Source organism: Helianthus annuus, chromosome 3 (assembly GCF_002127325.2).
Source record: "Helianthus annuus cultivar XRQ/B chromosome 3, HanXRQr2.0-SUNRISE, whole genome shotgun sequence".
Lineage (NCBI taxonomy): Eukaryota > Viridiplantae > Streptophyta > Magnoliopsida > Asterales > Asteraceae > Helianthus > Helianthus annuus.
This window is the reverse complement of record NC_035435.2, coordinates 122,316,762-122,388,850: the sequence shown is the minus strand read 5'-3', so window position 1 is coordinate 122,388,850 and position 72,089 is coordinate 122,316,762. Positions and strand designations below refer to the sequence as shown.

At 34.4% G+C, this 72,089-nt stretch overlaps 3 protein-coding genes across 3 annotated transcripts; 2 read left to right on the top strand and 1 right to left on the bottom strand.

Moving 5' to 3' along the window:
• Window positions 1-34,795: 34,795 nt before the first annotated feature.
• LOC110874638 lies at window positions 34,796-36,715 on the bottom strand. The gene is made up of 2 exons (XM_022123162.2): window positions 36,445-36,715; window positions 34,796-36,361 (listed from the first exon to the last, which is right to left on the bottom strand). Exon 2 carries the CDS (start codon window positions 36,006-36,008, stop codon window positions 35,166-35,168), a length of 843 nt encoding a protein of 280 aa, XP_021978854.2. The 5' UTR covers window positions 36,009-36,361; window positions 36,445-36,715; the 3' UTR covers window positions 34,796-35,165.
• Window positions 36,716-38,713: 1,998 nt separating this feature from the next.
• On the top strand, window positions 38,714-42,124 carry LOC110878537. The gene is made up of 4 exons (XM_022126860.2): window positions 38,714-38,902; window positions 38,993-39,092; window positions 40,101-40,466; window positions 41,813-42,124. The coding sequence occupies exons 1-4, from the start codon at window positions 38,793-38,795 to the stop codon at window positions 41,942-41,944; spliced, it is 708 nt and encodes a 235-aa protein (XP_021982552.1). The 5' UTR covers window positions 38,714-38,792; the 3' UTR covers window positions 41,945-42,124.
• A 6,938-nt stretch (window positions 42,125-49,062) lies between these two features.
• On the top strand, window positions 49,063-51,675 carry LOC110876273. Its single transcript, XM_022124451.2, has 10 exons — window positions 49,063-49,215; window positions 49,317-49,516; window positions 49,867-49,994; window positions 50,127-50,211; window positions 50,283-50,337; window positions 50,517-50,725; window positions 50,818-50,938; window positions 51,004-51,198; window positions 51,291-51,359; window positions 51,457-51,675. Exons 1-10 carry the CDS (start codon window positions 49,063-49,065, stop codon window positions 51,673-51,675), a joined length of 1,434 nt encoding a protein of 477 aa, XP_021980143.2.
• Window positions 51,676-72,089: the final 20,414 nt, after the last annotated feature.

Below are 72,089 nucleotides of genomic sequence, written 5' to 3'. Positions count from 1 at the left end.
CATGCTTATAATTTAACAAGCAAGGTTTTGGTCCGTTCACGTGTCCGAAATACTCGTTTTAATTTTAAAAGGCCGTTACGGTCAACTTTTAGGCGAATGACGGAAATACGTAAAAGACTCGGATAACTCATGAACCGACCACAGAGGCGTATACCAACATGTGACCTGGTCCTAAGAGAGTCCTAAGGTATATTTATACCTCACTAAAACGGGTTAGAACTGAAGTCAAAGCAAAAGTCAAACTTTTGCGACATTCGGCTCCGAACCGGTTCTATATAGTAAATGATCGATTCAAACGAGCGCAAACAGGTTTATATACTTATTATCATGTTTTATGATTGTCAAAACAGGTTCCATAACATATACATTACAGATTATGCATAAATCGCTAAAATAGCTTTCTGTTGACTTTTTAACCGCACGTTTGACTCGACATTTGACATAGTTAGAGTGGTGATCAGGGGGAACCATTTCAGAGGTTTATTACCCACGTAAATACCAACTCATAACCACTTTTGATTCGTCATAAGACTGAACCATTACTGATTTATTGTAAAGTCAAACCGTAGTTACGACGGTTTGGTTTTTAGCTAAAAACTAAGCATAAACTGAACAATGGATGATCAAGGTAACTTACAGAAGTTAGAACTTGAATATGGAGCAGAGAAAAAGGACTTGAGAGCTCTTGAAATGATCAGAAGTGTGTGTTTTGATGTTGTGAAGGTTATGTTGCATACTAGTGCTATTTATAGCAAATGTCATGCCTCTATGATCATTACAACTACCACAAGAGTCCAGAGGTGATGGGTAGGTGTCCCAGAGGTGTATGGGTCGAGTAGGGGGCACCCATGCCTCATTTATTGGAGGTTGATCGTTCACAATGCTCAAAAGTCAAGAAAACACAAAGTTTCTGCATCTGGGCGTCCAATGCGGCCCGCATGGAGGTTCCATGCGTTTACAATGCGGGCCGCCTGGGATTAGAAGATCAGACGCGTAGTTGAGGAGGCTCGCGGCCCGCCTCAACTTAACCCATTATGCAATGCGGGCCGCGTAGGGTTAAGATTTCAGAAATTTTAAATCTTTTTGCAATGATTGTAGAATCCGGCCATTAATAACGAAATCTTTCGTAATGATTTACCTGACCTTTCGGGTTTGAAGGGGTAACTTTGCGGTTTGGCCCTCGGTTATTTACCGATAGGGGCCTCGTGTTATTTACCCGCATTATAAAGTCCCCGGTTTATTTATTTAATTATTCTGAAAGCCTTAACTTTCACTATTGACGCTTTTAACCCTTCTTCTACGAATTCGATCGTAACTTTCTCGTTTCATATCGAAACTTCGCGAAATTCATATATATTATTTTAGTGAGGGTATGATACCGTTACAAAGTCTTTGGAACGTTAAAGGGTCACTCAGAGGTATTATTAAACATGTTGACACAGTTAACCCCTGTAGTTTGTAATCTCTCACTTTCTTCCGCGTTTTGTTTTTGTACGATCTATAATTTATTCGTTTGAATGTTTAAGCATTATTTAGGGATACTATACAGTATATTTACCCTTGTTGACATTTTATAACCCTCGAATTTATATACTTTCAAGGTTTGTCAAAATTAGTCCTTTATTTATTATAGATGCCACGTGTAAACAAATGACACGTGTTAACACATCATTGGACACAAAAATTCGAGGTGTTACAATTTTGCGCAGCAATTTCCAATTCATCTTCAAATTCTTGTAAAGTTGTAGAGTCAATTTTATCTAGAGAGAACTCTTCAGTCTGTTCAGCATCTTCAAATCCTTGCTTTTTGTAAGCATATAGAATCTGTATGAATCATTGCGTTTTAAAAAAATACTCAATACTAATTTTGTTGCGTTTTATAATATAAATCATTGTAAACAACTTACATAACTAATTTTTTTGTAACTTTATATACATTGCGTTTTAAACAAGCATTGCGTTTTAATCAAGCATATTTTGAACAAAGCATATAAACAAGTCATTGCGTTTTGTAACTTTATAAACGTTGTGTTTTAAACAAACAAATGTTAAACAAAGCATATAAACAAGTCATTGCGTTTTGTAACTTTATATAAATTGCGTTTTAAACAAGTATATTTTAAATAAAGCATATAAACAAGCAGCCTAAACAAGCATTCAACATAACATGTAGCAATAATGCAAGATCAGATTTCATACCGCTAGCAATCCAATAGGTCCATTGAAGGTCTTCTCATTTCCAGGCCATTGTCTTCTTGTACGCCTTAAAACATTCAAAATATATTCACACCAATTAAAATCTTGGGTATTTTTGTCACTTTTCATCGATGGCAAGAATCTTTGGTTAACATTACTACTTTGCATTGCCTCTGCTATGACCGTAAAAAATATAACCAAGAAGTTTAATTTGAACAGTCTTCCAAGCTCATTTCTTGTTTTTAAATATCTAATTAAGTTGGCAGCATACATTCTCTTCAAAAGATCTTTGCTGAATTGACTGCGCCAGAATTTAATTGTAAGATCAGTTTCTTTTAGCCTCAATTTTCCTCAATCTTTATTTTTCCATTTGGTATTTGAAATACCTTTTGGATCAAATCAGCTGTGATCTTAATCTTTTCATCTCCAGTATTTATCTCATCATTTTCAGCATCAAAGTTTTTTACTAGCCAATATCCGAATTTGCGTGGAACTGAATGCAACTTGATTGATAGTATGCTGCCAAACCCTATTTCTCTAACAACTTTCTTTTGCTCTTTTGACAAATTTTCAATATAATCGTTAAGTGATTATTGACTGCACATCTTATGTTGATTTTTTTCCGTCGTAATCATAATATGGTTGTTCTTCTGGCTGTTCTTATGTTTTATCTTTCCTCAATGATCTCTTTGGTTTTGATTCTGACTTTTCCTTCTTTTTCTTTGATTGATATTTTGTCTGCTTCACTCTTGGTAGTGGATCAACAAAATCATCATCTGATATATTCAAGTGTTTTAGAAACATATATTTTTTCATGAAATTATGTTTAATGCATTTTATGTTACATGAATTTACTTGTTGTTGTTGTTCAGAACTATGCAGAACTATAGCTCCCCTAGTATTTTCATCTTTTGAAACAGAATCTGTATCTTCTGAAGATTCAATCACCACTTTCTTGCTTCTCCTTTTCTGTTTTTCCTCTTGTTTTTTTATCTTTAAATAGAATAATGAAACATTGTCAATTAACAAATTTAAGATAAAACACATTAGTTAACAATATTAAGATAAAAAGCAGTAGTTCACAGTTTTAAGATAAAACGCAATACTTTACATCATATCAAATTAACTCAGTAAATTAACATTACATAATCTCATTTTGTTTTCTATAATATTTTAAAATAAAACGCATTAGTCAAGAAAAAAAGCATATGAGACAGTATTATGATAAAACGCAATAGTTAACAACACATGTATCTCATCAAATACAAAGAAAAGATAAAACGCAATGTTTTAAAATTCAATTACAATTATCATAATAATAATCTCTTTGTTTCTGCTAATCTTTTAAGATAAAACGCATTAGTTCACAATATATAAATCTTATAAAAAGCATTAGGTCATAGTTTTAACATAAAACGCAACGCAATCTCTAATAACAAATCTAACTAAGCACATACATTGATCAGATAACACTCATTAACAATTTTTGGGAAGGGATATGGTATATTAGGTCTATTGCACTTCATAAAACGCAATTTGAATACAGTTTAAAAAGCAAAAATATATAAAATTACCATTGTGAGAAATCTCTTTGCGTTTTCTGCTAGTTTGTTGTTTCAATGTTGATTTTCCGCTAATTTTTCCTTGTTGATCGATGTTTTCTTCAACTGATGTTGTTTTTTGCTTCTTTGATGATTTAGGGTTTTGAGATACGGATTTGTTTTCGGTAACTCGAAGGTAAACCTTCAAATTATCTCTCGTTGACGCCATGAACTTCAATGGAGTTTGATTTTCTCAAATTTCAGTATGTGTGTGTTCGTTCGATCGAAGTGTAAAACGTAATGAACTTTTTTTCGAAGCTTTCTGTGTATATTCAATAGCGGTTATTTTTGGAATTTGACGACAATACCCTTGAAAGCCCGGAGAGCGTGTTTAAATGACAGTTTTTAGTTTGATTTTAATCTAGACCGTTAATTGTGCAATTGGACGCTCATGATTGCTTCCTATCCTTCCTAGTGAAATAAACTTCTTATTATATCCTAACCCTGTAATACTAATCATTTTCCTTATGTAAAAAATGAAAATCACTAAAGAATAATAAATTTAAATATCTTGACATTTTTAACTAAATCAAATAAAATAACAAAGTTAAAGCTAATAAAGACCGGAAAGTCATGTAAAATAAAAAAGTTACCTTAAATTATTAATTAATTATAAATACTATTAAGTATTTAGCATTACATTTGATATCTAGAAAACAAAATAAAAAATTTGGAAAAGAAAATAGCACTGTGTACTGATTTAGTGACACTGTATTAGTCTAAGAAGTTAAACCCCTTTTGATGGTTTAACTACTAAATTACCCTTCATGTACTATTATGCACGTCTTCTTCACATCATTGTCATTTCTCCTCTCGCAAGTTCTGTAACCATGAACATATCGGAAAAAAATTCCCGTGAGCATCTTTTAAACTTTTCTCTCTTTTTCATTGTCACTACTCATCAACTCAGAATCATGGGGGTCAAAATACAAACACCCACCGGATGAAGGATCAAAACATACATGGTCAGCCGGTGGTCAGAGGGTCAACGGACCCTCCTGACCACCCTGTAGTTCCGCCACTGAAGAGGAAGGAGCAAATCTAGTATAATGCCAGACAAGGAAAAAAATGGAAAGTAATAATGGAATTGGTGCATTAAGGGGCGTTAACCATTACACATTTTTTAAGGTGCGTTATGATGTGGCAGAAAATGCTCCCTAGGGAGCATTAACCATTACGGATGGCCTAAGGGGTATTTTCCGTCACGTTAGTATCATACAGCTCTTCAAAAAAATATGTAATAGTTAATCTCCATTTCTATCACTATTTTCCACTATTTTTCTCCTTATTTGGCATTATAATAGAAATATTCATCTCTCTTTATATCCTTATAATGCTCGCTGGGTTAGGGGCGTTATCAAACCCTTTGACACCCCTGTAATACTCATTACTCATTACTCTTGGTCTCATAGTAGTTTAATGCAGATATGTATTCTATGAAGCTGATCAACATAATTTTATATACGTAAACAATTGAAAATTCGTTTAGTTTAATAGCTTAAAGAAAAACAATCATATCTAGCATGGATTTTGGATCTGTTCTAGAATTCTAAACTTGCACGTATTAATAAAATAATAGAAGTCAAAGAGCTGTAATTAACTGTAGAATTCATTTGGATTTCATGGAATAATCGAAAGTCGTATCCGATAGTGGACATTAAACGCACAAGTCAGTGGTTTACATTGCTATGAATAGCGAGCATTTAAAAAAATCACAACCAGTGGTATCCAAAAACTATATTTAAAAATATAAGCAGCTAGAGTAGTTGAGTTTTTCAAACTAATACGGGTGAAAATAAATCAAATAAGCATCAGCTATTTTATTTTCTCAACATAACAACTAAAGATTCATACCTAATACATTAATGGAGTTAGGTTCGCGTATAAATGGGCCTTTAACATATAAATTGACTTAACGTGAAAAGTGAAAGAGAAATTTTTCTTTTATAAATATTTTTTTGAAAAAATCACGGCACAAATCCTTTGAACCACACCGGTGAGAGCATTTTTTTCTAGGTAAGAAATTAATAAATTATTATGTCAAACATTTTTTAGAAAAAAATCACAGCACAAATCCTTTTAACCACACCGGAGGAGCATTTTTTTTCTAGGTAATAAATTATGTCAAACATTTTTTTAGAAAAAATCACGGCAAAAATCATTTTAACCACACATTACAAGAAGTGTAAATTACATTGTTTTTATGGGCATGTTTGGCTAAGCTTTTTGAAACAACTTATTGATTTATTGGCTTTTTGAAAAGTCATAAGCTTCAAAATGATGTTTGGCAAGGAGGGTGTATGTGAGGGGAAAAAGTCAATAAGTCAATAAGTCACTCTATACTGACTTTTCCAAAAAGCCAATAAATCAATAAGTTGTTTCAAAAAGCTTAGCCAAACATGCCCTAAGTGTATTCTATCGTTGGATGACAAATGGCAAATGCACCCGGGCCTCCTTATCTGATTGATTGACCAGCTACCCAACACCAAATTGATAGGTGACATGATTGTTTGACATGTAAGTGTACTAGGGGCTTTCCTTGATTTGCAATCGGGTACCCCACTACTCACTATCCGAGCAAAAACATCAACGCTGGTGTCCCGAGTAATGGGTTTTTGGTTGGGTAAATGGGTGTTGGGATAGACGTAACCGTGTGAAAATGTGTAGGCATTGAACAGTGGCTGATGTAAATCAAAATTTTAGGGGTAACATTTAGTTTTTTTTCGTACTTTCGTACAATGTAAACAATTTTTTTTCTTTTGCATATCATTATTCGTGATATTTAGACTTAGAGTTAGACCAAAATCCCCATCTTCTGAGTGTTTTCTTTTAAACAAATTGCTACTAAGAGCTTGATTCGAATATAGTTTCATCTTCCAAACAGTTGCACATAAATCCTAAAATTATAAGTGAACAATATAAAATTAGGAACAACTAGAGGTGCCAACCCGCGTTTCACGGCGGGTTTGAACCATAGATAAAAAATCAATCACGACGAGAAATTTTACATAACGGTAAAAAACCACGTTATGACGCTATATTCGAGAGTCACGAAAAAGTTATCAGTTCAGTACGTAACGGTATCGACACTCATACATAATTTATAAATCAAATTATCAGAATTGATACCAACATATTATCAATCAAATGGTTGTTGTTTTACTTGTATTTTCATTATTAGAAAAAACAAATATTATATGGATTTTATTACATAATTTATAAATGAGTTAAATGCCTGGTTGGTCCCTGTGGTTTGCAAAAATTCCGGACTTGGTCACGGAGCTTCAATAATTACATACGTGATCCCAGTGGTTGCAATTTTTGCACTCATGTGATCCTTATCGCTAACCTACGTTAGATTTCTCAGTTAAGTATACATGAAATGACATTATTGCCCCTGAACAATTAAAAAAATAAAAATAGAGTAAAATGCACGGATAGTCCCTGTGGTTTTGAAAAATAACACCTATAGTCCCCAATTTTTGGAAATTACACCGGTGCTCCCAGTGGTTTGATAGTTTGTTACTCGGATAGTCCCTGGAGTGGATGTCTGTTAGTTTTCTCCGTTAAATCTATGTAAAATGACAAAGTTACCTCTTGCTTTTATTAAAATATAAGAAAAAACTAATTAATCATTTAAAATATCAATTGGGCCCCACAATTATTATTAATTATTAAATACAATATATAACACCTCACCTCCACCCCACCTCCCCCTCTCTCTCTCTCTCTTTAAACTGTGAATCCCTCTTCAAAACCACCACTACCACCACCATGCCACCATAAAACCACCGGTCACCACCACCATACCACACCACATCTACCAAATACCACCAATCAACCACTATAACAACCACAATCACGATGCCACCATTACCCCACCACCTAAAACCCCCAATCTGCAAACCCTAAACCACCACCGTTGCACCACCTCCTCCCTTCAAGCTTTAACAGTTATAACCATAATTCTTGAATTTTATCATCATCAAACACCAAACTCTAGAGTTTAGATAGAACTGTATATCCATAACTAAGGTAAATTAACCCCAATTCAACCTTCAACTCCAAACCCTAATCTAAATTACCATAAATTCAAGAAACCAAACAAAAAACAAGACAAACATACCTTAGTAGATCCTAACGAAGCCATAGAAAGAGCAATAATCTCTGACCCATTTCCTCTAACAATAGTAGGCTTAAGTTCAATTAACTTAAGACAAGCCTTAAGCTGGAAACCCAAAGCACCAACAATGGTCGGATCAAGAACCCACGACTTACCCAACTGATTAGCCACACCGGGGCAACTTTCATGGCCGACAGCCAGTCATGGGTGAGTGTGCCGACGTTTATAACAACGGCTTGAGTATTTGGAGTGAAGTTTGGGATTTCAAGAATTGAGTGGGCCATTGCCAATGATGAACCGGCGGCTAAGAGTGTGTTGGACATTATATCCATTGATACGGAGATGTTGTTGCAGGTGGTGGCGACTGGTGGTAAGTGGTGGAGGCAGGAGGTGGTGGTGAGAGAGTGTGTGTGTGAGAGAGAAACATACAAGGGCTTAAAAGGGTGAATAAGAAGGTTGGTGGGTCCCACCTTTAATTTTAATATATCTATTTTAGTGTTTTAATTTAATACCAAGGGCATGTTGGTCATATTACATGGAGTTAACAGAGAAAACTAACGGACATCCACTCTAGGGACTATCCGAGTAACAAACTGCCAAACCACAGGAAGCATCGGTGTAATTTCCAAAAGCTGAGGACTATAGGTGTTATTTTACAAAATCACAAGGACTATCCAGGCATTTTACTCAAAAAATATAAAGGTGGCCCATCACTCATCTTCTTCATTCTCACTACATCTTCTCCGGCAAGTTTGCTGGATTCCGGCCAAACCAGTATATCAAAACTCACTCGTTTAACGCGTTCTTTTGCTATAACTCTTATCTCCACAATAAACGCACCTATATCTCAAGTCTTATCCTGTATACATTGAGCGTTTTGAGGATAAACCGATAACCCATAAACCTCCAAATCCTATTACGAATCTAACACCTTAAGCCGACCTCATTAGTATAAATAGGGGTCCTTAAACATGATTACAAACTCGCCACCTACAATTACAACTTCAAATGGTTTTCACTTGCATTGAAGAATAATGAATAATGATAATGATGATGATGATGATGATGATGATGATGATGATGATGATGATGATGATGATGATGATGATGATGATGATGATGATGATGATGATGATGATGATGAAAAGTTTCAGAATTTTTGTCCTCTGTTTTCTTCCCCTGTTTTCCTCTATTTCTCTGTCATATGAAGCTCGGAATCCTGAAGGTTTTGGTCGACTTTTTTGAAATTCCTTTATGGGTTTTATTAAGCATGTAAAGCTCTTACTGTGTTTTCATGAATCTTGAATATAGTTGTTATATATCGATTAAAATTCTATTGAATACGAAGAACAATAGAGAATGTACGAGGTGGTGGTGGTTGATGGTCAAAGAAGAAGGAGAAGTGGGGGTTGTGGTGGGTGGTTATTAACAGAAAAGGATAGAGTGGGGAAGAAGGGTGGGATGGGGTGGGGACCACTTAATTTAATTGTTTTTTTTTAACTTCAGGGGTAAATAGATATTTCACACGCAATTAACTGAAAAAATTAACAAAGGTTAGTGATGAGGACCACCCGAGTGCAAAAATTGCAACCACTGAGACCAACTCTGTAATTAGTGAACCCTTGGGACCAATTGTGTAATTTTCGCAAACCACAGGGATCAACCGGGCATTTAACTCTTTATAAATCAAATTGTCGAAATTTTAACCAACTTTTTATCCGAACCAGTCTCATCCAAACCCACTTAAAACCCACCCAAACTCAGTTTTAACCACAAATTGACCCAAGTTTCATACATTGAGATCCACAACTTATTATAAACATCAAAACACGGTTCCATCTCTCACTCTTACTCTCACTTCATCTTCTCCAAACTTCCCCTTAAGAACCCTAATCTTCCTCCTCACATAACTTCTTCAATCCTCCACCAAATCAAACGATTCTTGAGCCTATTGTGTGTAGATTTTCGAGAGCTACAAAACCCTAACTTTTTCACCAATTCTTGCTTGTTTGTGATATTTGAGAGCTGCAAATTTCGGGTTTTTCTTAGGGTGTTCATCAAGTTGCTTGTTTTACTTCTTTTACTAGTTCTCCTACTTCTACAACACTAAAGGTACGAAATTTACTCGTTTTCAAGCATAATTATCACATGGTTTGTTAATTTCTTCCGAAATTTTGAACTTGGTTGTTTAAGAGTAGGTTGTTTATGAAGAACTTGTGATGTAGAAGCTTAAATTTGAGTTGAAACTTGTTTTGGTTGGGATTTGGCATTGAACAAGTATGGGGATGTGATTACACCCACTTGTTGGTATGAATAAGCATAAAGATGATGTTGAAAATTGTTGAAATCTTATGAACATGGGAATTGAACATGTAAATTGGTTTTTGGGTGCTAAAGTTTACTACTTGTAAAAGTTTAAAATGGTTGTTTTAAATCCAATTATCAATTAAAGTTCAACATCATAGTATATGCTTAGGTTTCGAGTTGAGTCGAATTCTTGTTGCTGTTTTGATTATTCTATGTGTTGTTTTGTAGTCATGGCTAGCCGAAAGAGGACTAAATCTTCGGATGAAGGAGCTTCTTACTCATCCGGTCTGAGAGCGGTCAAATGGCAACAACCGTGCTGTCTCCCGGACATAGAGGACCGATTGTTCCGACAAGATTGGAAATGGACAAAACGTAAGAATGATCGAAACGGGGGCTTGCGGGGAGATGACAAAAAGAAGAGGTTATCTCAGTATAGAGACAAGCAGTTTGAGATAAAAAATGGAAGTACAAAATGTCACTCGTACAAAATGGGGTGGCAGAAGTATATGTGTGTGTGAACGGTTGGTAAATTTGGAAGAATTCCAACAAATCGGGATTACTCAAAAGTTCGAGAGGTTGGGTTAGGAGAGAATGTTGAATTGGTGCGCTGATGCAACACAGCGCATGTACTTAAAGGCGGTAACTGAGTGGTTGGCGTCGTTAAGGTTAGAGAATCCGAACGATCACGCCAGCATGTGGCGGTTGGTCGGCGATACGGGTAGGGGGTCCATGGTCATGACCTTCGAAACCATGAACCAAAATCGCCAATTCTGACTCGATAGGTACCAACAATTACTACTATTATGACACCAACTTGTTTTGGCAACATAATATTGTTGGAGCAGACCCGGTAACCTCCTCAGCTTGACTCTTCCCAATTACACGGGAGGTTCTTATGATCGGAAGCATCTATCGCTTTAAGGTAATATCCTTTAAAATATCTCTTTGGAAAATGGGATGGTCCGATTTGGAGATCGAGGAAAGGTCCGTACTTGGGATCTTCGTGTCCTTCACTCGTTGCTCTACGGGGAGCCGAAGTTATCATGGAGGCACATTGCCATGATGAGCATATGGGATACAAGGGAGACATTTTATAGAAAAATCATTTAATACGTTCGGCTGACCAGCGCTATGATTGTACAAGAAAACCGCCTTCCAGAAAATTCGCTTTGGGTGGTCAAACCCGTTGATGATTTTGACTTCGCGAAATTGAGGAAGGGGTCACATATTTACGTTGATTCATCTGGTCATAGGCACAAGATCTCCGATATGGATACGGGGCTCATTTACGAGTATACCGAAGGGGGAGAGGATGAAGATGCGGAGATGGAAGGGGGTGATAAGGAGGATGAGTCCGAGGAAGAGGGACGAAGAGTCCCAACGTAAAGGTTTGCTCGACAACATCATGAAGTGTCGAACAGTGCAACCCAATTTGTGATTGGTTGGCGTCGCCCGACTTTTAGTGGCTACAACGCCGGATAGAAAAACGTGTATGACAATGTGTCCACTGTAATTGTCGAGGAGAGAGAGCGGGAAGAGCGGAGGCTCAAATCTGAAGAAGACTAGAGAGCCCAACAAGATGAGTATTAGGCGGCTCAGCAGAAATATTGGAGTGAGTAGGAGGCTCACAAGGTTGAGGAACTGGCCCGTAGGAGGTCATGGGAGGACAAGCATAATCGCTCCGAATTGAACAGAACGCCTTAGAAGATAGGCGTTGGAAGACTTTGGGCACGACACAGGAGATAGCAATTAATAATGCCCACCACCTACATGACCAGGAGAGGCACCAATGGGACTTTGAGGCGGGCGTAGTTTCCAACAGTTCACTTCGTGGACAAATTATGAAACTATTCAGCAATAGCCCCACGTTGTTCAACGTGATGTTCATTGGCCTCAAGGTGTGGCCTCCAGTTTTATCCCGATCCCGATGCCGCCACCGGCCAATGGGGGGTCCGCTCGACAACTTCAATGAAATGATGTCGGCTCTCACCGGTTACCCGTACCAACCATACCTGCGGGTAGATCCCAACGAACGGATAGGGCGAGGTATGTTTTATATTGTTGTATTATTATTTTTAATTCTTTTTATTTTTCTTTCATTTCTAGTTTTAGTTTTCTTTTTGTATTTTTGTAGATTCCTTTATTTTGCATTTTAATTTACTAGTTAAATGAACGTTGTGGATGTGTTCCCTAAATAACCCTCACGAGACCTATTCGTCTTCCCAAGTTATTGGGAGGTTTAAAGGGCTTGCATGGCTAAATGCCGCTGTGATTCTTACGAAAGTGAGTTAGGATTGTTATTGTTGTAAATTATTTTCCACAATTCAAAGTTAAATAACGAATGGTTTGGTAATATTCTTTTCATAGAAATGGTAAAAATAGGGTACTTAACGGGTTTTGATTTTTGTGCGAAGTTCACTTCTACACAGGTATTGAGATTTGTAGGTACACTTATGTTCTTTTCAGGGCGGCCATTTGCATGTAAAGATCGAAGAACACATGAAGAATGAGCAAACCAAGTGCATGCGTTTCCATTAGACTTTGATGATTTAGTTAGTAGAATAAGTGGATTCTAAATGTTTTTTTTTTGTGAAATTTTGGGGGAAGAGTTGTTTCATCCCTTGCGTTTTGAAAAGCCCCCATCCAAAATACTACACAATGAGGATAATGTTACCTCAAGTGTGGTGATGGGCAGAAAAGTTAAGAATTTTAACCTTTATTTAAACACTACACATTTAAGACAATGTTTATCTCAAGTATAAGGATGTGGGAAAAAATTCATTTTTTTCCCGAAAATGTCCTCTTTTGAGCAATACTAAAAACGTAAGTAACTAAAGTTAACAAGGGATTGCACGACCCATTTAGTCTTTTGTCATGGTCAAGTTCTAAGTGTTATCATGATGGGTACTCAATATGTGTCTTTAACAGTAAATTGCAGGTGGTTATTCGGGAATAGTCCGCCTAAGGAATTAGTCATATTATGCACATCACATATCATACCCTTTTCCAAGTGAGATTTTGAGCCACTTTTACACATTTAAATATATATATATATATATATATATATATATATATATATATATATATATATATATATATATATATATATATATATATATATATATATATATATATATATAGGGGAAGGTTCTATGCAGAACACAATAAATCACCTATTTATTCAATCCTAAAAACCTAAAAAGTAAATGAAAATGTTGCAAATGTAAGATTTATTGTTTCTTACACTAGAATTCAAAACAAAATACAGAAAAACTTCACTTTTGCTATAACCTACCCATATGTAGGTTATATGTAGGTTAAATTACCAACATGTATGTAAGCTACGTGTAGGTAAAAAAAATATGTTTTTTTATGTGTATATATTACACATATGAATGTAAGAAACATGAAATTTAAAAAAACATGAAACTTAAATCCCAAAATTTAGTGTTTTAGAGTTGTTCTTTTTGTTCTCGCAATAGTTAGTGTTCTGTAATGATCCTCATCTATATATATATATATATATATATAGGGTGGGGTTCTAGAGTGAACACTAGTGTATTTACGAACTGAGCTATAACACCTCGAAAATTTACGTCCTATAATGTATTGACACGTGTCATAAGCTTGAACGTGAAAAAGAATACTCTAGAGGGACTAAAGTTGACAAACATGGGAAGTATGTGAATATAAGAATTCAAAGTATCAACAAGGGATAAATATACTTTACAGTAACTCTACATGATGTTTATACCCTTAAACAAATAAATCATGGATCATACGAAGCTAAAAATGAAAGAAAGTGAGAGATTACAAACTACAGGGGTTAAATGTGTCAACATGTTTAAAGAATACCTCTGAGTGACCTTTTAGCAAACCCGAAGCTTTGTAACGGTAAATTATGCTCACTAGAATAATGATAGAAATTTCATAAAGTTTCGTTATCATATGAGAAAGTTATGATCAAATTCGTATGCGAGGGGTTAAATCGTAAACGTTGAAAGTTATGACTTTTCGGGTAAACATAAAGGGACCAAGGACTTAACAAAGTGGGTATAAGTCTTGAAGCCCTTGTATGTAAATAGGAAGGGGTCAAAATGCAAGATATATAAGTGAATTGACCTTTGGAAGGGCCAAGAGACAAGTTGCAAAAGCTAGAAACCTTTAAACCTGAAAACGAGGCCTAGGCGGGCCGTGTAAGAGTTGTTATGATCTTATGCGGGCCGCATCCGATCCCCAGTATCAGAATTAACAGGCAGCAGCCTGTTTGAGCTTCTAACCGACTTATAATCTATTTTCCACTTCTTTGGACGACCCCTACATGTTTGTTAGACCCTAGGAGCACTTGTAAGTGATCTGGGAACATTGCTAGGCTTGTGTGTCAATGATCTATGAGATCAAAAGCACTATAAAAGGCCTCTTGTTGCAACCATTTTGACCACTCATTCCTTCTGCATTTTTGGAGCTTCCTGGAGCTTAAGAGCAGACCCTAAGCCTTCCTAATCGAGCATAGGACTTCTGTAAGTATGCTTAGCCTTTCTTAGTTGAGTTTTTACTTAGTTTTAGCTTAAAGGTCAAAACCGTCGTAATTAACGGTTGACTTAACGATTAATCATTAATGGTCCAGTGATTAGTCGAATCAAAGGTAGTTATAAGTTGGTAATTATGTGGGCATTAAACCCTCAAAAGGGCACCCTCTGATTCCCACTCTAACTAGATCAAATGTCGGGTCAAAGTTGTTTAGAAAAAGTCAACAGAAGCTTAAATTGCAAATTTTCATGTAATTAACAATGTAGAAGGTGTGTAATCTATTTTACCACTCATATAACTTGGTAATAAGTATAAGAACTGGTCTAAGCTTGTTTGGTCCGACAATCTTCTGTTTTGACCCGGTTCGGAACCGAAAGTCGCAAAACTTTGACTTTTGCTTTGACTTCAGTTCTGACCCGTTTTAGTAGAGTCTAGAAATGCCTTAGGACTTCCTTAGGACCAGGTTACATGATAGTATAACCCTCTGTGACTGGTTCATTGGTTGTCCGAGTCGTTTACGCGTTTCCGTTAATTGCCCAATGTTGACCAATATGCCCTTGTGACCATAAAACGAGAGTTTTGGAAATGTGAAAGGACAATGACCCTTATTACTGATTTATAAAGTTGTCCCTAAATTTTCACATCAGTTGGAGGTCTAGATTAGGAGTTATGTTCATTAGCGTAATTATAACGCCTTTTAGTAATTAAACAACGCAATTAGCATAGAGCCTATCTAAACCAAATTTTTGACACCAAACCTTTTACCCACTGATGTAATATGATATTTTGAAATTTTTAAAGATTTTTAATTATTTTTAAACTGATCATAACCTAAGGCTATCGCCTTAATTCGGTAAATACCGATTATACCCTTTTTATGTATAAAATGAGTTTTACATAGTATTTTGACACCAATCCAATTGCTACTGATTTTATATAATAAATGTAGTATTTTGAACTTTATAATCTGATCAGAAAACTCAGATTTCCGGTATAACTCGGAAATCGCTTAAAATGACTTTTTACGCGTATTAAACGCATAGTTTGGGTTTAAAACCATTTTGTCACATAAGACTTATCATCAACTGATGTAACCTGTTAAAATAAGTTATTTTACTGATGTTTTCAGACCCGAGTCTCAGAATTAAAAATTTATCTCTTTTATAATCTTATAAATGACCAAAAATACCCCTACGGGGCTTAATTTGAGATTAAACTCGTTTTGGGCATAATGGAAGGTATCTTACTGATATCACAACATATTTAAAGTATATTAACTTAGGAAACCTGTTCATGACTCATTTGGTTACCCGTTATGCGTCATTCACGTTCGGTTCGGTTTATGTAACTAGTTTGCATAAATTAGCCGAAACGGGTCAAACCTTATCATTTTTATCTCAAAGTCCAGAATGTGTTTAGTTTACCGATATTATACAAGTCTCCAAACTTGTCGGGTCTAAATCACATTCTATTCCGGTCTTCGTTTAATCATGCGTTATGAACCGTAAACCTTTCCTTAAAACTAACCGGTCTAAGTTACGATTTAAATAAGACCCGTTAGGAATCTAATAGGTTAATAAAACCTTCGTTCCAGATTGTGAGCCCCAGTAGAAGTACTTGTGCTTGCTGATTAGAATATACGGCTGAGTGTAAATTGCATTGCTAGCTCAGGTAAATACTTTTAACTTATTTTCCCTATACGGGCTTGGGATACGGTATTATATTTATCCAAAAAGGTTAAGTGACAGGTACTGAACGTAATTGGCTGGAAGCTCAGGGCGTTAATAAGGAATCTTGCAAATTCTAGGCGTCTAAAGTCTGTTGTACAATGTTTAAGTTTTAAGATCCGCCTGTGGATACTTTACTTTCCGTTGTAATACTTGATATTACTTTATATTCGGATTGTGATATATTTATCTTTTGCTTCCGCTGTGCATTTATATATTGTGTTGTTTGACTATGATGATCTCAACTACGTCACGATACTCCCCACCGGGCCCACCGGTAATACGTGGAAATATCGGGGTGTGACATGAGTGAACAAATCCTGGCCATTGATCTACATACGTGTATGGCCAGAATCTCATCATCAAATCATAAATTACAATAGTGTATTTCAACATCAAATCTTGGCCATTGATCTACACACGTGTATGGCCAGGATTAGTTCACTCAGTTCTCAAGCTACACTAGTGTTCACTCTTGAACCTAATCCTATATATATATATATATATATATATATATGTTTCTTTGTTTGAGTGTGCCATTAGGTACATATTGTAGAACTTGCAAGTTTTGATGCATTTAAGACCAGAGACCATTTACGAGCACAAGAATGATTAAGGCACTAGGACAACCTTTTTATTTTTACACCATTTTACATTATACCTCACCCAAAATTAATCCCTTAGTCGCCAACTTTGAGCCTAAAACCTTTTGTTTGAACAACCCAATTAGCCCTTAACCTTTTTACCCTTTTTGTTTTTAACCCAATTGATGGAAATTCGATTTTAGGAGATTTGTTTGTAAGTATGTGTTCGTGAAAAAAAATCCGAAAATGCAATGAAAAATAGTAGAAAATGTTATGAAAAAAGTCCAAAAGAGTTACTAGTAAGTTTTGAATAAAAGGTGTGATTTATGCCTTGAAGTTTGATTTCATTAGTTTTGTTTGTTGTTAATAAAAATCGAATTTTTGTCACCTTACTCACTTTTAAATTTCCCATTCCATAGCCTTAGCCTAGCCTAGTTACAACTCGAATAAGACCTTTTGACTTGTGCCTTATTTTTGTGTTATTTGGTGGAGAATGATTGAGTTGCAACCTTATGCGTATATGAACTCTAATCGGTTTGAGTGTTCTTTATAAAATACTAGTGCATTATTGCTAGTCATACGTAACCGAGTGGAGAGAACATTGTGAGGGATGTGCATGGTTTGCTAAGTTTAATGGTGGGTGATGTGTGTAAAATGCAACATATAAATCACATCAATTAAGGCATAAAACTAACCCTTTTTAAGTACTAATGTTGGAAAAAGAGTGTTTTTGTCTTCCTTTTGTATTTTCAGGATGAAATGAGCTCAAAATCACAAAAGAAGCAAAAAGACAACTAATTCTAGCATAAATACAAGAAAAGGAACAAAAGTAGACTGCCCGGACCCTCAACGGCACCTCCCAAGGCAAAGAAGAGAAAACAGAGACTGAACACGCCCCGTGTCCAGCGAACACAGGGGCGTGCCCAGGAAGCAGCAGAAAAGACAAATCAGTAGAAGCTTCCATTGCCCACCACGGGGCCGTGTCCAGCGGGCACGGGGGCGTGGTGAAAGTACAGCAGGCGCATTAATTGTAATTGCGAATTACAATTAATGAAGAGAGAGAATGTCAGACGGGCACGGGGGCGTGTCCAGCGGACACGGGGCCGTGCCCAGCCTTCTGTTCAGCCTATAAATAGGGATGCTTGGCTTCATTCCATTTCATCCCTTGGCACACCACCTCTCTCACACTTCATCCACCACCCACCACCACCATAACACCATCATCCACCACCATCATCCATTGTCCATCGTAGAGTGTGTGAGTCGTCTCGGGATCCAAGATTGATCGTAAGAGTTCTTGACAATCAAGGCCATGTTTGCCTAAGTCTCTTACATCACTTGATGAAGACAAGTGTTTAGTATAATACTTTTTATTTTTAATCTTTTGCACTTTTTATTTGGTTTTGTATTAATGACTTTAATAACTAGTTACTTATGTTGAAGGTGATCTTTCCTTATCGTTTGTCCGTGGTGTCTTGGCGTTATTTTACTGTCTATATAAAATAAAAGATTTTCACCATTCATATCTCCACGGTCTATATGGAGGTATGTTGGCTACCTGGTCGGGGGTTAAGGGAACGGTTTGGTAAGGGTCTTGCCCTTGTTCAGCGTTTAGAGGTCCTGCTTGGGACCTGGGTCAAATTTAGTAGGATCTCCTTCAATACCCATAGGTATTGGATGGCGGGGATCCAAACTCTTTGACCCCCTCATAAGTTAACTACTATTAATACTATAACCCGGCTATTTAGGACTGTATCCCTGCTGACTCAGACTACTTAGCCGAGGGTAACGTCACCGCCGAAAGCGGGGCCTACCACAATTTGCATTAATAACTTAATTCATTATCTTTCAATAATCCGACCATTTAGGATTGTATCCTTGCTGACTCAAACTACTGGGTTGGGGGTAACGTCGCCTTCAAAAGAGGGGCCTACTACAATAACTAAGATAATCTCTTAAACAAGTGCAAAAGTGCGAAAATAATCAAAGGTTATACTAATACACGTGTCGGATCCAAGTGATTTATCTTATCTATCTGTTTTTATTTTATTTTATTTTTCAGCATTTAGTTAGTTTTTATTTTTCTTAGTTTAAAACATTTTTCTCACTTTTTGATTTGGTTAGACGTTGAGGATAAACCGGTATTAAAAGCTCTTGTGTCCTTGGACGACCTCGGTATCTTACCAACACTATACTACGTCCACGATGGGTGCACTTGCCCATATGTGTGTTTAGTGTTAGTAAATATCGTGTTTTATAAATTTAAAACTTGGCTAAAAGTGTAAAAAGGGGCTTAAATATATATCAAAATTATAACACACTTCACGCACATCAAGTTTTTGGCGCCGCTGCCGGGGACACAAGGATTTTAAGAAAGTTAGAAATCAACGGCCTAATCATATTTTTATTTTTCTTTAATTTTTTAGGATTTTTTCTTAGATTTTTCAGCTTCTGCAGAGCTCAACACGGGGTCGTGCCTGCTGAACACGCCCCCGTGCTCAATCATTGGAACTGGCAATCCTGTTTTAAGTCAGACAGTAAGCTGAACACGGGGCCGTGTCCACTCAACACGCCCCCGTGCCCAAGATTCAGTTACTGAAAACAGAACCGTTAGATCCCGGCGGTTGGTAATTTCTGACACAAACATGAGTGATAGTAATTCTTTTTACTTTCGGCACTCTTATGGTTTGTGGTGTCGATTATGTGGAGGCGAACATGAGGAATTAAAATGTTATTTTCTCAATTATAGGCCCCACTATATAGACCCACCAATTCCCTGTAACCTTAAGAGGGGCGAAAGTAAAAATAAGCACTATCTCTCCCTTGAATGCGCCCAGCCAGATATTCTAGGAGAAATGCTCCTTGACGAGTTATTTCAACTAGAAGAACTAATTCTCAATTGGTCAAAAGAACTTAGGAAGGATTTTATAGATCCATCCCAAGATGATGACCATGAGGAAATGTTGGAACCGCATTCCGACAACCTCGTTGCTCCCGAAAATACCTTCATACCTAGAAAAGACGTGGACGATAGTCGTCCCTGTGTCGATTGTGCCGTGAAGGACTCCCCATCGACTTCGTTCGATGCATACATAGACCTGAGCGATTCGGCATACACCTTCTTTAACGAGAGCCCGGAAAAGGGTTGGACTTGTCCACCTAGAATGAAAATAGGAATTACCCTCACCGATAACCTCTTGCGTTCTCGCCTTAGTATAGGACAATTAAGGTATCTTACGCACTTTGGGGTTGTTCCAACAAATCAAGAGCCACCCGATATAAATTAATCCCTTAGTAAGAGACAAAACTTCATAAAACAGCTTTCCGACACGGGGCCGTGCCTGGCCAACACGCCCCCGTGTCCACCAAAAGATTCCCTTCTGATCAGAACGTCAGAATACGGACAAACTGTGTCAGAATTTCATCTGCACACGGGGCCGTGTCCAGCGGACACGGGGCCGTGTCCAGAAGGCTGTCGTTTTCTATAAATGCAGCCAAAAATCCTGCACATTTGGACCAACTTGGGACAGAGATTTGAAGGAATCTTCTCTCAAACAATCCTAGGTAAGTCTAAAAGAAGTTTCCAACAACCCATCTTGTCCTTTCCTCTTCTAGACATTTCCTTCTTTTTCATCTTTCTTCAAGAACTACCATGAAAAGTTTGAATTCTTCAACCTTTGTGGTAGGAAACAATGAGTTTTGATCATGGAATCTTGGTAAAAACATGTTGTGTAACATTGTTTAAAGTTATTTATTGCCGAAAAATCTACATAAATTCAGGAAATAACTTAAAAACCCAAGATTCCTTGCTCCAAAATTCTGCAGAAAGATGAACACGGGGCCGTGCTCAGTGAGCACGGGGCCGTGTCCAGAAACTGTTTCGTCATATAAACTGCTTTTGGTTTATTTTTCGTAGAATGGCGAGTGAGAACAGTGAAACATCATCCGTTCATTCCTCAAACAGCCGAAGGGGAAGAAGGCCCTCCGTTGAAGCTACACTTGTGCACTATGTGATAGCACTAAGGGAAGCTCTCGACGAAATGACGTCAGCAGAGGAGGTCCTCATTGACCGTATTAACGATCTTACGATGGGACTTGAAAGCAGCTTCCAAGAGATTAACCTTTTGCACCAAAGGTTAAACATTCTGGTAGCACCTCCCATGGAACCAGTCCTTCCACAACAAGACTGGAACTTGGCACTCGGGGTTAACAACCCTACCGGGTGGGAAGACTTTCCCGCAGAACCTCCCATGGAAAACCCACAAGAAATTCCAGCGGAAGTTGCAACTCCTCAAACTAATGCAAATGAGCCCTCTTTTCTCCTTCCAAGGGAGGTAGAGGAGTGGCTCGCCGACATATGAGGAGAACCACACCCAGAAGAAGGAGTTCGAAAAAGCCTTATCTAACCAAGATTAGTAGTTTCTTGGAAATTTTGCTAAATTAAAATAAAACATAGGGTTAGAACTCCATAGTTTAATATTTATGTACTTTCATCTTTAACTTTATGTAATATCTCTCTATGTTTGCAATATTATGATGGTTTTTAAGATTGATGGTTGTTTTGCGAATAAAACACACTCATGGTGGTAATGGATGAAAAAGGGAACGAGAAAAATGGAACCATGCACAAAGAACAGAGCAACCCGACACAAATCTCCATCACAGAAGGCTCAACACGGGCCGTGCCCAACCAACACGCCCCCGTGCTGAGCCCCCTGCAGGAAAACACCCAGTTCAGGTAACTGGACACGGGCCGTGTTCAGCGGACACGCTCCCGTGTCCAGGCTTCTGTTTCAATTCTCTAAAATTTTGTTACTGGCACTTGACCACGGGGCCGTGCCCGGTCACCACGGGGCCGTGTCCAGGATGCCAGTAACATAAATCTTTGTTTTTTAAACCACTTTTACACATTCTAATCAACCAAAAACCTTATTTTTGGACACATTGAGGACAATGTGTAATTTAAGTGTGGGGGGGATGCTAAAACCTTGAATTTTGCAAAATCCTAAACACAAGCCTTACACAAAACTCTATTGGAACTGCTAAACACCCCAAATTTTTTCAAAAACTTTTTCATTTTTTATTTTTATTTACTTGTCTTAGTTTATGTTGGGAATAACAAGTTCTAAAAAGGTTATATTTTTACAAGTTTACAACCGATAGCGCCGTGATAACAAAGAACCAACATAAGAAAATTATGAAACGGCATAACAAGTCTAGTTAAAAATTCGATTATATATACTCGATCACATTAAAAACCCATTCCCACAAAAGTGAGTTTTGAGCCTTTATTGAGCATAAAAATATACATATTTAGATTAAATGCTCATTTTTCGTTTCTTGTGTGAATAGCCGCTTGGTTCTTACAAATCTAGAACTTGCCACGACAATACATTCCCGGTCCTTACCAACTTAAACCCAAGTAAGTAAATGATGGAGGCATTAGGACTAACCATTTTTTTTTTCTTTCAAAACCATTATTTTTCATTTTTTTTACCTACCCAAAATCCCCCTAGATAGCCCCTTTGAGCCTAAACCTTTTCATTTCATTACCCCAAAACCCTTTTCACCCACCAAAAACCTTTTTTTATTTTTCACCCTTTATTTTAGTAACAAGCTCGGTTTTCCGTAAACTCGCCTTTTTATATGAAAAAAAAATGATGAAGTCAAAAACAAACAAAAGCTATATAAAAGCTTGTTTGGAGAAATACTTCAAAATAAAAAATCGCTAAAGACAAGGTATTTTACGAAAACCGACGCTTTTACGATTTTTCGCCCTTTTTACTAACCACTAACCCAACCACCCACCTTTAACCCAAGCCTAACCCTTCACCCAAAAGTCCTCTTGATATTTACAAAGGTAAAAAGTTAAAAAGGAGGAGGATTGATTGCTTGGCAAGCCTATGGAAGGCGTAAGTTCCATGCCGCTCTCGAGTGATTCACTAAAAATATACACCTTCGGCCGAGTGTTGAGTGATCCCCCGTGAGGTATGTGAACTTGTATATAAATGGAATTTTAATAAGGCATGCTATGCCCAAATAAGTAATTTATCTTATGAAACGTTCAAAATAAATCATAACGAATAGGATTGTAAATAAATAAAAATAAAACTTACAAAGACCTTGGATTCCCGACACTCTAGGACAAGCTAAAAACTTTCTCTTCTACCTATTCCATTTGGGAGTGTAAGCCACATTTAAAGAGTTTTGCTTGAGGACAAGCAAAAGTTCAAGTGTGGGGGTATTTGATGTGTGTAAAATGCAACATATAAATCACATCAATTAAGGCATAAAACTAACCCTTTTTAAGTACTAATGTTGGAAAAAGAGTGTTTTTATCTTCCTTTTGTATTTTCAGGATGAAATGAGCTCAAAATCACAAAAGAAGCAAAAAGACAACTAATTCTAGCATAAATACAAGAAAAGGAACAAAAGTAGACTGCCCGGACCCTCAACGGCACCTCCCAAGGCAAAGAAGAGAAAACAGAAACTGAACACGCCCCGTGTCCAGCGAACACTGGGGCGTGCCCAGGAAGCAGCAGAAAAGACAAATCAGTAGAAGCTTCCATTGCCCACCACGGGGCCGTGTCCAGCGGACACGGGGGCGTGGTGAAAGTACAGCAGGCGCATTAATTGTAATTGCGAATTACAATTAATGAAGAGAGAGAATGTCAGACGGGCACGGGGGCGTGTCCAGCGGACACGGGGCCGTGCCCAGCCTTCTGTTCAGCCTATAAATAGGGATGCTTGGCTTCATTCCATTTCATCCCTTGGCACACCACCTCTCTCACACTTCATCCACCACCCACCACCACCATAACACCATCATCCACCACCATCATCCATTGTCCATCGTAGAGTGTGTGAGTCGTCTCGGGATCCAAGATTGATCGTAAGAGTTCTTGACAATCAAGGCCATGTTTGCCTAAGTCTCTTACATCACTTGATGAAGACAAGTGTTTAGTATAATACTTTTTATTTTTAATCTTTTGCACTTTTTATTTGGTTTTGTATTAATGACTTTAATAACTAGTTACTTATGTTGAAGGTGATCTTTCCTTATCGTTTGTCCGTGGTGTCTTGGCGTTATTTTACTGTCTATATAAAATAAAAGATTTTCACCATTCATATCTCCACGGTCTATATGGAGGTATGTTGGCTACCTGGTCGGGGGTTAAGGGAACGGTTTGGTAAGGGTCTTGCCCTTGTTCAGCGTTTAGAGGTCCTGCTTGGGACCTGGGTCAAATTTAGTAGGATCTCCTTCAATACCCATAGGTATTGGATGGCGGGGATCCAAACTCTTTGACCCCCTCATAAGTTAACTACTATTAATACTATAACCCGGCTATTTAGGACTGTATCCCTGCTGACTCAGACTACTTAGCCGAGGGTAACGTCACCGCCGAAAGCGGGGCCTACCACAATTTGCATTAATAACTTAATTCATTATCTTTCAATAATCCGACCATTTAGGATTGTATCCTTGCTGACTCAAACTACTGGGTTGAGGGTAGCGTCGCCTTCAAAAGAGGGGCCTACTACAATAACTAAGATAATCTCTTAAACAAGTGCAAAAGTGCGAAAATAATCAAAGGTTATACTAATACACGTGTCGGATCCAAGTGATTTATCTTGTCTATCTGTTTTTATTTTATTTTATTTTTCAGCATTTAGTTAGTTCTTATTTTTCTTAGTTTAAAACATTTTTCTCACTTTTTGATTTGGTTAGACGTTGAGGATAAACCGGTATTAAAAGCTCTTGTGTCCTTGGACGACCTCGGTATCTTACCAACACTATACTACGTCCACGATGGGTGCACTTGCCCATATGTGTGTTTAGTGTTAGTAAATATCGTGTTTTATAAATTTAAAACTTGGCTAAAAGTGTAAAAAGGGGCTTAAATATATATCAAAATTATAACACACTTCACGCACATCAGTGGGTTAATCTTGGGTAACCATTTCACGTGTTTAAATTGAAAAATTCATTTACCTATTGATGTACTTTTGAAATGCGAAAAATTATGAACCGAGTATGACGATAAACCTTAACTTGAATTATTGAGATTGGGAAGTGTGTATACTTGTTCGATCAATGTGAAAGTGTATAACATAACACATAGGGTTTTTAAAAGATATAACTGTTTTGTTATTTAGTATATATAATATTACATTTATTTAACCCGTGTAATACACTAGGTTTCTAAAGATATTACTTTTTTATTATTTAGTATATAAAATTACATTTAGTCAACTCGTACAATACACGTGGTTCTTAAAGATATAACTTTTTATTATTTAATATATAAAATTACATTTATTCAACCCGTGTAATAAACGAGGTTTTATAAGATATATTATTTTATTATTCCGTATATAAAATTACATTTATTCAATCCGTGTAATATACGGAGTTCTAACCTAGTAAATTAATAAATTATGTCAAACATGTTTTAGAAAAAATCAAGGCACAGATCCTTTAAAGACGAATTGGAAATAAATAATCCACCTAACACAATTTGGCCGATAATAATCCCAAGTCAGTTATTGACCGACAATAATCCGAACTGGTCAATTTTTTTTATAAAATAGTCTCTTGAACCTAATCCTATATATATATATATGTGTGTGTGTGTGTGTGTGTGTGTGTGTGTGTGTTTCTTTGTTTGAGTGTGCCATTAGATACATATTGTAGAACTTGCAAGTTTTGATACATTTAAGACCAGAGACCATTTACGAGCACAAGAATGATTAAGGCACTAGGACAACCTTTTTATTTTTACACCATTTTACATTATACCTTACCCAAAATTAATCCCTTAGTCGCCAACTTTGAGCCTAAACCTTTCGTTTGAACAACCCAATTAGCCCTTAACCTTTTTACCCTTTTTGTTTTTAATCCAATTGATGGAAATTCGATTTTAGGAGATTTGTTTGTAAGTATGTGTTCGTGAAAAAAAAAAATTCCGAAAATGCAATAAAAAATAGTAGAAAATGTTATGAAAAAAGTCCAAAAGATACTAGTATGTTTTGAATAAAAGGTGTGATTTATGCCTTGAAATTTGATTTCATTAGTTTAGTTTGTTGTTAATAAAAATCGAATTTTTGTCATCTTAGTCACTTTTAAATTTCCCATTCCATAACCTTAGCCTAGCCCAGTTACACCTCGAATAAGACCTTTTGACTTGTGCCTTATTTTTGTGTTAGAGTAAACTTCCGTTTTGCTCCCTGTGGTTTACTCACTTTAACGGTTTTGCCCCAAACCTTTCAAAATAGCCATTTTACTCCCTGATCTTTGAAGGCCTTCATGATTTTGCTCCCCGCCCTTTAACCTCATCCATTTATGCAGTTAACCCATGTCACGTGCAAATCACCTGAGGGACATTTATGTCTTTTCCCAACCCTGTTTAATGAATCATATTTAAAACCCTAACAACCATTATCGCCTACCCCATTTCATTTTCTTCCCCATCAGCAAAGAAAAACCCTAAATCCATGGCAGTGTACATTTGTTACAGATCTGAGATTCATCATTTGGTGTAAGAACAAATCTGGAAACTGCACATTCTCACTTAACAATTCAGTTTGATTATACACAGATCTGCAATTAGTAGATCTGCACGATTTCAGTCAAGAAATTAAAGTTGCTGGTTGTTTCCGCATCAGGTTTTGTTCTGAACTGGGTTCACACTTGGGAGATTCAAGAGTCTTTATTCACAAATTGACAATTGCATATCTGCACAGATTGATATATCATCCATCTACATTAAATTGAAGAGTTATTTGATTGTGTATTCATGAACCAACAGGAACGATTCAACATTAAATCTAATCCACGGATCTAATCATTTGTTTGCACAATCACGGACCAAGAACTGACAACACATATTTACGGATCAACAGAGAAGTTGTTATTTGTTTGTAATTTGCACTAATCAAGAACTATTCACTGATCAGTGTATTACTGATTCGCACAGACCTAGCAGGTTCAACTCCATTCGTTGTTTCTTCATCCGCTGAAAGTTGTTCATTCGTTGAACAAGTCCATCCGCTAATATTTCAGTTATTCTACATCGCACGGATTACCAAAGACTGGTTCACACGTTACTGCAATCTCAGATCCCTAAATTTAGGGTTTTTCTTTGCTGATGGGAAGAAGATGAAATGGAGTAGGCAATAGTGGTTGTTAGGGTTTTAAATATGATTCATTAAACATGGTTGGGAAAATATATAAATGCCCCTCAGGTGATTTGCACGTGACATGGGTTAACTGCATAAATGGATGAGGTTAAGGGGCGGGGAGCAAAATCATGAAGGCCTTCAAAGATCAGGGAGTAAAATGGCTATTTTGAAAGGTTTGGGGCAAAACCGTTAAAGTGAGCAAACCACAGGGAGCAAAACGGAAGTTTACTCTTTGTGTTATTTGGTGGAGAATGATTGAGTTGCAACCTTATGCGTATATGAGCTCTAATCGGTTTGAGTGTTCTTTATAAAATACTAATGCATTATTGCTAGTCATACGTAACCGAGTGGAAAGAACATTGTGAGGGATGTGCATGGTGTGCAAGTTTAAGGGTGGGTTAATCTTGGGTAACCATTTCACGTGTTTAAATTGAAAAATCCATTTACCTATTGATGTACTTTTGAAATGTGAAAAATTATGAACCGGGTATGACAATAAACCTTAACTTGAATTATTGAGATTGGGAAGTGTGTATACTTGTTCGATTTATGTGAAAGTGTATAACATAATACATATGGTTTTTAAAAGATATAACTGTTTTGTTATTTAGTATATATAATATTACATTTATTTAACATGTGTAATAAACTTGGTTTCTAAAGATATTACCTTTTTATTATTTGGTATATAAAATTACATTTAGTCAACTCGTACAATACATGTGGTTCTGAAAGATATAACTTTTTTATTATTTAATATATAAAACTACACTTATTCAACCCGTGTAATAAACGAGGTTTTAAAAGATATATTATTATTTCGTATATAAAATTCCATTTATTCAATCCGTGTAATATACGGAGTTCTAACCTAGTAAATTAATAAATTATGTCAAACATGTTTTAGAAAAAATCAAGGCACAGATCCTTTAAAGAGGAATTGGAAATAAATAATCCCACCTAACACAATTTGGCCGATAATAATCCCAAGTCAGTTATTGATCGACAATAATCCGAACTGGTCAATTTTTTTATAAAACAGTCCGCCGTTAAAATAGCTTAACGCAGTTAAGTTTTTTTTTTCCGAATTACAAACCGATGTTTTAGGGCTTTTGATCAAAACGAGGATACGAGTCGATTGATGTAAAACTTACCTCAAAATTGTGCTCGAAATGGCTTGAGTTTTGTTAATTGGAAGTTTAAACAACCGAATTGAAGCACCGTTTTTGTGAGTTGGGGCAGTATTTGGAGGTAAGTTTTACATCAATCGACTCGCATCCTCGTTCTGATCAAAAGCCCTAAAACATCGGTTTGTAATTCGGAAAAAAAAAAAAAAAAAAACTTAACACGCTATTTTAACAGCGGACTATTTTATAAAGAAAAAATTGACCATTTCGGATTATTATCGGCCAATAACTGACTTGGAATTATTATCGGCCAATAACTGACTTGGAATTATTATCGGCCAAATTGAGTTAGGTGAGATTATTTATTTCCAATTTGTCATCCTTTAAACCACATGTGGGAGCATTTTTTTCTAGGTAATAAATTAATTAATTATGTCAAACATTTAAAAAAAAAAATCATGGCTGAAATCCTTTTAACCACACCATTAGGGTGTAAGGGGCACTCTCCTAAGGGGGGAGTCCCCTCTCTTACGCATAACCAATCCTCGTGTGCCACGTCAACTCCCCTAACACCCTAAATTGATGGCGGCACTCCCCTCTTAGGTGACTTGGTTTTTTATTAAAAAAAAAAGGAAATTTCTCATTGGTTCAACCCTTCCCTCTCTCCTCCCTCTCTCCTCCCTCTCTTCGGTGAACTCCCACCGATTTTGGTCCCTCTCTCTACCTCACCGAGATGTTGGCGCCACCTCCCCTAATCGGTACCGGGGTCATCACAAGGGGTCACCGCAGGTGCCCCGAGTACCCTTAAATAAGTTAAATTGATGTTAAGTTTATCCTATTGCTGGATGACAAATGGTGGATGCACCCGGGCCTCCTTATCTGATTGATTGACCAACTACCCACCACCAAATTCATAGGTGACATGATTGTTCGAAAGGTAAGTGTACGGGGCGTTCCATGATTTGCTATCGGGTATCCCACTACTCGTTATCCGATCAAAAACACCGACATTGGTGTCCCGACTTGTGGGTTTTTTGTTTGGTGAATGGGTGTTGGGTAGATGTAACCATGTGAAAATAAATGTGTAGCATAAAATAGTGGCGGATGTAGAAAAAAAAAATTTAGAGATAACATTCAGATTTTTTTTTCGTACTTTCATACAAGGTAAACAATATTTTTTTTTTTTGCCGATCATTATTAGTAATATTTGGATTTAGAGTTAGACCAATATCATCATATTCTGCATGTTTTCTTTTAAACAAATTGCTAATAAGAACTTATTTAGAATATGGTTTCATCTTCCAAACAATTGCACATAAATCCTAAAATTATAAGTGAACAATATAAAATTAGGAACAACTAGTGGGTGCCAACCTGCGCTTCGCGGCGGGTTCGAACCATAGATAAAAAAATCAATCATGACGAGACATTTTACTTAACGGTAAAAAACCACGTCATGACGGTACATTCGAAAGTCATGAAAACGTTATCGGTTTAGTTCGTGATGGTATCGACACTCGTTATAATCATAAAAACGAATACCTCAGAACGTGAATAAAATAACCTACTTACGACAGGACATACAAAAGTTAGAAAAACATTACCTTGAGAAAAAACTAAAAAGAAATGACAATAAATAAGTAAAAAAAAAACTAAAACTTTAGGGTTTAAATAGTAATTACAATAAAGTGTAAAGGGGAAAACTAAAGTTGAGGGTCAAATAGTAATTATAATAAAGTGTAAAGGTTGAAAACGAAACAAAATTACTAAAATTAATGGGTTAAACATGTTACGACTAAAGTTGAGGGGCCGCATGATCAACTCAATAAAAATAGGTGCAAATGAAAATTCTAAAAAATTGCAAAAATAACATTGTAGCTTACAACTTATGTTTTTGAATATATTTATAATTTATAAGTGAACAATATAATTTTATAATGACATAAACCTTAGAAAATCTAAAACCAATTGCACATAAACCCTTATCAATAACATACAAAATTATAAACCATCATTGATTCAATGTAAACAATAAACAATTACAATTGCACATAATCGGTTTGAATTTAAAACTAGAATTTCCACATAATCAATTACACATACCCTCTTTACAATGGAGATTTGAGATTTAGAGGAGTTCGTCGATCGGTAGTGGGTCAATGGGAGGCGGAGTGGCGGCGTTCGCCAATCGGTAGTGGGAGGCGGAGGGCGAACAACGGAGGTGGGAGGCGGCCTGATGTGAGGTTGCTGACTTGATAATGTTGCGTGTTGTGTGCCGCTATTGTTTGTTCCATTCAAAATCAAATCAAAATCATTTGGGCTTTTAAGTCTTAACCAACTATGTAAGTTTTTTTGTTTTAATTATGTGAGCTATTGAGTTTTAATTATAGTAGACTTTTAACCGTTTATTATTGGGCTTTAATCATAAATTTACGGTTGGGCTTTCAATAAAAGCCTTTTTAGGGGTAGCCTAAAATAATCTTAGGGGTAAAGTAATTTTTTTCAGGGGTAACAAAATACAAAAAACTTTTTAAAAAATGCACTACAACGTCAAAGTTGAGGGGTGTCAGGTGCTACCCCTACCACTAAGCTATGGCAGCCCCTAGCATCGAGGCGGCTAGAAATGGAGCCGTTGGTTGGACAGTATTTTAAAATAATAGATACCACCATCTAACATAATTTCGACCACCACTTTTATCTCTATTTAAAACTTTTACCTTATATCCTAACACAATTTTTACAAAAATGTATTATTCTCAAGAAGATGAGCTATTCATTCCACCGCTCAATATAAACAATGTATTACTCTCAAATGATAGTAGCCTACAATTTCTCACGAATATCTCTGTGAAAGCTGAACATGAAGACCCAGCAACATCTAAAAAAAATATATGTGCCACGTGCAGTGGTGGACCTAGGATTTTTTGCTAATGGGGTCCAATTTTTTTGATGTTCAAGTTTTTCACGACCAAACGTTTAAATTTTCGTGTTGATCGTCGTTCCGATCGGGTTGGAGCGAGGAACATATTGTGTCAAACGGCAAAATTATCCGGTAATTCCGTACAACTTAATCACTATTTAACTATACAATTTCGTGCATTAGACTTAATTATGATACGGTTGAGTCTCATAAGTCTAGCAATCTCAGGAAACGCATCACATATGCATATCACATGATTTTATTCGCTGTGTCGCGGAACAATACAAACAATTACAAGACAGTTGCTAGATTATCCGGTTAGACCCGTCGTGTCGAGAGGGTTCTGGTACATGGACAAACACAAAATATATATATATATATATATATATATATATATATATATATATATATATATATATATAGGGTAGGGATCCTAAGAGAAGTCCACCCTATTTGAGAAACTTGAGAAGCAATCTGGACCACACATTTTCCCTAAGCAAAAAATGCAAAAAAAAAAAGGTGAAAAAAATGCAAGAAATTTTTTTTTTTTTTTTTTTTTTGGAAAAATCGCAGCTTTTTCTTTAAGGATTAAATTTTTTATTTTTTTAAATTTTTTTTGGATTTATACACATGTGTATATTGTTAATCTTTTAACTATACATATATGTATATTGACAATTATACATATATGTATATATATGTTTAAAATTGAAAAAATATGTGTTATAAATCCTAAACCTTATACCATAAACACTAAAGATAAACCTTAATGCTAAACCCTAAACCCTAAAGCTAAACCCTAATTCTAAACCCTAATGCTAAACCCTAAAGCTAAGCCCTAATTCTAAACCCTAAAGCTAAACCCTAATGCTAAACCCTAAAGCTAAACCCTTAATGCTAAACCCTGATGCAAACCCTAAAGATAAAGCTAAACCCAAAAGTTAAAGCTAAACCCTAATGCTAAACCCAAAAGCTAAACCCAAAAGCTAAACCCTAATGCTAAACCCTAATACTATTATTAAACCCTAATGCTAAACCCTAATGCTAAACCCTAAAGCTAAACCCTAAACTATAAAGCTAAACCCTAAACCCTAATGCTAAACCCTAAATACTAATGCTAAACCCTAAATAACACTTATTTTTCAATTTTAAACATGTATATACATATATGTATAATTGACAATTACATATATGTATAGTTAAAAAGATTAACAATATACACATGTGTATAAATCCCAAAAAAAAATTAAAAAAAATAAAAAATTAAATTCTTAAAGAAAAACCTGCGATTTTTCAAAAAAAAAAATTTGCATTTTTTTTTTACATTTTTTTTTCATTTTTTTGCTTAAGGAAAATGTGTGGTCCAGAATGCTTCTCAAGTTTCTCAAATAGCCTACTACTTCTCACATGATCCTTATCCTCTCTCTCTCTATATATATATATATATCCCCATGACATAAATATCGGACAAGTATAAATGTGTATATATATAGAACTAAAAATATATATAATATTGATTCTCGGTAAAATATATAATATTTAGAACACGTGACAATATATATATATATATATATATAACAAAATATATATTCTACAAAGTATTAGAAATATGTATTACAAACCGATCTTAAAAATATATTATTTTTTAGAAGCAACAAGATATATTTTACAAGATACTATTCTGAAAAAAAAATACTAAAAAAACCACAAAGGATGAATGTATTCACTAAGTATAAAAAATACATATAAATAGGTATACATACCTAAACGTACAAATACGTGCCTATGTATACACTTAATGAAAATACAATATTTCAAGTATTTATACATGTATACTTACACAAAAATAATATTGAGAATATTATTTTTAACAAAGTATTGAAATCTAAATATCTATATATATTTAAATTGGGAAATAAATATACATACATACTTTGACTTGGTCAAAGATCCATAAATACAAGAATACCGCACGGGACAAGTTTACAACCAAGTATACATATAAGTATACACACAAGGACAAGGTTATAAATATTTTATATTTTTACAAACATCGTACTTGAAGGATATAGAGTGAATTTCAAGGATTGTCCTTTATATTTATACCCATTTTCAGGCGTTGTCCTTTATGTTTAAGATTGACGAGTTTTGTCCTTTATGTTTTCATATCATACACGTTTTGTCCTTTAGGCTTAACCCAGTTAGTTTTTTCAGTTAAATTTGGTCATATGCTTTGCACTTGCGGGCATTTTTGTCAATTCAAAGGTAAGTTCAATGGCAGATTTACAGCTCAAAGCTTCTGCAACCTTTGAATTGACAAAAATGTCCTCATGTGCAAAGCATATGACCAAATTTAACTGAAAAATCTAGCTGGGTTAGGCCTAAAGGACAAAACGTGTATGATATGAAAATATAAAGGACAAAACTTGTCAATTTTAAACATAAAGGACAACGCCTGAAAATGGGTATAAAGATAAAGGACAATCCTTGAAATTCACTCTATTTATTTTAGTGATAAGTATATACATACACACTTGGGATTAAAACAAGGATCAATTGGAACAATGATACAAATAACAATGATATATTTTTGATAATAAAAATATATTTACACAAGGACATATGATGGGCTAGGCCCGTTCATTTAAAGAACAAGGATCCAAATAAATATATATATATATATACACACACAAAAACAACCATACGGATAACCAATCACGCTAAAAAAACAAGGGTTTCAAACAAACAAGATAAGTCTTAACAAGGTTCAAGACGAAAGAGTTGTACATAAACAAACAATGAACCTATGTTCCACTGATTCTCACGTTGGAGTCCAAACGCGGGAGGCCCCCTCTCGCGTTAAGGCTAATGGTGTTCTTTGGTTGCAGATACTGATCAAGGAGCTGTCTTTTGGAGTGGATCCTGGACCTTTCCCCTGCCATACTCTTGCTGTTTTAACAATTATATAGATCAAAATATATTAATAACCTATTAAATAATTAATTGGTAATTGTTGATGGACCATATTACCCTTATTAACTAATTAGGTTTTATCTTGGGTGTATATATAAAGAGATTATTAGAGAGGTTAAAGGTTACACGACCTAATAACTCATAACATCATAATATCGCCCCTCTCTCCAACCCGAAACCTCCCTTGTTTCGGCTAATACCATCGTTACTTTACACCCTAAGGAGGAACCAGATCATCTTGACAAGTATATCGAATCAATAGTTGCATCTCTGACTGAATTCTCTGTTGGTCCATCTGTTGTCACATGTATTTCATTTATGTTTTCCACTATATTTATACAGAGTTGTTTTATTTGTACTCTTCACAAGTTCAAGGATGTTGTTTGGTCTTGTGGTGAGGAGATATCTCGTAGTTCAAACGGGTTTACTTCCTTGGAGGAAGGTTCTTAGAATTACTAACATGGTTGCCTCTATCAATAGATGCAACTTTTCTTTTATTAATCCTCTCGTTGGTTGCCACTACAACATCATTGTTACTCGGATATCCACGGTGATTGACTCAATCGTTAGCGAAGTTCATACGACATGCATAAAAAAAATAGACAAACTGCTACCTGTCTTTTGATTTATGAAACTATCTCTTAAGGGGGAAAAACAAATTTATATTTCTAGTCATGACTCAAAAGGCAGTGTGTAGGTGAAAAATGGAAGAAAACTTTTATTTTATCTATGTTGGGTTCGACCACTTGTTTAAATGGATCGACCGGTGTATGTTCTTGACATCAAGTAGCAGCAGCAGCAACTGTTTTGTTCAGCAAGAAAAACGCAGCAGTGGTAAAATTGCATCAGCCAAAAAAAACCGCAAATCCTTGAAGAGAAATTACAATACACTCCTTCATGACTCAAACCAGGTCAACAACCACTCTGCTGGCAAGCAGAAGTTGCAAATGTTGCCCGACCGCGCCACATGTTCTGTTTTGAGTCTGGCTGACCCACCCAGCTCCGGTTTACTGTCCACATGAACTTCATCATCTTTCTTCGGTAATTTTGGATCATCATCGTGAACTTCATCTGTTTCTCTATGCTGCGGATGAAGATCTTGTTTCATCTCTAGGACATAAAGTTCACCTTTTTCTGGAATATCATGATCGTCGTCATCATTCTTCAAATGCATCTTATCAAACTTTTGAATTGTGTTATTCATGTGAACAAAAAGATCATCATATTCATTGGCTTCATCTGTCTCAAGAAGATCAACCGCTTCATCTTTTTGCAATTTGTTAGTAGTAACATTATCTTCCTCCATTATCTTTGATATATTAACATGATCATAAACAATATCATTCCCACATACTACTTGAACTTTTTCATCATGGACTTTATTAGAACAATCATAACAATGGCGATCAACAATCTCTGGTACATAAGGTGCAAACTTATAAGTATATGCACATACGATAGGAAAAGTCTTGTTGGTGTTAATACCCCCTCCCCTTTTATTGTGATAACCCGAATAATCACTTTTATTAAAAACCACCTTCTCCTTCAAATTAAGACCAGCTTTACCAGCCAGCGAAACGACGTTCCAACTGTCGTATGGAGGGTCTTCTCGGTGCCTCAAATGCACCTCACCCCCTTCAGTCAACATCTTGCTGGCACTCTTAAAGTAAGCTTCTACCAAGTTCTTATGCATCCTGTCAAACATACATTGGTCTAAATAACAGTGTTGTAAACACATACTATTATTAATCGCTTAGTATTGTGGAGGCCGGGTTTCATAAAGTACCAAACTGCTTCTAAATATACACTTATAAACAGAAGAATAAGTTCAAACATCACTCAAAAGAATAAATAAAAGCCGTTATGATGGAGTGTACATATCTTACTCGATTAACTCCTGATCACGTTCGCATAAATAATCATAATGACCGGCATGTGGGAAGTTAAAGACAATGATGTCAAACTTGATGTTCTTGAGTTTGGGATGAGTGTGCATCTTGTAGACATCAACCTTATACAACAGCAAGCAGCCTAAGCTCTCCAACTCTTCAAGGTGTGGTATGCTTGTCCAATGGTAATAATGTAGCGAATCTATGAAATGTGATCACAATTCAGATCATGTTTAATGACATAAATGACTACTTAACTAGTAATGCTTATTAAGATAAGCTTACTTTTATCGAGGTATGAAGTAGCCACGATGTTTTCAGCTGTGCGGAAGGCTCTAGCTAAACAAGCTGAAAAGGAGAAATCGCCTTCGCCCACAAGTAAGATCTTTTGAGAACTCTTGTAACAATGAATCCATCTCTCTTTTCCTTTGGATCTGTTCATGTCTCTCTTAAGCACACACTAAGTGGGTTGTGGTGTTATAAATATGTGTGTGTGTAAGTAGCAGTTGAAGTAAAGGGAGATGTAGCATCCTGTGATACATCTTCATCTTCCATGAATAGGAGTTACAAGTTAAATGCTCTATGTATCTGAACTAGTAACTGCTTTAATAAAAGTTGCATATGCTTAAATAGTTAAATTCCATCACTTTTATGGTGGTTAAAATACTGGTTTAGGATTTCAAGAAAGAATGCACGACTTGCTAAGTTTTAAAATCTGTAAACTTCGTTGACCAACAACTTTTGGTACAATATATTGGAATTGGAGGGAAGTGAAGATTTGGGTTTGAGGCCATAGGTTTCAAGTTAGAATCCGATCTCAACCGGGTTTTCTCCAGAACTGGAGATGGTTTTCAGAAAAATATATTGGAATTATACGTATCAGAAAAATCAACTATAGTGTTTTATTTATATATATTTAAACTATAGTAACAGTTTTCACCATGCCATGTTAAAACTAGGGGTGTAAACGAGATAAGCGGGCCGTAAAAGCTACTTGAGATTGGCTCGCTAAGAGTTTGAATTGAGCGAGCTTAAACGATCTCGAGCCATAAGCTTGTTTAATACTAGTTAAGGTAATGAGTTGGGTATGAGACGAGTATTGGTATTCCCAGTTTCATACTCAATTATAAAATCGTGTACATACCTCGTCCCCTGTTGTCAAGTACCGGTATTTGATTAGGGTTGTTCACGAGCCGAGCCGAGCCGAACCGAGCGGACCTTTGCTCGTGCTTGGCTCGTTTATAAACCGAACCGAGCGGAGCGGCTCATTTAAAACCGAGCCTCAAATCAAGCGAGCATTTTCCGAGCAGTAAATATTCCGAGCGAGCGTCGAGTGAAGTTCGAGCGATTTGGACAACCGTGTCGCCCGATTTGAATTTGGTGAGAGAGATAGTGACAATGTTGGGTCTCAAATTTTTATGTCTTTAAAAATATGCACATTTCATGGCATAATATTTTTCTTATGAATAACAATGTTGTGGCCGGCGAGGCGATGATCATATTGCACGAACAATGATGTTGAGAGCAGGAGGCAATCGACTTAGGGTAACGGCATGAAACATTAAGGCGATGAGTAGACTCTTGTTTATCACTTTAGGTTCTAACTTTTAGATTTGATATCAATATTTTTATCCCCGTGATTGTGCTAGTACGTATATATATAGTTGTAATTTGTATATAGTGGACCAAAATTTAATAGAGTTGTATATATAAAACTATAAATTTAATTTATATTTAAGTATACATGTATGTGTGTGTATATAGGTGTGTGTGTGTATACCGGTGATTATGCTTGTACGTATATATATAGTTGGGTCCAAATAAGTTTGTGTTGTAAACTAGTCTGGTTAGTGGCGGATCTAGAAAAAATGTCAAGGGGCAACGTTTCAAAATTTTCTTTTCTATAGGGGCACTGAAATCTAAAAAACGTCAAATTTTACCAAAGTTTACACTATCGCCGGAGCGTTAAGCGGGTAGCGGGGGCTACCCCTAGTATCAAGCTACATCCACCCCTGAGTCTCTGATTTTTTTTTTTTTACTTGGGCTCAAAACGGTTTGGGTTGTAAACCAATTTTAGAGTTGAAAACCCCAACCCACTCAAATTTAGGGGTGAGCAAAAGGGAAAACCCGACCATTACCCGACCCGACCATTACCCGACCCGACCCGAGAACCGATCAAACTTAAAATACAGAACCGATTCACTACCCTAAATATAGGGTCGGTTCCGGTCCATATGTCCAAGTCGGGTTTCACCATAAAAAGATGCGAGAACCGACCCGACCCTATTTTATATGAAAAATTGGAACCGATCTAAATACCTAGGTACTTGGGTTCGGGTCGGATTGGGTATATTTTCGGTTCGGTTCTCAGTTATTTTCGGTCCGGACCTAAACTTGCTCACCCCTACTCAAATTGATTTGGATCAGTTGAAAACTAGTTTGAAGCGCTAAAACCGGTTTTTTTCTTTTGGAGAACGCCCAAATCGGTTCAGGTTGAAACCGGTTTTCAACACAAAAATCTCAAAAATCTCGAACCTAGTCGTTTTTAGTTGGGCCCAAACTGTTTTTTGTTTGGCAATCATATCGGGCTCTAAACCGTTCATCGGCTCAAACCCTTACGTATCAAGCAAGAAATGAAGACAGCTGCGAAGCTAATATTCATCTCCGACGACATCGACGGCGGTTTCGCCACCGCCATTGTCACCGGTCTTCAACCAAACCCTAACTCTCCCTTCAAAACATCGTTAGTTTTCTTTCTACACCTTTTCTTTCTACATATTTACTATTTCAATCCACTTAACTAATCTATTATCTTTTGTCCTTCATTTTACAGAGTAGAGTCGTTCGATCTGCCACTGGATCGGTACGGAATCACGGATACCAGAGCATCCGGAAATGTTACTCACTTTGTCGATGCCAGTGGAGTTAAACAAGTAGGTTTTCTGCTGATTAAGAGTTAGTTGTTAATAGTTAATAATATTTGTTTGTTTAAATTAAGTGATTATGTCATGTGTGTGGAATTGAAGTTAACTGAATCTAGTTTGGAGGATGAAGTTTGTTATTGTTTTGGATTTGTGTGATTTTATTTGTTTTTTGTTTATTTAGGGCTAGAATTGCAACTGAATGTTGTTGATACGGTTATGTATAGGAGTTTTAATAAATAAATTGTGGTTGATAATTGGATTTGAGATATTGGAGATGAATGTTGAGCTTGTACTAGTTAGGTTGTTGTTATGAGTCGTTTGTGATTTAAATCTGTTTAGGAATTATAACTATGAGTGTTCTGTTATGGGATTTCTGGAACTGAAAACTAAAGTAGGGGTGTAAACGAGCCGAGCGCACGTGAGCTACTTGAGATTGGCTTGCTAAAAGCGGAAAACGAGCCAAGCTTAAATGAGCCTAAATTAAAGCTTATTTAATAAACCAACCTGAGGTCGGGATTCACATACCAAGCATGATTAGGTTTACGAGCCTAAATGAACCTATTATTTATATAGGTAGTTATAATTATATTTATTTTTATTTTTGTTTTTATTTTATATAAATAATTGATAAATATTATTATACATACAATTGTGATCATATATAAAAAAAATAAATTAAATGTATGTAAATAAATAATTATATATTCAGGAAATAATAAACGAGACGAGTCCGGGCTTTAGAAATAGAGCTCAAATCGAGCCAAGCTCGAGTTCTTGTAAATATAATGAGTCGGGAGATTGGCTCGGGTCATTTACTTCCCTAAACAAAATAGCCATTTCATTTCCAAAAACACAGACATGGCTAAATAGGCCAACCCTAGGCGATAGTCGGTCCCTTTGCGCCTTGAGTGCACCTTGCACATTTGACTACTTAGGATTCTATATTATTTTAGGCGTTATGCAACATTTCATGTGGACGACAACATTGTAAGATATATACCTTTCATCAATCATCAGGTATCCATCCTGGTTTTGCAAAAGTATGAACCTCCAGTATTATCATGTGCCGTCAATGAAGTATTGTCATCATTAGCAGAAGAAGACACATCAACCATGCCTTCCTTAATTCTTCCATTCCTTGTAGACTCTTCAAAGCTTAAGCTGGAAAGAAAAAAATCACCCGATGAAAATATTTATGGCATCCAAATCGGTCCCCAAAGTGATATGATACAAGCCTTGGCCAGCAGACATGTAAAGGCACCCTCGTCAATGCAGATTCATCATGAACCTCTGTCTTGTGTTCTTCAGTTGGTCCGTGTCCTGAAGACAGCTTCGTTTATTCTCATTGGACAAAGTGGTCAACATCGTGTGGATGACTTTGAGGTACCTACTCTTTCTGTTTATCTGTGTTGAAAATAATGCAAAAGGTGCTTATAAAACACGAACCAAATCAGCACATTTGTAATTGATGGATTGAAATTGCCAACTATAAGCTAGACCTTAAGATCGTTGTATTGTATTAGCAGCTGGCCGAGCTGTCTGGCGCAAGTACTGCCTGACAGTAAGTTAATGCAGCTGCAATATTGAATTTATGGTGGCACAAAACCAGCTCTTGTCTGTTAAAGCTTACACAGGAACAAGATTGATAGTGCTGTATATATTTAATTTTTTAGTAAAGTACACGGATAGTCCCTGTGGTTTTTCAAAATTTTGGATTTCGACCCTAGATTTCCAAAAGTACGCGGATGGTTCCGGTGGTTTCTACTTTGCAACACATTTAGTCCCCAACTTTTGCCAAAAGTACATGGATGGCCCCTAGATTTGATGGTTGGGGACTAAATGCGTTACAAAGTGCAAACCGCAGGGACCATCCATGTACTTTTGGAAAGCTAAGGACCAAATCCAAAATTTTGGAAAACCACAGGGACTATGCGTATACTTTACTCTTTATTTTTATTTATCAGGTGTCAAATGTTGTAGTCACCAAATACTTAGGGGGTGTTTAGGATTCCTTTTCAAACCTCCTTATTGACTTTTGCAAAAAGTTATAAAGAGTTTGCAAAAGTCACAATCCCCTAACTTCTAAAAAACTCCTTTTTAACACCTTTAAAAAGTCATAAGGAGGGGCAAAAGTCACTTTGCTTAACACCTTTAAAAAGTCATAAGGAGGGGCAAAAGTCACTTTGCCTAACACCTTTTTAACTTGTAAAAATTAATAAGTCAATAAGGAGTTCCAATAAGCAATCCCAAACATGCCCTTATTGGTCTTGCAGAACAAACCCATAACTAACACACTTAGCTTCTACTAGAGATTGCAAAATCAGTGGGGTGGGTAACGAGTCAAAATGGGTAATTCTTTTATTATGCCGAGATGTTAATTCTTTTATTCTGGTCGAAGTGGGCCTTGGTTGACCCAAAACACTTGTCTTCCTATTTATTAATTGTTCAAGCCTTTAAAATAAAACGATTTAGGAGGTTGTATGCATTAAGAATACATTTTGGACATCTTTTGACCCCTTGAGACCATTTTTTAAGCTAAATTTTGCTTTTAAGTTTGACCCGTTAGAGAGAGAATATAACCCTGAAAAACTAGGCATTAATAAGTTAATGGGTTGAATTGGCACCTCTACCTTATACTGAACACCAAACAGCTTCATTTAGAGGCTAAATTAATAGAATATTATATAATGTATGATATATCTTTTGGCTTTTTGGTTATCTTTTTCTAGATAATCTGTGAGATAGGAGAATCATTAGCTAGTGCTACATCTATGCAATTTGTGAAAGAGAAGGTAACATGGAACCCAACCAAGGTGTCAAAAGAACAGGAGAAAGAGCCATGGCGCGCTCTATATGGTTAATAAGGTATCTTTACAGATACTGATAAGATGTTCCAGTGCTGTCCACATATGCATCATTATTTTATGTGTACTATTGTGATCATAGTTGATAAATCAGAAACATTGTGCTTGCTTTGACTTTGGTGATCGCTATCAACCATACATAGTGTGCTGTGCACACAGGTTTAGTTCTTGGGGCCATACGGATCGTGTTTCACACCTCCTTATATGTTTATTCAAAGACTTCTACCTAGTACAATTCTGAACCCAAAATCGTACTGCACACCAAATTTCACACATATACATCGTGATGAATAAAACTCATTGAACAACACACATCCCCAAAAAGTAATTTGAAAACGAAACTGGAAGTAACTTTGCTTTAGTTAAAGATTTATTATGTTGTTCAACTAAGTGATGAAGGACGCAAACCCATTAAACAGATTAACAATTCATATGTCCGAAGGATGCAAACTTGGCAAATTAAAAGCAGATTTTGTGTAAAACAAGATGAAACCCAAAAGCTCGAATACGGAAGTAAACATGTTTTCAGAAAGTTACCGACAATACTGGATTCTCCTGACCTGAGTGTCATGATTGACTAAACAAAATGGCATTATGATAGGCGAATATCGATGCGTGATCGAGGAGGTGTGGAGATGAACAGAGTCTATATCTGCTGCAAGTTTTTAAGCAAACAAACAGGTTTTATATTAGTTAGTGAAAGGGATTACAAGTACGACGGTCCAAGTAATGTTGATATTTGTACCTAAAGTTATGAACGAGTGAAATTTCGCTTGGTAAGCTAGAGCTTGTTTATGAAATAAGCTTCGGTTTAGGTTTGAGTTTGAGTCAAATTTTATCACGACTTGATTTGAGTTATTAATCTTGATAGCTCCCGAGCGGATTTTCTCTTTTAACCTATAAGATCATATGTGTTGTGGGGCTTTAAGCCCCCAACACCCGTTGTACCGTCTCAAATCTTTCATTATCCAAACCTTTCACTATCCAAACGAATAGTACTAAAACGCGAAGAAAGTGCATCCACGGTTCAGCCGGTGTCACCCTATAAATACAAAATTGTTGGAAAATACGCCCTTAAAATGGACCCCCCGAACGATTTCGAGACATGTAGTGGGTAAACGCTTCGACCCACGATTCACACAACGTGATGTCCTCTTCTTCGGTCAACAAAATCGTTGCCATTTTTTTCGAAATTCTTGAAGGGAAAATGTAAAGAAAGCTGAGAGGAAATTAGATGAATCGAGAGAACTGGTAGTTTTTTATATAGGAGATGTTATTTTTCAAAAGTATTTTTTTTTTAATTTTGACAGTTGACACACAACAGCTACGACCCACGTCCACCCGCAACGTGCCACGTCACCCTACATTAGTCCTCCACGCCGATGGAAATCCCACCGCGTCAAGCCTCACGTCACCCTCCACGCCGTTGACGGGCCGGTGCGCACGGCATGGAGAGGCCAACGCGTCATATTTTCACGCCCACACCGTGCGGTGTTAGACCGTCCCAATAACTTTTTTGGGAATGTTTTTGTGCCACATGGCCACCTTTAGCACCATTCGTTATTGTAGGTGATGTTTTAGGAGGCCATTTTATGCTTGTTTTTACCCCTAAAAAAACCACAAGAAACTAAAGTGGTGGGTCATTGGTAGGTGGTTTGGGTGGTTATATTCTTTTAATGTGGCTATGAAACGGTAATATTTTTAGGTTTTTCTTATTGGTTGAGTTTTAAATGTTTTTAAAGAATATGTATTTTTATGATATGATAGGTAATTAGACATGTTTTTAGGTGTTTTTTTTATGTTTCTTAGGGGACTAGGGGTGGTTCACACTAGTGATGGATTCTATCACTCTGACTCTCCAATCAAATCATGACATGTCATCAACCAAATTTCTATCACTAGTGATAGAAATGTAGGAGGGGTGGAATCACTAGTGATGGAATTCTATCACTCCCAATTTTTTTAATTTTCATTTTAAAATTAGAAATTAAAAATAAAACACTAAATTATAAATTTCATTAAACTTTAAAAATAAATTACATAACCAAATAAAAAAACAACTAAACCGGTGGCATCTCCCAACCCCACTTTGCGCAAATCGCGCGTTTTTGTTCAATGACAACTGACTTGAACGGTTCGTCGAGATGGGCGTGGTTTTCACACAAGATTTTTAAATCATTTTGTCTTTCAATCGTTTTCAAGTGTTCCTTGTACGCCTGCTCCCGTTCAACTTTTAGGGACATCATTGTTTCTTTTCTTTGTTCGGCCTTCTTGAATTGGGTCATTTTCTCCTCTTCGATTCTAAAGATCGACTCCGCCACCGCCTCCTTCCCTTTGCTTGACGATTCACCACCTCGTCTGCGTCGTGGCCTTGTGGGTGTATCTTCCTCAACGGGCTCGTCAAGGGGTTGATCGGGTTCGTCAAGAGGGTCGTCGTTTAAGTTCATTTGGGGCAAGTTATCCGACGCGGAAGTCGTGTAGTTCCCCGACTCGGATGTCTTTGATCTTTTCGAACCGCCTCGTTTTTTTGGAGCCGTAGGACCATGCGTGTCAACCAACTCAACGGGGACCCACTTCGGGTGATGTCTCGCAACTTCCCATGCCGCCACGTGTGGAAAAGTTCTCTTTTTGTACATTTTGCAATACTCTGCGGTGGCTTGTTGCATGATCGTCGCCTCGCTCGCTCCACTTTCTGGGTTTCGGTTCTACAAAAAAAATAAAATGTTATAAAAACTGTTTTTTTTTAAACTGTTTTTTATAAAACTGTTTTTTTAAAAACTTTTTTAAAAAAAAAACTGTTTTTTTTTTAAACTGTTTTTTTTAAACTGTTTTTTATACAAAACTGTTTTTAAAATAAAACTGTTTTTTTAATTAAAACTGTGTTTTTTTAAAACTGTTTTTTTATAAAAACGGTTTTTAAATTAAAACTGTTGCATGATCGTCGCCTCGCTCGCTCCACTTTGTGGGTTTCGGTTCTACAAAAAAAATAAAATGTTATAAAAACTGTTTTTTTTTTAAAACTGTTTTTTTTAAATTGTTTTTTATAAAACTGTTTTTTTAAAAACTGTTTTTTTTTTAAACTGTTTTTTTTAAACTGTTTTTTTTAACTGTTTTTTATAAAAACTGTTTTTAAAATAAAACTGTTTTTTTAATTAAAACTGTTTTTTTTAAACTGTTTTTTATAAAAACTGTTTTTTTAATTAAAACTGTTTTTTTAACTAAAACTGTTTTTTTATGAAAACTGTTTTTTTTAAACTTTAATAAAAAACATACCTTTTGAATGAAACAAGCATTGAACTTGCTAATTTTCCCGTTCAAATCCGTCCACTTCGACGTCATTTGGTCCATGTTTCGTATCCTTGCACCGGGAAGTTGCCTAAAATGATTAATTACCCGTCTCCAAAACGCATCCTTTCGTTGCTCGTTCCCGTGTTTCTTACTCTCCGAGATGTGCAAATACGCCTTCGTCAACGACACCTCCTCCTCGCTCGTCCAAGGTTGTCGGCCGGTTGGAGCGATTTCTTGAACCTCAACATTTTGTTCTTCTTCCTCTTCCTCTTCCTCCGCTTCTTCTTCCTCTTCCTCTTCCTCGTCCTCGTCAAGACTTTGTTGTGGTTCACGTGGTTCATGCCACGCTTTTGCAAAATGATGAATGAGGGTGTTGTCTTCTAGTAGTGGGTCGAGTGTATGGGGTTGGGTTTGATACGTTTGCGATTGAAATTGGTGAGGTTGAAACGGTGGAACGAACGGTTGGTTATGGTACGTTTGCGATTGAAACGGTGGATATTGTTGGGTTTGAAAGGGTGGATATTGTTGGTTTGGAAAGGTTGGGACTTGGTCGGGTTCGTCTTGCAACCTAAAGCGCGCCGGCTCACCAAGATTCGCTCGAACCCTTGGCCTTACGGGATTTTTCTTCGTACCCGAACCTCTTTTTTTCGATCCGCCACCTCTCTTGCTTGAACCTTCCATATTTCTTGTAAAATTATTTAGATTGAGTATGAGAGTGTTTTAATTTTTTGTATTGAGTGTGAGAATAGTGGAGAGGTTTTTGAGTTTGTTTATTGATATATGTGGGATTTATATAAAAAAATTAATCAAATTCTTCAAACAAACGGTCAAAAAATATTACAACGGTCAAAAAAAACGGTACAATTTCAAAACTTCAACGCGTGGTGGAGTTAACGCGTTACAAATACAACGCGTGGTCCTTGCACCGGCGGCGGTGTGCCGTTCCTTCATCACGCGTGATGGGCCTTCATCACGCTACCGCCCCGAGTGGCCTTATGGTGGATGGTCAAATCCATGAGGGTAGAAAAAAAAGTGAGTCCGATGTCGTCTGCATGACAACATTTTCGTCCCTTAAAACCCCCTTAAAGCCCACTCTTAAAGGTTAAACCCCACGACATTCAATATTTATGTGTAAGAAGAAACCACTTTGAATTAATCTAAAATTTAAAATTTAGACAAGTCAATTGATTATGTCATGTGTCAATATGGGTTTTTTTAATGGCAACGTTGTTTCTACTTTATTACACCAATAATTCTAACGGGCTAGTTCCATATTAACGTATTTTTCTTCTTACAGTTGTGATTTAAAGGAGTAAAATAGGTATTTAAAAAGTCAAGGTAAAAACAATTCATTCTATTAAAAAGGAATATTTTATCAAATAAAGTTTCTCAATCTCCGGTGGGAAAGGTAGAACGGTCTGCAGACGGTGGCGCTGGTTTTTTGGTGTAGCTCATCTAATTGTCACACCCCGATTTTCGGTGGGCCTGGTCGGTGAGTTTATGCGTGACGATCGATAACAATTTCATAATATGCAGCAGAAGATAGAATGATAAAATAGTAATTATAAAAGTTTGAAATTTATTTAATAAAATTTATAATAATTGTTCGATACAATTCCCATAAAGTAGTATCGGAAATATTACAAGCTTAGGACATCATAGGCCTTTAAGTAGTGGAGTCGCAAATTCCAACGCTTTTTCTTTGACCGAACCATTTCCAGCCTATAATCAACGTTTGTTACCTGCGGTTTACTCTTTTTGAAAATTCGTCAGTTTTCACTTGTAAATACAATTAACCGACTCATTTAAAAATCATTTTCATAAATCATTTTACATATATATATATGTGTGTGTCGGTTATTGTACAAATTGCCTTAACGTACAATGCGTACGAGATTGCCTTACAACATGCGAATTTTTCTTTACACATGCAATTTTTTTCTACAACATGCGACTTCTTTAAGCATCAACATGTGATTTATATACACACACAAACATGCGATTTTTCTTTGGTAAACCATGCGACTGTTGTTTCTATAACATGCGATTCTAGTCTCTAACATGCGAATTTGACATTACGTACACTTCGTACGTTAAGGCATATTGTACGATACACTTTCCTATATCTATATATATAATAAACAAACAAGGTTTGGGACACGTGGCACTATGTGGTGCAACTTCACAATGGTTTTGGCGGGAAAACTTGAGAAACGTGATGTTTCTACACGGGATCCATTTAACGCATCCAAACCCGCATGATTTTGACCCAGGTATATAAGTATCTAAAAAAGCCCTAATTTGTCAAAGTTCTCATTCTTTTCTTCCTTACTCTTCAAATATATGGATTTTTCGAGGCCCTTTCAACCTGATTGAACATCAGATTTTCATCATCAACCTCTTAATTCGGAAAATCTGTTTGTCTACTATGTTCCATGAACGGTTTCTCGAGATTTATTGTTTGATTCTGGTATTTGTTTTCGGTTTATAAAATATAACATTGGATATATAAGCAATTTTGGGATTTCATAACCTAGGTTTTGTGCTTTTGGTACCATCTGTCCTTCTTATTGTGTTTCTGGTACAAATTATCAGTTCATTTGTATTATTTTTATTTGATTTATTTCCCGTATCTGAATCTTTGTTGGATTGTACCATGAAACATTGGAGATACATGTGGGTTCGGAATTTCAGAAGCTAGGGTTAGGAATTTTGGTAACCATTTCTTCATCTTATTGTATTCCTGGAAAAACAAATCATTATATATGTATTAGTTTTATATGATATATTTTATGAATCTGAATTTATGTTGTTTTATAACATGAAACAGTGTAGATTAAAGGAATTTTGTGGCTTTGAGAAGGTAAGGTTTGTGCTTGTGGTAAACATTTCGTCTTCTAATTGTATTTCTGGTACAAGACCTTGGTCTTTTTGTAATAGTTTTGTTACAAAATTTGATCCTTTTTGTTCCATCATAAACTGCTGCTTCGTTTTATACCTATACTGGTTTTAGTCCTTATTGATGTCAGTTTTATTCAATATTTTTATGTTTATTTGGTATATTCTTATCGTCCTGTTCCTTAATTTTTTATTCATTTGGTGATTTACTTTTCATTTGCATACAATTGAGGGATTTAAGCTCACCAACGCCGGATATGAATAAATGTAAGTTTTCATTCTTTTATTCTAAGATTATTATTGATATTATTTATGGTGATACTTGTCTGTTTTTTCTGCATACGATTCTTTTTTTCATGTTGATGAATATCCAATTGTGAATTGTCGTATGTATTGGGTACCGAGGTCTATGTGTCAATTATATGGTTGTATACATTTCTTTAAAATCTTACACAAGCTTAGGTAATAATTTGAGAACCCAAAATTTAGTCGTTTTTCATTCACTCATCCTTACAACATCAAATTTATTATTCCTTTAATTTTTTGCTTTACTTTGTTACATTTACTACTGGGTTTGAATAATTTCACCCGGCAAAAGACTCGCTTTGAATAATTTCAAATTTTTAAGCAATACTATTATATTAGGAAATAACAATGTAACATAAATTTCTTCCTGTCAATTACCATAAAGATTAATTTTCATTTATAACTTCCAAAAACAACTTCAAATCATTCCATATATTAGTCTTTTGTTTTCTATATATATATAGATGTCATCTCTATAGTTTCTCACTCATATTCGTTCTCAATTTTCATATTCAGTTCTTTACGAGTGAAGGTACAACCATTAACAGTTTTTCAATTCTGGTATTCAATATCATATAAAACATCATAAGTCTCTGATCATATTGTCTTCATTTAACAGTGAAATGGAGAACAATAAGATTACTATGTTCAGTTCACTTAATGCTCATTCTACGAACTACACAATCAAGGCGAAGATCATATCCATGTGGAATAAAAAAATGAATGGTTCTGATAATCAGATCTATCGAGTTGACATGTTGTTGATGGATGAGGAGGTAACAAATTTTTAGTTTGTTAACTATTATTTATATTCCTCTTTAACAATTGTTATCCATGTTGATTATCTAAATTGCACATTATATAATTACTATTTCAGGGTTCATTCATTCAATGTAGCTGTTTACATAAACTTTTCAAACGGTTCCTTAAATTTTTGGTTGTTGATGACTGTTTATTGTTTCACAAGCCATCACTAGCCAAAGATACAACCAAGATTAAGGTTACTGGAAATGATCAGAAGCTATCTCTGTACGCATTCAGTTCTGTTCTGAAAACTGAAAACTGGTCTGGTCCTCGGTACTTTTTTCGTTTTACTGATTTTAAATCTGTGTTGAGTAAAAAAGTTGAAGTTAATACTCCAATAGGTATTTACTTTTTGCCACTATTATTATAACATTTAAATAAATTCAGATCTTTCTATTGACAAATTGTTTTAAATATACAGATTTCATTGGTTATGTTGTTGTCTCTTATCCTATTGAAGATGCAAATAGGAAGGATGGCTCTAAAACCAAACCAAACAAATGAACATAACTCTTAAAGATCTCGAGTATTGACTATATATATATATATATATATATATATTCATATGTACATCTTTATTAATTTGATGTTTTATTTTAATTTTTTAAATATTCATTATACAGAGATCAGAAGATTAGTCTTACATTATGGGAAAACTATGCAGTCACTTTGTCAGAGTACATGAATGATAAAAACCGCCCTGCTCATGTTGTTATTCTTGTCCATTTTGGCACAGTAAACATTTATCAAGGTATAAATTTAAGTTCTGAAAATTAGTTCAGCAAGCTGAATTAAATATTTGTAACGATATGTACCTCCTTATATGATGTTACAAAATTATATCGTTTTTTAAGCATTTAATAAACTTGGACGTTCTAATCAGGTAAAATTGGCCTTACTAATATGTTTGAAGCAAGTCGTGTGTTCATAAATTCAGATCTGGATGAGATACAAGAATTCAAAGACAGGTACATAATTATTATTTAATGATTCCCATCTTAATTTTCATCCAGATGTATAATATATTCTACTGTTACAGGTATCTTGAGAAGGAGTTTTCTAACTCATCTTCCAGTAAACAGTCATGCTCTCAAGTGAGATCCATGCGGAAGATGAGTTTCTTAATGCTGAAGACTTTGTGTTGACTGCTTTTATTGCTTCAATTTCTGAGGTAAACTTTTCAATAAATTTATATTTTTTTTTAAGTTTTGTTTACTTCCGATATTTGTACATTATGGTATTGACCTTATTTATTATAATCTAAATTTAATAGGAGAAAAAGGTTATCATTGTTGGTATTGTTATAGCAATTTCAAATGATAAGCCTTGGTATTATTTATCATGCAATAATTGTAAGAAGCAAATTGAAGAGAAATCAACATTGGTTGAAAAAGATGACGGCAGTTTTGATGTTTTGGATGAGAAGACTTTTGAGTGTATAAACCCTAATTGTGATGCTGTTGATGTTGTTCCTGTTTATCGGTATTATTTTTTTTAATTAATTAAATTTGTACAAAATAATTTTATACTCTTTGTTTTTTCTTTCTAATATTTTACTTTACTTCATCTATCAGTTACAAGATTCCTCTAAGGGTTCAGGATTCGTCTGGGACTGTTTCTTGTACGTTGTTTGATTATGAAGCTATTAAGCTTATTAAAAAAACCTCCAAAGAACTTCTTGATGTTTACTCAAAGGTAAAATTATTTTGTTTTTCAATCAATATGTATGTATATATACTAAATTTCATAATTTTGTATAGGTTGACAATTCTACCGAAGGCTCCTTTCAGTCACTTCCATCTGAGTTTGATATCTTGATCAACAAAAAGTTTGCATTTCAAATCAAAATTTCCAGTTTTAACATTTCTAACCAGATAGAAAACTATGGAATTTCAATGTTAACTTTTGATGATGACATACTTTCTGCTCTGGAGAATAAATGGAAAATTAATGATGTTAGTGTTTATTTTCCAAATTATATTTTTATTGTATATATCCTATTAGTCATGTTGTGACAAATTAACTGACTTTTGTATATTTTTTACAGTCTGATATGTCTGAGTCAAATGTTCAATGCTTGTCCGACTCTGTTGGAAATGTTAAATGTTTCTCAAAGGTATGTTGTTTTATTTTTCTATGTGACGTCAGTTGGTATTAATTGAAAAATAACGATTATTTCTTCATGATATATTATTTTATTCACTTTTTTACAGGAGTCTCAATCTGTGATCGGCGACAGTGTTACGCCAGATAATTTTGATGTTAATGATCAAGATCAGTCAAAGTTCGACAACATTAAACGTAACCTTCAAGATGTTTATGATGTTGATGCTGTTCAAAGTTCTTCTACTAAACGTCGAAACAGTCCTGGGAATGAGAAAGTCAACGATGCTGTCAACTTGGACCTAATCACCCCAAAGTTAGAGAAATAAAGAAATATCCGTGTCATGTCGAAATCAATTTCCAATTTTTTTTCTTTTTTTTTTTTGAGTTTGGTGTTTCTGAAAAAGACGTTTGAGAAGTTGGTTTGACTATTGCTCTGGTTTTTATATGGATATTATTATTTCCTAATTTTTATTATATTGTCAATTGGTTTGTTTTGTGGTGAATAATTTGTAAATAATATTCATGATGTCAGTACGTATTTAACTTTTAGTTAATATGATTCTAATGTTAATGATGAAAAATATTTTTCTCAATTTAAACAAATGTTGGTAACCACATAATATGGTAACCGATAAACACTATATTTATCTTTCATTGATTGTTTTAGTTTAAATAACTATCGTGTAATAATCTTTGTCTCCATTTTTATGTTATAAAGGATGGTTGACCTTATTAACTTTTCTAAACATCAAATTTAGTATAACAATATTTGACTCCATTTTTATATGTAATAAAGGATGGTTGACCTTATTATATTTTATAAACATCAAATTTTGTATATATTTGGAAAATCATTATACATGAACAGGAAACGTTATAATTAAAATCTCTAAATTTATTTAATTTTATTATCAAAGTATATTAAATACATATCACAATTCAAAGTCCTTTTTATTAATGTTATCTTTTTAAATCTCATCATAATCAACAAAATATTATAATCATAATGTTATCTAGTTTTTATATCTTCATTGTGAAACATTATTTCATAATGATCATGTTCTAAAAATAACAATTTATTTTATTGTTGGGAAAATTTATAAAATCGAAAATAGTATATTTAATAAATAATCATGGATTTTATGTAAATAACATACTATATTCAAATGATATGTGCTTAAATATTTTGTTTATTTTCTCTAACTATAATATTATATTTTAATGTATAGTTTTAATCGTTTACATATAATATTTCTAAAAAATTACATAGTATAATATTAACTTAATATTATATTTCAAATCTCTTAATAATGGAAAACATCCATCTCATTATCATTCCATATTTGATATCTTTATTATTATTATATATAGAAGAGCCTTTTCTTTAGATTATTCATTCTATAACATCTAAGCAAGTCATTTAGGTATTACTCTTATTATCTTCATCAAAATGTATAGTCTATTATGTATATTAAAACAATACATTTTGGTGCCACTTGGCATAATTTTAATCCACTAATTGCCACCTGGCAAGTTAATACTCCTCTCAATATTGATTTGAGCGGCAATATACATCTTCTATGTAAATCCCGCTTTTCACTTTGGTTGTAACGCTGAAAATTGAAGTTTTCCTTTTCCCTTTCCAAAACCCTAAGTTCAACCATGGCCGCACACCTCTTTCCCCATCGTTTAATTTCCTTTTCATTCTTCATGTTTACATCTTCTCTTTGAACAACCCTAACGGAGACTCTCCTAATCCAGCAGATCGATTTTCATCTGATATGTTTTTGACGGGTTAGGGTTTTTCAATTCCCATCAGTAGAGAAGAAGATGAAGGTTAGTATATGCTTCTGAATGTTTGATTCTAAGCATGGCCCTTCTTGATTGCTGTATCTCATATTGATTTAAGGTATCTACAGGTCTCTAACTTTCGATTTAAATATCAATTTTCCTCTATTTTTTTCAGCATCAATCTCTTCGCAGGTGGGGGATCACCCGGATATCATGTTTTAGGTTAGGGTTTTTCAAAGTCTTGATTATTACATGTTAAGTTGGCTATTGTGGTTAAGAATCAGAGTTTCTTTTCTTCCTCCTTCATCATCTTATGTAAACCCTAAAGGAATTCACACCAGTTCTTCGAGGATTACTGGTTCATTCTAATCGGGGTTTCCTTTTCTCTTCCATTGTTTTCTTTAAACCCTAGAATTGATTGTTTTTTTGTTGAGGCTTGATATTTGTTCATGATATTTTCTAAATTTGACTCTGTATGTTTCAAGTTTTGTTTATGGACAACTGGTAATTTGGTTAACTATGATTAATTTAGTGGAAATGTTGTGGTTTAGATGATCTTTCATATGTACGACGCGATTGTTGTGGTTTAGATGATTTTTCATCGGTTTTGAGATAAAGAGCAGTCATTGAATTACCAGTTATCGTTTTCTTTAAGTATTTCTAGGGTTTTTTTTATTTGATTTTGCAAATCGTTGCAGATTTGCAGCAGCTTTAGATTAGGAGATTTGTAACAATATTTGAAGCTTTTGTTTAATTTGATGACCGATTTTCTTTAAATTGTTTTGATGACTTTACGAGCAGTTTATGTTTGTTATCATTTTCAGGATTTGAAACAGCAATCTCCAAAATAAAAGGATGTATCAGCAGTAACGGTTAGTTTGCATCACCTACAACCTATGATTGCAATTAGATTCTTACTGGTATTTGTGGAGTTATGTAATTTCTTATAGTTGTGAAAGTAAGTAACTTTTGCTATGTACTTTACTTGAACTTGCGGATTTTTTTATTATGACTAGATTAGCCATATGGTTTTTAGCTGGTTGTTGACTACATGTACCGGTTTCATAAATTATGTTTGGTACAAGCCTTACTTGCAAATTTGAATAATTTATTAGCACATTTAAATGGGAATACTGGTGATATCAAATTAGTTTGTGTAATTTATTGGATTAATTGGTTCATTTACGGGTCACGAGTCGGCACATTATCGAATGGTTTACTAGCTAATGAGTCAGTAGGTTAGCTGGTCAAAGGTGCAAATGAATCAGGAGTTAAAGGCTCAAGTAAAATCACAAGGGGGTTTTATGTATTTAGTGCATGTCTTGCATGAGTGAATAAAGGAGTCCAAGGTTTAATTCACAAATAGCAGCTTTCACTTTTCTTCTGCATTTATTTTCCTTCTTCACATACTACACATACATACTTGAGTGTGAGTTGAGTGTTTAGAGTGGGGCTTGAACCAACATAATTTATCAAGCATGTTAGTTGTTTGACTTGGTAATCAATTTTAGATGTGTTGGTGTTGAGTGTCAGTTTTTAAGTTTATTAATCGAATCTGTCTCAATGTATTAGTAATTTTTTTGTTGGCATATATCAATTTTCTATCAAATGCTGTGTTTAAAAAAGTGCGCTTGAAGCGAGCTTGAAGCGATGAAGCGATGAAGCGCTGGAAAAAACGCTTTTTTGGCTCTGAAGCGTTACATTACATGAAGCGAACTGAAGCGAGCTTTAAGCGGCGAAGCGATGAAGTTGTGAAGCGACGCTCCAGCCAATCAGATCACCATTTGGGCCATTTTTTAAGCCCAACAGTCTTTACAAGGTACATATCGACCTTATATCGACGATATAGCGACTTCCTATGTGAAATCCGGCGACAAATTCCGGCGACGGAGTTGCTTTCAGCCGGAAACAAGGAAGAAGGGGGAAGAAAAAGAAGAAGAAGAGAGATGCGGCTGCGTATCTTTTAGGCTTTAAGGGTTTTTATAAGTTAAGGTTTTTAAACATTTAACCCATCTATCTTTCATTAGTTTACATTCAGTCCCTGAAACTTCTAACTTTTTACTTAAAAAGTGTAAAGATAGTTTGTCTATTCAAACATTTAACCCCCTCTATCTTCAGTAGTTTACATTTGGTCCTTAAACTTTTTAATTTATGCATAAAAGTACAAAATTAACATTATAAAATACATATATTTAATATGGATAGCTATCTTTTATACATATATATAAAATTAACATTAAATATAATTATATATAATATGGAGCGCTTCGTATACGTGAAGCTCTCGCTTCGCGCTTGAAGCTTCGCTTAAAGCTTTTGGAACCAAAACGCTTCGGAGCGCTTCGCGCTTTTTTAAACCAAGATCAAATGGTTTCAGATTATACTATACTTGGCTCATAAGCTACTGATTGTGTAATCTGGTAAGAAAATGTGGTTTTTATATTTGATTTTATGTATTTAGGTTAAAAATAAAACATAGTTTTTCAAAGCATTAGGTGAATATAATGTGGGATATAAGGTCCTTTTAAATATAAGAGTTGTAAATGAATTCCTTAAGATGCCTGTTGCTTTGAGGAGAGTTTATAAGAAGCTGACTTCTTTTAGTTGTATATAATATTTATCATTTAACTATTTTTTAGATCACGTGATGGTAGCTCAATAAATTATCTTATTCAAAAGAAAATTTTATTTATATTTAAGTTTTAAACCATATTTGACAATTAAAAACTCTTGAGTCATGAGCTGTACTACAAAGTTGTCGTTTTAACCTATTTACTAACCGTCCCATTCTACCACCTGGCCATCTCTACATTTTAGTAGTAGACGTTTAAATTAACGACCAAATGCAAGAAATAAACATTTTTTTTCATACTCGACTTATTCTTCGGCAATATAGTATGTTTCATTGTTATGGTTTATTGTTGAAATATTGTTAACTTTTTGTAGGTTTTTAGAATTAAGCTCTACTTTGGAACATGACCGGCCTACCACCACTAATAAGTTGACTATACTTAGAGACACCCTTTGAGTTCTGAATCAGTTCAAATTAGAATCTCGGGATATTAAAGAAATTAATGTAAAACTATCTGAATAAGATAAAAAATTAAAGGTTAGTATGCTTATACGCATTATTGATAATAAACGAGTAAACGACTAATACATGTGATTCAGATGTATTTCTATTAGTTTCACAAAATCTAATTTAGACATGTCTATTAGTTTCATATTTTGCATGATCACACAATAGCATTTAGACATGACGACTAAAACTTGAGCTAGATACTGTTATTTTTATCTTCCCCTAATGGGTCAGGATAGATTATTTTTTACTTTCAGTTTTAGTTTTGACTCTCATCATTTTTTAAGCTAGAAATGTTTAATGTTCGATGAAATGCTTAAGAGATAATTGTTGTGACTAACGGGTGAAATTTTCTGTATCAGTATTTGTATTTTCTAATCTTAAGAAGGCAATTTAACATTCAGTCATCAGGGGCTTTGTTAAAGTTTTGTCGTTTTCTTTACAAAAAAGAAGTATATGAATGTTCATATTGTTTGTCGCTTGATATTTTTTGAAATTTGGTAGGTTGACCAGCTTAATGTTTATGTTGTAAAGGAGTTGATTTCTTGATCTATCTGTCATTGTTATTTGTGGATTAAAGGCCTGTCACGGAGTGTGCCTTGGCCGAAATTGTCGTTTATCTCCAATAATCGACTTTAATTTATGTTTTAATTATGTTTTCTATGTGTTAAGTGTGTTTTTAATCATTTTTTTTGTATTTACTATTGATTAACAAGTAGAATATGTCATATTGATGTGTACAAATATTTTTTATTTTTTATTTTATTTTGAGCGCTTCGTACACGTGAAGCTCTCGCTTCACGCTTGAAGCTTCGCTTAAAGCTTTTGGAACCAAAACGCTTCGGAGCGCCTCGCGCTTTTTTAAACCAAGACCGGATATGCATTATATTTTTCATAAAGATGTAGAGGTTTGACTATTGCGGGTCTTTGGCCACAAGATTTACAAGGTAATTGATGCGTTTGGATGTCTCAAGTTTTTTTCTTTGTTTTGTTAATTACTAAGGAGGTTTATGTTAAATGTTACTCTAACTATGTATACAATAGCATTTGAAATATTGATGGGAAACTGAAGATTCTTAGACTTGGAATCAAATCTTGAATTATAGATCTATGATTATGATTCTTGGAACTGGAATCAAATTGTGAAATGTAGATCTATTAAATTGTGTTTTTTCCTACATTTTTAGTACACGGTTAATGAGTTACTTTTGAATTTTGATTTTGTCTTGAAGGTGAACTAAGTTCCAGCTTTTCAAGATGAAGTTCATGAAACTTGGATCAAAACCGGATTTGTTTCAGTCCAATGGTGAAAACACTCGGTCAAAGAACTCCACCACCCAATCCTACCGGTGATTACTTTGTAGCAAAGAGTATTTGTCAATTAGCATGTGTAACGAATAAATTACTTTTTGTATGATTTAGTTATGTGTTAATCATAAATAGCTTTACTATATGATTTATTTCATTGATTATTGATTATATGTGTTCTGCTCAATATATGTTAAGGTCAAAATAGGTTCGGGTCAGTCAAAACGGGTTTTGCTCAAAATAGGTTCATGTCAATATGTGTTCTGCTCAATATACGTTAAGGTCAAAACTGGTTAAAAATGCTTTATTTAAAAAAATATATATCAAATAACCAAAGTTATAAAAAAATAATTAAAAAAATGAAATCTATCCGGGTTCTAAAAATTGCTATAAAATCATTTATATAATAACATCTCAATACCTATAAAAAATAAATCAAAACATATTTACCTAAGTGAGAAAAATCATATTTTTATACGTTTATATTGAAAAGTTCTTTCATTACAAAGCTCATCTCATTGTCAGTATATATTATATGTTTGTGTTAAGCCACCCGCGAAGCTCGCGGGATCTTAGGCTAGTGTTCTATATACTCATTCTTCACAACTCATTTTCATACTGTCAAATTTTACTATTTTTTTATAATGTTTTAGGTATTCGAGATACAATGGTTGAGCTTCCTTTTCACCTGATACTTTTCCATATTTTAATCAAAATTGATACCAAATCTATACATCGTTTCAAGTTAGTATGCAAAGAATGGCGTGATGGTTTATCATCCAAAGAATTTGTTGAACAACGTGGTTCTTATGTTGAAGATTATATGGTAGTATTTATTGTCTTTTATTATTTACATGACAACACAATTACTTTTCTTATTAAGTTTTTTTGTTATCAATGTCATTTGTTTATGATATGTTTTCCAGGAAATGCTCCAAGACCAAGGTTTGTTCATTAATTCGTCGATCTTGATGGATTTGTGGCCGCGTGAACTCAGTCAACCATATTTTGGCGATGATTATCATTTAACTCAAAATAATGCAAACGTTTTGGAGGAGATGGTGATTGTTCAAAATGGCCAACGTACTGTTTATCAAGTTTATGATGATGACAATTAGCAGTTTTGTTCACATCAAATAATTTGTGATTTCACTATGGAATAATCATATTTTAAGTTTTATCATGAAATTTTTGTTTCCCGTACTTCTCTAATTAAAATCATCCATACATGGTTGTTGGTTATAATTCAAATAATATATATTTATTTCCTTGCTTATTATTAGGAATGTGTTATTAAATTCCACAAGTCATTAAAACAGTATAATCCTTAATTTATGTTCTAATTGTTACATTTTTAGAAATTCGAAATGATATTCCAAACTTATCGAGTTTCTATAACAACATGATATTGTTTTCTATAAATTCATACATTCAAGTATATGAACTCTCATTGTGTTTTTTATAATCTATTCACTATATTTTGTGGTTTTTCCTTCTATATCACTTCCAAGAAGAATTTTACAACCATTTCCCTATTCTCTGTGTATTTTGTTCCTAATCATATCAAGCCGTTTGGTGAATATATATTATCAGGTATGTTTTATTCATTTTATATGTTACTTCCTCATTTTATATACAACTTTTAATGGTGTTTGTTTTTATTAGATTAATTATATGACTTTAGTCAATTCAACAGATAAATTAGATGATTAACATTCATAATATACTTATATATATTGTTCCAAAAACTTAACATTATCCATATATGCACATATTACATAAGCATATAGTTATGCAAACTTCTACCAACGTTTTCATATGCAAATATATGCATATTCCAAAAAACCATAATCATTAACATCCCATATACCAAGAAATAAACCTACTACCATCATTCAACACATTTGTCTTAAACTCGATCCACATTTCTTAACTCCAGCACCTGTTTTGTAGTGAATTTCCAACTCGCCGAGCATGGATGAAAGCAAACTTTGGTGTAGATAATTCATAAAACCATAGTTTAGAAACACATTTGAAACGACAAACTACCTTTGCAGGTAGTCTCGATAAGATCTCTTCAAATATCATGTCATCCCCAACACGTTTCATGATTGGTAATACTCTGAAAAAAAAAACCGATTGTATAAGTTTTTTCAAATTTATTAATTTTTGATATACTTCTAACAAGAAAAACGATTGTATAAGCTTTTTCAAATTAAGTATCATATTAAGCTTCATCTTTTTGTAAGTAATACAAATTGAATCATACAGGCTCATATAAATAATATTGCTTATTGTATAAAAACTTAAAAATTATCAATGGAACATTGAACATTTATAATACACTATACAGTAACTAACCGTGTAAGTGGAGGTGTTATGTATAAGACTTGAAGAATGAGAAAGAATTACACGAAATATGGGTATTTATAGGAGTTTCATCATATAGTGGAAATCTATTATTATTAAAAGATAGATGTCAATTTTTAAATTAAATAAGGATTTCCTTTCTTTCCATACAGTGTATCAATTATATATTATAATATATTTTTATATTATATCTTAATATATCAATTTAAATTAATCAAAATTTAAAATTAAAACGTCATTGTAATTAATTAAATATATCTATATATACTTTAGTGATAACATAATAGTAAATTCCGGACATAATGTTAGTTAATATTGAATATAAATTTCGGTTAATTAGATATATAATTAATATCATATTCGATGATTGGATTACTTAGAAAAAAATGTTTTTTTTTAAATTTATAAATTAAGGGTATGAATACGTATGTTAACAGAATTGTCAAACTATTTCCTTAAAAAAATATATATTTAGTATAAATTTTCCAAATCGAAACATAAATAAAATCATCTTACTATTTATATTATGTATTGTCACACCCCAACCAATGGCGGAAACATCGGGATGAGACGAAGTGTGAAGATTGCTCGAGACATCATAACACTAATAATTGCGATAAGTATTTAACCAATAATTTCATTTCATTTCTAAAATTACAAGGATTTGAAGCAAAATACAACAACGTGAATGATGAAATACTATACAATATGAATACAAATTTTAGAGTGTGTATCTAAGCATCCTACTAGATTCCATGCATCACCAACATCATCGCTAAACCTGTAACATGTTAAAATAAAGTTCAATGCAAAAGCAAAGGCGAGTACACAAGGTTTGAATAAGTATAGCATAAGTATAAAAGCATTTTACTCGAATCCACATGGCAATTTGTAAGCAAGGTAATTAGCATGCATATCATTACGTCTAAACCCAAAGTGTCCACTAGTATTTAGCATCCCTCGCCACAAAAGTGACGAGACCGTATAGTATAAAGACCTAACAATCCCCCGTCGGGTGGTGTGCTACTCCTATAGCGCTATAATTGTTAAGCGAGGGTATAACATAGTAATGGCATAAAGCATGTATTATCTAGCATAACAAGTAGCATGTATATCGGATCGAGTTCACAAAGTATGTTTAAGTGTGTGTAAGTGTAATTTCCGTATGGTAACATGTTACAACCCAAAAGTGGTTTAAAATGTAAATGGGTCGAGTGTACTCACAAAGTTTGCATATGATTTCCGATTATCCAATTGTTGACGAGTAGAGATTTAGAGTCCGAATGTATAAGGGTTAAAGTTCAAGTATGCTTAGAGTCGAGATTCGGAATAAAACAACATGAAAGTATTATATCAACATAATCATCTTCAACACGTAACACTTGTATGACACTTGGTAACCACGAGGGTTATAATAATGTTTTCATGAGTTGAACACTCATAAGAATCATAACAAGGTTTAGGTCCTAGATGATGTCCTACTACTTTGACAAATGAACATGAATTCAACATCAAAGGTTCGAATGTACATAAATATTATTTAGGTTATGAAGTATATATTAATAAGTCCTTACTACAAGTATTTCAAGCATGAGGTAGAAGATTTAATCCTCATTTAGGTACCTCAAATGTGTCATAGAAGTCATGTAGGAGGTAGGAAGAACAAGCTCCCATTTAGGCACCTCTTATGTGTTCACCACTACACTTGATGTAAAAACAAACAAGGAGGGTCTTGAACAATATTAAGACAATAATAAGAACAACTATACTATGAGAAATCATCAAATCATGTGGGGATTCTATGTTGGATAACCCAAGTTGATCCATAACCACTCCTTCATCAAGCTTGAAGCTTGAACATGACTTGTGGGTCCAAAACCCTAAACAAAACAGAAAGTATTTGAGGATTATCCTCTGATTTTGTATGTCTCAACCTTGTTTTTAAGCCTAACTAACAATAGGAGTGGTTATAAGCATAAGGACATAGGTTTGAGTGAGTTAAACTCATGTCTAAACAAAGATTAATGAAAACAAACTTAAACAGTGGACTTTGAAGCCTTTTTGCCGGAGTTCCAGGGACTTGTTTGCTGTGAAACACCCCTAGAATCAAGGCCAAGGTCAAGCCAAGCGTTCTGGAAAAAATATGGACCAAAACGGATAAGAAATGAAGAAGTTATGCCCATTTTCGTAAAGCTTGATGAATCTGCTCGAACCTGAACTTTCAGCAACGATTTTGAGTGATTGAGAGAGATTTGAGAGTGTTTCTAAAGTGAAAAAGACTTGGGAGGCCTTGGGTATTTATAAGGAAGTGATTAGGGTTGGTTTTGGTGAGTTATTAATTGCTAAAAGTGGGTTTAAACTCAAAAAAACACATAAAATCCCGCTCAAAACGCGTTGAAAGGGAGTCTGGTCGCGGCTGCCAGCTCCTTTTAACGAGTGAATAAATGAATTAAGAGCTGGGTTTCTTTCGAAATCAAGGCCGCAACCCAGCGGTTAAGAGTGTTGTTGTTGTTGCTGTGCGACCCGGGTTCGAATCCTGGGTTGTGCAATCTTTTGTTTATTTATTTTTTTTTGTGTTTTAAGCATTGAACTTTCATCTAATTGCACTACTGGTCCCTGTAAGTTTAAACTTTCAGCACATTACACTATCAACCCTTGTCTTTAACTAAGTTATAATACACTTTTTTTTTTCTTTTTCTTGAAAGCTAAGTTTAAGGTTTAAACTAACTAAGTTAATTTTACTAACCTTATTATCTAACGAGATTAACTAAACTTTATTAAATAAACTTTTAGAGAGTAAAATTTATTTAATTAATTAAACTAAATAAATTAAAACCCTATTTATGAACGAAATAAATAAATAAGAAGAACCTTTAACGATTTTTTTTCCTTTCACGAAGCTTCCGAATTTTAAGATTTTAACTAGTTTAACGAGTATCAAGTGTCGATAAATAAGAATCCTTGAATAATATTTCGTTCAAACGAGAATTTCATTGTGATTCATGTCTCGGATTCTACAAAGGTTACATCGAAGCAACGATTACAAGAACGCAAATTTTCCAAGAATAGGATTATAAACAAAGGTTTCCAAATATAGAAGGTACGAAATAGAAGGGCGTTACAGTCTCCCCTCCTTTAGGAAATTTCGTCCCGAAATTTATTCAAGAGGAAGACTTGAAGAGGTTTTTGACAAGAAAGTGATTATTTAAAATTGAGACTTGAAAATTTTGAAACGAAAAAGGTATGAAATTTTGAAGTACGACAAGATGGGTTTGTAAAAGAAGTTGTTTGGCTCAAATGATTTGAGGTACCTACATAATTGAAAACGTGTAAGTGCGTATGTAGGTAAAGTGATAAGTTAGGATTCGATCGTTTAAACAGGCTTGAGGTTCATATAGATGAAAAAGATTATGGAGAATAATGAGAGTATGGAAGTGAACGAGTGATTCTTAATGAATGCAAGTATAAGAGTGGCATAAGTATTGGTTAGACGAAGTAGTGTGTTAAGAATGAAGTCTCGTCGTGGATAATCGGATATAATGCGTTTGTGAGTTGTTTAAATTTTGCATTAGGTCCAAAGGTCTGCAAAACACTGAATTTCTCATGGCACGTTTTACGATATTTTGGTAACATGGTGAAAACACTTATATATAGGAAGTACCAGCGGCGTATCCACCATGTTTTGACCACATTACGTCCGTTTCGTATTTGGTGTCATGTGACATTTCGTGTCTTACCATAGACAGTAGTACACTCTAGGGTTCTCATGCGCTTATCACTATAATCCCGTGTGCACCCGCGATTATATTGATCGTCGCCTGATCCGCATAGCTTGTACTAGTTGTGTATGAATTAGGGTATACATAATTTAAAAATTAAGAACGTGTACGTGTAAGAATGTAGTATGTAAGCAAGTCCATGCTTAAGTATGTATAGGACCCACGTAAGCGAATTCCTCGGATTCCACTCGTGTATGGGAACGAATGTATGAATCATGAATATGAATGAAAGTATAAGCATGAGTATAAGTGTAAGTATGAATACACATGTGAATGTATGTATAGACATAAACGTATGAGTAGTATGGTATACGTATAAGCATGAAACATATGAATATAAGTAAAGGCATGAAACATATGAGTATTAGTATGAATACGATTATCATAAGTATAAGCATAAAACGTATTGTTATGAATATGAGTGTGAGTGTGAGTACGAATACTAATGATTGCGTATATAGTATTAGTTGAAACATAACAAATTTAAGCATGTAAAAGTGCTCAAATGGTTGAGCATGTAAATACGAATGATATAAATGAAATTGTCGCGGTGAAACAGCTAAAACGTGTTTGATAATATGCATGTATAGTTGTTTAAACGAAATGTTGAGTTTATCGAATCAAAATTAGATTGAGCTTGGTTTAAGGGTAGAATATAGTTTGCATGTGTAAGAGGATATAAAGTACTCATTGGTCATGCATATCGAATTTTGTAATGAATGGAAATGCTACTTTTGTTTTAAAAGAGTTTACGAAATCCGAAGATGGTCGGTCCCCATGAAGTCTTATTGCCCACGTGTTTTGGGAAATCGGTGTAGGAAAAGGTCTTCGAATCAAAACAAGAAATTTTGAATTTAGGAGGTTTTTTGTGAATACGTTGATCCTTGGAAAAGGGATTTATCAAAGGTCTTTGTGTTCATTTTAAAGGGTTTTGACAAATGGTTCGTTGATGTTGGAAATAGTCTTTGGGAAAACGATCTTATAATATCTATAAGATCCTATAAGTAATTGAGAAAGGTTGGTTTAGTTTCAATTAAGAATGGAAGTCTCTAGTACGACGATACAATGTGAGCATGTTTTAGTGATTAAGTCAAATATGAAGCTCATGGGCAAGAGTTTCATTGGATCGATTAAATTGATATGTAGCATTTCGTAAGGTTTTGAAGTTCGAGTAATAAAACATTTTAAGATATGATTAAGAATCTCGTGTATATGAGTTGAGTGAAAATAGATTGTAGAATAAGAAGTACGTTTGATAAAACAATGTATTTTGAAATCGGTATGAGTAGGTATTTTGAATAATGATAAACAATTTGGGTATAAAATATGATCGAGTTTGCATCATAAAGTACTTTGAAGAGACGTTTTGGTAACGATCACCTAGGTAAGGGAATCACCCCTAACTCGTTGGTGAGGTCGTTTTTAAGAAAAGGGGAGTGGAGTTAATCGTCAAGGTAAGGATATCACTCCTATCTCGATGATATGTCTCCACTTGTCATTACAAGGATTATGAATATAAATTATATGAAATCATGCATATGTATAAATGTATGGAAAAGATTCAATATGTTGTGTGTGTAAAAAGAGAATATCGAAAGTAAATTCAAATTTGAAAGATTGGATCGTATAAAATAAATAATAGAAACATATGTTTGATCAAAATTTGGATGGTTCCAAAACGGAACTTTGACTAACCAAAGTGGTCGAAAAGTCTTTTGAATTTGAGGAGCATGCTTTGGCCTAATAAGTAAAATACTCTCGCCGACAAGTCGGTTAACGGTATTTACCCTTCCGGTTACTACATGTCCCAAATCAATCGAAATTTCGAGACTTGGCGAGATTTATGAAAAATCAAGGAGTGGAACTAGTCGACAAGGTGCGGGTTTCACCCCTATCTTGACGATTTCGTATCCTAAGTGTGGTTGGTACTCGTCGGGTCAAAATTTAATTTCAACACTATGACGAGGGTCCACTAGAACTTGAAATTTGAATTTCTCCATCAAGGTGAGGATTTCACTCCTAACTTGATGGTGAATTTTGTGTAAGAGAAAAGGAAAGTGGATGGATTGAGAGTTGTTCACCAAATTATGGGTTTCACGCCTATTTTGGTGAAGTCGGCTCGTTTGTGTATTACGAGTGGTTTCGATTTTTAGTATTTAGGAGTAAAAGACGTATGCTCAAAATAACAATAACAAGTATAAGCACATAAGAAAACATATCAAGAATGGTACTTAAATAATGAAATGATAAAACAAGTATTAACACATAGAGAAATATGTCTAAGAATAACACATAAAGAATCGAACAATGAAACAAGTATTAACACATAATAAAACAAGCATTAATGCGTAAGAATAACATGTCAAATATTACACATGAGTGACATACATGTTTAAAAGAGCATAAATAAGAAACAAATAAATTATTATGTAGTAGTTCAAGCACACACGAATAAGGCTCTAAAACTATAGGCTAGGTGAAAGCATTCCTACTTTTTCTAATTCCCTATAGTTATGGCTCTGATACCAATCTGTCACACCCCAACCAATGGCGGAAACATCGGGATGAGACGAAGTGTGAAGATTGCTCGAGACATCATAACACTAATAATTGCGATAAGTATTTAACCAATAATTCCATTTCATTTCTAAAATTACAAGGATTTGAAGCAAAATACAACAACGTGAATGATGAAATACTATACAATATGAATACAAATTTTAGAGTGTGTATCTAAGCATCCTACTAGATTCCATGCATCACCAACATCATCGCTAAACCTGTAACATGTTAAAATAAAGTTCAATGCAAAAGCAAAGGCGAGTACACAAGGTTTGAATAAGTATAGCATAAGTATAAAAGCATTTTACTCGAATCCACATGGCAATTTGTAAGCAAGGTAATTAGCATGCATATCATTACGTCTAAACCCAAAGTGTCCACTAGTATTTAGCATCCCTCGCCACAAAAGTGACGAGACCGTATAGTATAAAGACCTAACAATCCCCCGTCGGGTGGTGTGCTACTCCTATAGCGCTATAATTGTTAAGCGAGGGTATAACATAGTAATGGCATAAAGCATGTATTATCTAGCATAACAAGTAGCATGTATATCGGATCGAGTTCACAAAGTATGTTTAAGTGTGTGTAAGTGTAATTTCCGTATGGTAACATGTTACAACCCAAAAGTGGTTTAAAATGTAAATGGGTCGAGTGTACTCACAAAGTTTGCATATGATTTCCGATTATCCAATTGTTGACGAGTAGAGATTTAGAGTCCGAATGTATAAGGGTTAAAGTTCAAGTATGCTTAGAGTCGAGATTCGGAATAAAACAACATGAAAGTATTATATCAACATAATCATCTTCAACACGTAACACTTGTATGACACTTGGTAACCACGAGGGTTATAATAATGTTTTCATGAGTTGAACACTCATAAGAATCATAACAAGGTTTAGGTCCTAGATGATGTCCTACTACTTTGACAAATGAACATGAATTCAACATCAAAGGTTCGAATGTACATAAATATTATTTAGGTTATGAAGTATATATTAATAAGTCCTTACTACAAGTATTTCAAGCATGAGGTAGAAGATTTAATCCTCATTTAGGTACCTCAAATGTGTCATAGAAGTCATGTAGGAGGTAGGAAGAACAAGCTCCCATTTAGGCACCTCTTATGTGTTCACCACTACACTTGATGTAAAAACAAACAAGGAGGGTCTTGAACAATATTAAGACAATAATAAGAACAACTATACTATGAGAAATCATCAAATCATGTGGGGATTCTATGTTGGATAACCCAAGTTGATCCATAACCACTCCTTCATCAAGCTTGAAGCTTGAACATGACTTGTGGGTCAAAAACCCTAAACAAAACAGAAAGTATTTGAGGATTATCCTCTGATTTTGTATGTCTCAACCTTGTTTTTAAGCCTAACTAACAATAGGAGTGGTTATAAGCATAAGGACATATGTTTGAGTGAGTTAAACTCATGTCTAAACAAAGATTAATGAAAACAAACTTAAACAGTGGACTTTGAAGCCTTTTTGCCGGAGTTCCAGGGACTTGTTTGCTGTGAAACACCCCTAGAATCAAGGCCAAGGTCAAGCCAAGCGTTCTGGAAAAAATATGGACCAAAACGGATAAGAAATGAAGAAGTTATGCCCATTTTCGTAAAGCTTGATGAATCTGCTCGAACCTGAACTTTCAGCAACGATTTTGAGTGATTGAGAGAGATTTGAGAGTGTTTCTAAAGTGAAAAAGACTTGGGAGGCCTTGGGTATTTATAAGGAAGTGATTAGGGTTGGTTTTGGTGAGTTATTAATTGCTAAAAGTGGGTTTAAACTCAAAAAAACACATAAAATCCCGCTCAAAACGCGTTGAAATGGAGTCTGGTCGCGGCTGCCAGCTCCTTTTAACGAGTGAATAAATGAATTAAGAGCTGGGTTTCTTTCGAAATCAAGGCCGCAACCCAGCGGTTAAGAGTGTTGTTGTTGTTGCTGTGCGACCCGGGTTCGAATCCTGGGTTGTGCAATCTTTTGTTTATTTATTTTTTTTGTGTTTTAAGCATTGAACTTTCATCTAATTGCACTACTGGTCCCTGTAAGTTTAAACTTTCAGCACATTACACTATCAACCCTTGTCTTTAACTAAGTTATAATACACTTTTTTTTTCTTTTTCTTGAAAGCTAAGTTTAAGGTTTAAACTAACTAAGTTAATTTTACTAACCTTATTATCTAACGAGATTAACTAAACTTTATTAAATAAACTTTTAGAGAGTAAAATTTATTTAATTAATTAAACTAAATAAATTAAAACCCTATTTATGAACGAAATAAATAAATAAGAAGAACCTTTAACGATTTTTTTTCCTTTCACGAAGCTTCCGAATTTTAAGATTTTAACTAGTTTAACGAGTATCAAGTGTCGATAAATAAGAATCCTTGAATAATATTTCGTTCAAACGAGAATTTCATTGTGATTCATGTCTCGGATTCTACAAAGGTTACATCGAAGCAACGATTACAAGAACGCAAATTTTCCAAGAATAGGATTATAAACAAAGGTTTCCAAATATAGAAGGTACGAAATAGAAGGGCGTTACATGTATTATATCCTAATATATCAATTTAAATTAAACAACTTCCAAAATTAATATTTTATTATAAGTATTTAATTATTTAAATATATTCATATCTATTTTAGTTATACGATAAAACTAAAATCCGGCTGTATATTTAGTCAGAGTACAAAATGTAAATTTGGGTTTTTTAAATACATACGGTATTTATTAAATGTAGGTTAAAAAAATTACAATGTTTAAAAATATTGACTTACAGTTTGTTAATTATTATAATATAATATAGGTTTTAAATTTCAAAAAAAAAAAACGAAAAGATACTTTCAATACTTATAAAATCCATTGTTCATTACTTTAATTTTAAAATTGATATTAAATATCATTTTCAAAATCCAAACGTAAATACAATCATCTTAGTATTTATTTTATGTATTATATCCTAATATATCAATTTAAATTAAACAACTTCCTAAATTAAAACTTTATTATAAATAGATGTTCAAAGTTGTTAGAAATTCATACATTTGAAGTCAGAAATTTGTATTTGAGTTTGAATTTAACAAGGTATGAATTTATATTTTTTTTTACTGTAATCTACAAGAAGTTTATTATTTTATTCATTCTAATTTTTAGTTTGTTTTATTCATATAAAAATAACTTTTCGTTTATATTTTGTAGATGTCAAGTCATGAATTTATCCTAAAGAATCCTTTGAGAAACATATATGATCTTTGGCAAATTATGAAGGTTCGTATATATTTGTATAATGCAATAAGTATAATTTTTTTTAAATTAATGATTTTCGTAATTTTAAATTTAAACAGCCTCAAGTTGTTATCATACTTGCTACTATTAAGGCTATAGATAAGCATTTTGGTTGGCACTTTGTAGAGTGTGCTAAATGTTTAACGGAGGCGTCTACAGATTTTATAGACTGCGTGAGTTTGGAGGAACATTTTTTTCATGTGTGCAAAAACCCTGATTGTGATGAAAGTGTTATATATCCAGTTCCTAGGTAATATAAGCTATTTTTATCTATTTAAATATTTATATGTTTTGTAAAATAATCGATTTTTATATGTGTATGTTTATATTTAACTTAATTAGATTCAAAATAAAAGCTCAAGTTGAAGACAATAGTGATGATGTTCCACTAATATTATTTCATCATCTGGTTGATGAAATCATCGAAAAAGTTGTTCTCAAGTCGGCTGAACAATTGTTTCAAGAAAATACAACACCTGTATGTATAAATAATTTTTACTTCTCATATATATTTTTTTCATTATATTTCTAACAAAATTGTATTAATTGTATAAAATATTTTTATTGATAGGATATTGAAGAAGTAATGTTTCCCGTGGATTTAAACAAGTTAACTGGAAAGATGTTTGCTTTTAAAATTGAGATAACAAATTATAATCTGACTAACTTTGATGAGATGTATTTTGTCACAAACATGACTGATGATGAGGTAATTATCAATGAGCTCAAAGAAAAGATGAAAATAACTGAGGTATTTTTTATTTCAATACATGATTCATATTAATACATTAATATTTACATCATATTTAATTAATTTTTACATTTATTTTAGGTCAATGATAAAGAATTTATCAAAAAGAAAATTCACATTCCAAGTGTTAAAGATGATGACTCTAACACCAGTTCTGATAGCACTAAAATCTTCAAACGTAGATTGGGTGATGTGTAGTCGTGTACAAGTCTTCAAGTTCAAGTAGTTTCAATGATTTGGAGAAAGCTCACAAGAAATAAAGTTATTTCATATTTCTATGAACTGAAATCAATTGTTATCATTTTTACGGTTTTTAACAATGGTATTTTGAATTTTATAGTATGATTGATGTGGTTATTTGAGTTTTATATTTTTTTAATATGTTATCTATAATATAAAGATGTGATTTAAATCATAGCTTTTTAATCATGAATAAACAAATGCAATCTAATAATAAAATGTATAACAAATTATTAAACCCTAAATTTTATATTCATTCATATCTGCTACATACAATACAGAGACAAAACGTTACAGACTAGATAACAAAAAACCGTAACATACAATACAAAAACAAACAATTGTGGTTCTTTTCTGTTGAGTGCACTTTGGAATGTAGCAGATATGAATGAATATAACCCCAGTGGCAGATATGTAATTAGCGAGCTATGGAATTTCAAGAAAAATCCAAGAGCTACACGGGGGTTATAATCATTCATATCAATCACTTCCTTATGTGCACTGCACCATCTTCTAGGAGGTTATCAAGTGTTCTCGCCTTTGTAGTTGGTGTTTTGCGTATCTTTACATCCTCAGCCATTCTGTACAATATTTAAAAAAAAACTTTAAAACCAAACCTGAACAAACCAAAACAAAAATGAAGAACCCTAGGTTTTTTCACAAGCATTAGAAACAATAAGAACCCAACATACCCAGATAACCGATTTTCATCAAATCAAACACATTGAAATTTTAATGACCAATAAACACAGTATGTTTTTTCAAAGCAAAACAAACATGAATAACCCAAAATACCCAAATAACTGATTATCATCGAATCAAATACATTTAAATGAACAATAAAGACATTCTGTTTTTTCAAAGCAAAACAAACATTAACAACACTCTGTTTTTTCACAAGTAAAACAAACATGAAGAACCCAAAATACCCAAATACATGATTATCATCCAATCAAACCAAAACCAAAAATCAAAATGATGAACACATTCAAATAATCGAATCAAATAAAAAATACCCAAATAAGATATTCAAATAATTTAGTCAAACCAAAAATCAATATGAAGAACACATCAATCCGAACTGATCCGATGAGTTCTTTTTAAACAGTTCTCACACAACCAACCAAAATTATTCGAAATTTACCAAATATCTGTTTTCACATTTCAAGTATCAATCTTGATGTGTGCAAATAACTACAAAGTTGTTTATTCTCATTTGATTCAGAAATAAAAACACACAACTTTTATACTTTCAATAAAAAACAACATAGATCTGTACTCTAATCAACCAAATGATCACATGATATCTGAAAGTATAGAATCAAACAAAACTAAACCCATGTTTTCAAGATGTACCTGATGAAGATGATTATTAAGTTGATGAAGAAGATCTGTTAGCTGAAGATGAAGATTATATGTTCAGCGATGAAGATGTTGGTGTGTTCACCGATGAAAATGGTATACTTAGCGATGTCGATGAAGATGATGATATGTTCTCTGTTCGATGAAGGTGTTGGAAGTTGGGAGAGATTTTGTTGAGAAGTGTGATAAACTGATATGAT

Coding starts and splice junctions, on each gene's coding strand:
- LOC110876273 (XM_022124451.2), top strand. CDS start 49,063: ATGGAGAACAATAAGATTACTATGTTCAGTTCACTTAATGCTCATTCT. Junction 49,216..49,316: donor TGTTGTTGATGGATGAGGAG/GTAACAAATTTT, acceptor TTACTATTTCAG/GGTTCATTCATTCAATGTAG. Junction 49,517..49,866: donor GAAAACTGGTCTGGTCCTCG/GTACTTTTTTCG, acceptor TTCATTATACAG/AGATCAGAAGATTAGTCTTA.
- LOC110878537 (XM_022126860.2), top strand. CDS start 38,793: ATGAAGACAGCTGCGAAGCTAATATTCATCTCCGACGACATCGACGGC. Junction 39,093..40,100: donor ATGCCAGTGGAGTTAAACAA/GTAGGTTTTCTG, acceptor ATCAATCATCAG/GTATCCATCCTGGTTTTGCA. Junction 40,467..41,812: donor ATCGTGTGGATGACTTTGAG/GTACCTACTCTT, acceptor ATCTTTTTCTAG/ATAATCTGTGAGATAGGAGA.
- LOC110874638 (XM_022123162.2), bottom strand. CDS start 36,008: ATGTGTTTACAACACTGTTATTTAGACCAATGTATGTTTGACAGGATG.